The sequence below is a fragment of the Ascaphus truei genome, chromosome 1 (genome assembly GCF_040206685.1).
Source record: "Ascaphus truei isolate aAscTru1 chromosome 1, aAscTru1.hap1, whole genome shotgun sequence".
NCBI classification, from domain to species: Eukaryota; Metazoa; Chordata; class Amphibia; order Anura; family Ascaphidae; genus Ascaphus; species Ascaphus truei.
In genome coordinates this window covers 136,883,330-136,955,418 of record NC_134483.1, presented here as the reverse complement: position 1 = coordinate 136,955,418, position 72,089 = coordinate 136,883,330, and positions in this window count along the sequence as shown.

The window sequence follows — 72,089 nt, the reverse complement described above, 5'->3', positions numbered from 1 at the left end:
AATGGGGATTCCTCGACGTCGACCTCCAGGAACGGGTTGGCAGCCATCCAAACCGCAGACCGCAAGAGCGGATACAATGTCTTTAAAAAGAGCTTTTATCACTGAGTTGAAGTTCACCTACAAGTGGCGTGGGATCCTTAGGTTCTAGAGCACCCAGAAATAAAATTATTTTTGCCCCTAGCCCCTAGGAACCCACACATGACCACCACCGAGTCCGAGAATGAGGGACCCCCGTAAAGGGTCAAGCTCAGCAGGAGGGTCGCACCATTGACTCTAATGGCGGAGCAGAGGTCCCATTGAATCCAATGGCGGCGCTCGTCCATGCATTGCCTATGGCTGCACCGGCCATTGATTCCAATGGGGAAAAGCCGCGTGGCGTTAAAACGGCTAAGTCCAAAACGGTAAAATGTGTAAGTCCATATCTCTGGTTCTGTGAGGACCAGGGGGCTGGGATTTGGGTCGCAGGTAGTCACTGTTCCGATATGACTGCATGGCCATTTCCCGTCCTCTCCGAACAACCAGACGGAGTATGGGCAAATGTAAAGAACAGTGATTTTCCCCATAGACTTCAATGGCGGCGTTACTCCATTGATAGACTATGGCGGAGGAGCCCTATAGACTTTAATGGCGGAGTTGCCCCATTGAAAGCCTATAGCGGCGAAGCCAATTGACTTCAATGGGAAAGAGTGAAAAGCAGAGATTAATTTTTAAAGCGGAGAATCCTGCATTAAAGTAATAAGAATTTTAACTGCATTTGTGTATCTCCAGTTCTGGGGGTCGCAGAGAGCTTAAACTTGGCCACCATGGAGAGTCATCTCCGGAATGAATGACTGGCAAGTGTCAGCCCACTGGGCCCAGCAGAACGGATTATTTTAATATGTGAAGGTATTAAAGTATGAATTGTATTTTGGGTCTGGTATAAAAACTCAGAGCCCATATGTTATGTTAATGCTCAGGATGGGAGACAAATGGTCGATCATAAACTCCTGATCAAAGACTCCCCCACCCTGCTTGTGTATGCGAACACAAAGGAATGCAGGACATGGGTACTTGATATTAAGTGTTGTACTTCACATCTTGGACAAAGGGTATCCTGGCAAAGCCAGACTTGAAGACGCCAGTCTTCTGGGAGGGGGGCTGAGGAAATAAGCCCCCTGTTTAGAATATTACCCACCCAGTGGGCAGGTATTACGGTGCCCCTCAGGTGAGGTGGCAAGGAGAGATTGGGTGCAGGTAATTGTTCTCCAATGGCCTGCACTCAATAATAAAGTATAGGATTGGAATTACATATAAACCAGTGTCCATCCTATACTCTGAGTTTTTCGTGTCTTTTGTGTATTTTCGTGATTGCTGCATGAATTGCTAATCGTGTGACCTGATTACTTCATCATTCCAACCCTAAGTAAGTGTATATTTTGCCTGTTATTTGTATATCTTGTGTGTTCACCTTCTTTAAGTAATAAACTCTAATTTAGCATACTGTATCTAAGTCGTGTTCAATTCAACCCAGAGATATTTTGATGTGTATTATTATAACCTATCACTAGTTACCGTAACAGGATGACATCGTTAGTTCACGGTCAAGACCTGGAGGGGCCTCATTGGGGTGTCTAAGGACCAGACGCTTTTGAGAGTATCGTATTGTTGTATTGTTGTTATTCATAGTGGTTTTAAATAAGGAAAAGGTGTTAAAAGAAAAGGATAGATTAAAAAATATATATATATAAGTTAAGTTATTGTTAAAATATTTGGTTATAAGCTGTTGAATTTCTTGTTGTGCATTAATGCTGTAGTCCTCTGCCATGGCCGGTTGTTTCGACCCTCCCAGATATCCGTCCGTGCTCCCCCGAGAAGTTGATACACCTACTGTAAGTGCAAGCTCCTCTATTCATTCCTTGGTATTCCATTCATCCGTTTTATCCAAGAGCAATCGAGCTACAGGACAAAATTGTCCCTTAAAGCTATACATTTCCCCCCCCCCCTTTTTTTTTCTCTCCTCCACACCCCCCCTTTTTACCATATAGTAGAGTACTACCCTATCACATTCAGAACATTCAAAACAGAGTGAATTCCTCTACACTAATCATCCAATTTACTAATAACCACAATGAGAAATAAGATAAATTTGCTATTTCCATATACATGGCAATAGTAACTATATCACATAATGTCAAGGGTCTTAACGAACCCTGTAAGAGGAAAATAGCCATGACAGAATATAAGAGATATAAGAGCGATGTAATCCTCCTATAAGAGATGCACTTTAAGAAGAACAATATCCCTTCATTCATTGATAAACAATACAAACAGGTTTTTCATTCGACTGCACCAGCAAAAAAAAGAGGAGTTACGATTCTATTTAATAACAAAATTCCTTTTAAAGTTACCCAATCTAAATCAGATAGAGATGGAAGATATCTAATCCTAAAAGGATCACTATACGGTCAAGACCTGACCTTCGCCAATGTTTATGAATGAAACCAGTGCTAAATTCTTCACTAAATTCTTCTGTACCCTAAAAAAAGTAGCTACAGGTAGGATTGTAATTGGAGGTGATTTTAACTTAGCCACGGACCCAAACACTGATAGGACTGGGCCTGTAACCATTCGAAGAAAGGTAGATCGTAGGGCCCTGATCAAAGGTCTGGAGGAACTCCATTTGGCAGATGGATGGAGAGAACTTAACCCAACAAACAGGGAATTTACTTTCTACTCTCCTCCTCATGGTTCACATTCCGTATAGACTATATATTTTTTTTCCTCTAGAGCAATACATACTGTGCATATTCAAAAATACGTGCTGTGGCCTGGTCGGATCATGCCCAGGTGGAGATGAGATACTCACATCTTAACATGCCCCCACATTCAGCCCAATGGAAAATAAATTAGTCTTTACTCAAAATACCTGAGATTAAAAAAATACTGGATGAAGAACTAGAGTTCTTTTTCAAACCAATACAGGCTCTGTATCATCCCCCTTTGTTCTCTGGGAGGCCCATAAGGTCACCCTTAGAGGAAAGCTAATCAGTATTGCAGGAAATAGAAAGAAAGAAAGGGAAACCAATATAAAGAGGGCTCAAACAAAAGTGGAAGAAATAACAAAATTACACCAAAGAGGGAATCAACATGTAGATCTAAAAAAAGTAAAGGAGGCCAAAACTGAACTGAATCTCCTTCTCATGGCTATGGCAGAACAATCCCTCACCTTTACTAAAGCTAAATTTTTTGAGAAATTAAATAAACTTGATAAAATGCTGGCCGCTAGACTTAGATCAGTTCAAACAAACCGTAATATCCACAGAATCAGACAAAAATCAGGTATTCTCTCAACAAATCCAACACTTATAATTAAGGAATTCCAGGCCTTCTATTCTAAATTATTTGACGGTAATAAGACTAAACAAAGCAAACAATTAACAACCAAAATGGAAAACTTCCTAGATTCAGCTAATCTCCCCATAATTACTCCAGATGATAAAGACAAATTAGCCCCAAATTTCACACTCGAAGAAGTTCTCAGAGTTATTAAAGATCTCAAACCGGCTAAGGCTCCAGGGCCCGATGGCTTCTCGAACTTATACTATAAAAAATTCTCTAATATCCTCGCCCCAGTACTATTAAATATGTTCAACTCTATATTAATAGACTCCCAATTTCCCAACAGTACAGCATCGACACACTTTATTCGAGCAAATGCCCAGTTTGTACCTGGCAGATACCTGAAATACGCCGCTCCTCACCTCTGACAAGCCCCGTTGCATTTGCCTTCCCAGCCACGGTTCATGCCTGGCTGACGGGGGCCTGATCTGTTAAATGATAATGATCAGGATTTAATAGGCTGCAATGCTTCGCGTGTCCACCAGATGGCATAAATTCATGAATTGTAATGCAGTATATATATATAAAGTACTGTATATACACAGTATATATATATATATATATATATATATATATATATATATATATATATATATATATATATATATACTGTATAACAACAACCCCTATAAGCCCTAACATACAGTACTGTACACATACAGTACTGTATATGCACATACATAAATGATACTACTGTATGGGCGGCGGGGGCGAGATGTGTTTGCAGCAGAGAGAGATCCACTGCACTCTCTCTGCGCAAACATCGGCACATTAAAGATTCTTTTAAATACATTTTTATTGATAGTGTAGATGTGCAGGGGGTCTCCGGAGCTGAACCGCGTTGGTTTCAGGTCTGGGGACCCCCTGCTCCCCGAGATACAGCCCCCTTTATGAGGTGCCGGTATCCCTCTGCTTGGTTTAAAGGTCCCGATCACGTGATCGCGGCCTGTAAACAAAGCAGAGCAGAGGGATACCGGCACCCCTTAAAGAGGCCTGTATCTCGGGGAGCAGGGGGTCCCCAGAACTGAAAACAGTGCGGTTCTGCTCTGGAGACCCTCTGCACATGTACAGTATCAATAAAACACATACAGTATACAGTATAAATAAACACTCGTTCTTTACCTTAGCGGCTATGCGCTATGGTAAAGAAGCAGCATTTTTGTATTTTAATAATATTGTACAATGAGCAGGGGGTTCCCTGAGCCAGAAATTAATGCTCAGGGACCCCCCCTGCTCCTGCTCAATATTATTAAAAATACAGAAATGCTGCTTCAATACCATAGCGGATAGCCGCTAAGGCAATGAAGGGGTTAACCCACCGTGCCCGCTTTATTGTGCGTAGTGGGGATGGGTGAGGGGAGTATTTGGCCCTTGGTGTGAGTTTAGGACTTGCGGGGGGGTTGCGGGTGCACTTAACCCCTTCACGACCGTAGCAGTTAATACCGCTACGGTCATGAAGGGGTTAAGCCCTCCCGCTACCCCCCCCGCAAGCCCTAAACAAGCACCGTTGGGGCTAATATCCCATTCACCCACCCCCGCTACCCACAATAAAAAAAATACACACACACAGCAGCCGCCAAAAAATAAATAAATACATCTAAATAAATAAATAAATAAATGACAATAAATACATTTGAAATACATTTTTATTGATAGTGTACATGTGCAGGGGGTCTCCGGAGCTGAACCGCGTTGGTTTCAGTTTTGGGGACCCCCTGCTCCCCGAGATACAGCCCCCTTTAGAGGGTGCCGGTATCCCTCTGATTGGTTTAAAGGGCCCGACCACGTGATCGCGGCCTGTAAACCAAGCAGAGCAGAGGGATACCGGCACCCCCTAAAGGGGCCTGTATCTCGGGGAGCAGGGGGTCCCCAGACCTGAAATCAGTGCGGTTCTGCTCTGGAGACCCTCTGCACATCTACACTATCAATAAAAATGTATTTTAAATGTATTTATTTATATTCATTTATTTATTTATTTATTTAGATTTATTTATTAATTGTGCTGCTGCTGCAAGTCCTAAACTCACACCAAGGGCCAAACACCCCCCTCACCCCCAATAAAAAAAATTCACGCACAGCAGCCCCACAATTAATAAATAAATCTAAATAAATAAATAAATACATGAAGAGAAATAAATATATACTGTATATATATACTGGATATATATACAGTATATATATAATAACAATCCCTATACATATACAGTATATACTGTGTATATATATACTGTATACACACATATATATATATATATATATATATATATATATATATATATATATATATAGATATATACAGTATACAGTATATATACACACAGATGATGAACCAATATACAAATACATGTAGAATGGTTATCAAAATCATACTGTCCTACAAATAACGCTTCTCTATACAGACAATAATAATAATCCATTTAATAATCCTAACTGATTTTACAATATAAAACATAACATTCCAATCCACACAGTACATTGCATTTACATTGTATAAATGATGCATAAAATCTATGCACCATATACATTCTGCAAATGAATGTTAACAATATAATTGCAAGCTACTCTACCAGTAAATACAAACACTTCCAAACAAGTCAACTATTTTAACCAATCAAGTAAACAAAAATCAATATATACTGTAAGTACAACCCAGAAAACACAATTTAAAACCAAAGCTAACCCTTACAATACCAATGATTACATCTATCTAATTGTAAAAAACCTTATACATTATACACAGCATTGCAATGTACATGATGAAAAATACAGTACATTCCCTGTATCTCCCTGCCTTCAGTGTAATCTGTTTAAAGCCCCCTCCCCCCTAATATTTCTGTTAAACAGATTACACTGAAGGCAGAGAGATGTAAAGGCCTAAAGCCCCCTCCCCCCTAATGTTTCTGTTAAACAGATTACACTGAAGGCAGAGAGATGTAAAGGCCTAAAGCCCCCTCCCCCCTAATGTTTCTGTTAAACAGATTACACTGAAGGCAGAGAGATGTAAAGGCCTAAAGCCCCCTCCCCCTAATGTTTCTGTTAAACAGATTACACTGAAGGGAGAGAGATTTTACAGAAACACACATTAGGGGGGAGGGGGCTTTAAACAGATTACACTGAAGGCAGAGAGATGTTTCTGTTACCAGTAAATCTCCCTCCCTGCATTGCTGTCAGTGCAGTGTATGTAAATGTGGGGAGGGGGGGGACCCAATGTGCATACTGTGAGGTCTAACCACCCTCACCCCCTACCCACATACCGTTACCCCCCCCTCATCCTGGCCATGGCCCCTCCGCTTCTGCAAAACAGATACAAAAATTAAAACATACAAAGTAATATCCCCTAACCCCTTAATCACCATAGCGGTTATTAACCGCTACAGTCATGAAGGGGTTAACCCACCCTCACCCACCACTCGGGATGCCTACATACCCTCCCACACTAACCCCCCCCCGTGAGGCCTAACCACCCAGTCAGTACCCACAAGGGAGGCCTACCCACATACCGTTGGGGAAACACCCCACCCCCAGTACCCACAATAAAAATAGTACAATGACCCACAATAAACAGCATTATATTTATTAAATACATTACCCACCCCCTGTGCCCCCCCATAAATACAAGATTTATTCTTTTACATACAGGGTTCATAACTCAGCCCCACGCTAGTCCCCGGTGGGCTGGCAGGGCACCTGGACAGACCTACAGTTTACCAGCAGCCCTTTTTACACAGGTTCTGGAGGCCTGCTGGTGATCCTGCCAGCACCATGGCCCCCAGGTGGTCTCCTTGGGTCACCGTGAGCCACAATTGTGTCCCCACGGTAGGCCCAAGGATGTCTGGGAGCCCCAGGTCAAACCCACAGGTGTCTGCGGGGCCTCGGGTGGTTCCCTCGGGGGTCTGGGGAACTCATGGGTGCTCACTACGGGTCCGCAGTGCCCCCACAGAAGTGGGACCACACATCATCATCCCCGCACCTACGGGTCAGCGGTGCCCCCACAGAAGTGAGACCACACATCGTCATCCCCGCAGACTACGGGTCCGCGGTGCCCCCACAGAAGTGGTACCACACATCATCATCCCCGCATGTGTCACCTGTGGACCCACCAGCCTGATACCCTTGGGATACCCGAGAATACCCGAGGTGGTCTCCAGAGGTCCCACGCAGAACCACGGAAGTAACCCTGAATGTAAAAAAAATAAACCTGGCCTATACATTCCATACATACACCCTCCCCCCCCCAACACCTACAGTACAATAATGTGCAAAATAACTATTATCCAGATATGGATAATAGATTAATTGCCCGTTATTAAAAACATTAACTAGCATATACAAATAAATAAAGTACTACTGACCTCATCAATACGAAGTGTCCGTCGCCAGCGCCTTCCTTCCTTCTCTTTCCCACACAAGACATAGCCAATACCAAGCCAATACATTGCAAGTACATTCAGATATAAATTAACCCCTTAAACACCTTATCGGATAATAACCGCAAAGGTAATTAAGGGGTTAAGCCACACAGGCACAATACCCACCCTTCACCCATGAATTTGTACTGTGGCTTCATCATGCAACTATATATATATACTGTATATATATATACATACAGAGAGACAGAGAGAAAGAGAGAGAGAGAGAGATATATACAGTATATATATATATATATATATACACACGTTATATACACACCCATGATAAACCAATATACAGTACAAATAAATGTAGAAGGGTTATCAAAAGCATACTGCCCTACAACCAAACACTTCTCCATACAGAAACTACATTAAAATCAATTTCCTTTAAAAATCCTAACTGATCTCACAATCTACTGTATATGATCACAAACCAATGAAAAACCTCACATTCCAATATATATGATGCATAAAATCTACGCACCATATATATTCTGCAAATGAATCAACCAAGTAAACAAAAATCAAAAGCCAATTCATTGCAATTACATTCAGATATCAATTAACCCCTTAAACACCTGATCAGATAATAACCGCAAAGGTGATTAAGGGGTTAAGCCACACAGGCCCGATACCCACCCTCACTCATGAATTTGTCCCTGAAGAAGCTCCTTTGCTGGAGGGAAACGCGCGTTGGACGCGCAATGTTGTCAGTCTCCTACTTGGAGCTGTTTTAATGTAGTGTCTGCAGTCTCCTGGTTCTAACTGTGTAGACCCTAGTAGTTAGTCATTCATTTATTTATCTTCATAGTTAGTGTGCCTGCTTTCCTTGCACTCTATGTGAGGCGTTTTCACAGTTCATCACTGTGAAATTCACCCTAGCACTGCTGTGTCTGGCAGTCTTATGTTGCAGTGATTGTACCACCATTATCACTGTATGTGCCAGCTTTATTATTCAGGCACTTTTACTTCAACACACTAAAGCCTCTATTGCAGTGCGCAGTGCTGGTTAATCTAGCAAGGAAGCTGGATATTTAATCCGTTGGCCACCCACTTGTGAACAACTATATACTCCTACTACTCGGTCTCACCGTTGCTCCAGAGGGGTTAATACCCTGACTCTTAGCATCCCCTGTCCTCTGTATCCCACCAACATTAAGTGGTCATCTGGGATAGCATGACTTTATAATTAACGACACGGATGCCAGATAACTTTGATTAAATATATTTTTAATTCACATTACACATTACTTTGGTAATATATGTTTTAAGGAAATTTATTAAAAGTTAATTTTTACACTAGTTTGGTGTGCATATAAGTGAATTCTTTTAGGGTGCACATCCATTTTGTGTTTCCCTTCACTTTTTCTGGTGTCATTAGCTACCAAAAATAAATGATCATCGATGGTCCTGAGCCTTGACGCCGAAAAGGCGTTTGGCCGAATCGATTGGAAATATTTGTCAAAAACATTGCAGGCATTTGGAGTGGAAAAACAAGAATAAACTGTGCGCTACTATCTAACTCCTACTTATAAATAAATAAAGTGCAGTGACTAAACCATAAATATACTAAATAAACCACAATACCAAGTGAATAATTGATTGTATAATAAATTATATCATAACCGTGTGGTTGATAAGGGCGTCTGCTGCTATAAACATTGGGGGTGGCTCAGCACCCCACACACTCTAAGAAATGAAAACAAAAAGAAAACAGCGCACAACGCCAAATAGTGAAGCAAGTAATAAAAATGTATTACAATATTAAAGGGGTATAAAATCTGCGTACATCAGATAGAAAATTCATAAGCATTTAGTGTATATCACACTTGTTTACCACTCCATGGTTGTAGACAGGGGAATCTGGTACTCAGCTTTCACTACAGGAGCCTCTGTGGTGGTTGTGGGGCACAGGATCCCTCATACACTTTTTATCCAGCAGGATGCTGCTTTCAAGGGAGTTCCTTAACAGCAGTCTGGCTCCACTGCAGGTTCAGGCACTCAGTGGAACCGAGTCTCAAGCGGCAATATGCCTCTTCCAGGGTTTTTTTTCCTTACAGTCCTTCGTTTCTCCTTTGGAGATTTCACCGTTTTATCAGCTGCTGCAATGGCAGGGCAGTTCAGTTCCTTGTGCCCAGCAACCCGCACCACAGGAATGTCGTTGTGTGGAGACGCTACATAGACGACATCCTGTGTGTGTGGGATGGTGATTGTGTTTCGGCCAGTGCATTTGTGGCTGATTTGAATAAAAATGATTTTAATCTCGAGTTTACACACAGAATGGATGCCACACAGATAGACTTTTTAGATCTAAGACTTACTTCTCGAGTGGATGGCACTGTGGAAACCGAGACCTTCTTTAAGGAGTGGATACCAGCAATTTGCTGATGGCAAATAGCAGTCACAAGAGCACATGGATCAAAAACATACCAGGAGGGCAATTTGTCAGACTCAGACGTAACTGCAGTAATGTAGAGGTTTTTAACCAACAGGCAAACAAATTATTTTTAAGGTTTAGAGAGAGGGGGTATCCTAAAGAACTTTTAGAAAGAGAGATAAAATGAGTCCGTGATTTGGACCGTAAAGAACTGTTGATACAAAATAAAAAAAGAAATAATGAAATCCAATCAAACAAGGGTGGATTGGTAGATGTGGCTTTCATCACTAACTATAATTCTGTATATAGGGATATTGAGAAGGTTTTCAGTAAACACTGGGGCATACTGTGTAAAGATCCCATATTGGGATCTCATCTAGACACTAAACCACGGTTCATATATAGGAAAGCTAAAAATATTAAGAACATACTAGCACCTAGTGATGTGTTTGAATGTAGTAATACTACTACGTCTAACACATGGCTTGGAACCAAACCAAAAGGTAATTATACCTGTGGTAAATGCAGTATTTGCAAGTATTTACACCCTGTAAAACAAACGTTTAAATCTAATAACACACTAGAGGTTTTTAGTATTGATGACTTCATTTTATGTACTTCCACACACATTGTATACTTGTTGGAATGTGCATGTGGATACCAATATGTCGGCAGAACCAAACGGTGCCTTAAAATCCGTATCCAGGAACATGTCAGGAACATCAAAATTGGGTTTGAGAAACATAGTGTTTCGAGACACTTTTTATTACACCATGGTAAAGACCCTTCCAGTCTTACTTTTAAGGGGATTCAGTTTATTCCAGTAAATAGAAGAGGGGGGGATAGAGTTAAAACATTATCCTCTAAGGAGACTTATTGGATACATAAATTAGATACCATGTCCCCTAAGGGGCTTAATGAGGATGTGGATATTTGGGCATTGTATTAAATTATAATCATTAGCCCATATCCGAATTAGACCCTTGGGACATGCTATTACTCTCCTTACTCTGCTTCTCCTTCTCCCTGTTGTACTATATCCTTTATTACTCTTAGTTAATCATTATATATATATATATATATTTAAAGGATTAATAGATGTCTATTTTAATATTTTAAATTTCTGATAAACTAACATTGTGTTTCTTTTATTCCAGCATGTTTTTTTTTATATATTTATGTTATATTTATGGTAGGCTAGATTATAGGTTAGTTAACTGTTTATTTGTGTTTTTAAATTCTGCTAATAAAGTTGTTGTTTTAAAAGTAATAGTATATCTTCCCTATCACTTTGACCATGGCTCAGATGATTGGTCTAACTTTAATAGTCTGACCAATGAGACATCTCTGAGAGGTATTTAAGACCTCTGGGTAATGGCCAAAATTATTCCCTGAAGAAGTACTTAGATGTACGAAACGCGTTGGATGTATTTAACCTATGCCATTACATTGTTTTTTATTATCCCCTGGATCTGCATTTAATCCATTATCTTTTGGTGTTATTGTGCTGACTGAGCGGTTTATGCGCCGCTATAGAGACTCTAAGGGACTTTCTCCTGCTCCTTCACCACTGCCACGGGAACTGTGACGTCACTCCGCTACACCACGTGACGGAGCGGCATTGTGGCACGCTGTGCAGGCGCATGCAATTGCGGAAGTGTTTGCTGAGCCTTTCCATCGGCTCTGAACTGCCCTGCCATTGCAGCAGCTGATAAAACGGTGAAATCTCCAAAGGAGAAACGAAGGACTGTAAGGAAAAAAAACCCTGGAAGAGGCATATTGCCGCTTGAGACTCGGTTCCACTGAGTGCCTGAACCTGCAGTGGAGCCAGACTGCTGTTAAGGAACTCCCTTGAAAGCAGCATCCTGCTGGATGAAAAGTGTATGAGGGATCCTGTGCCCCACAACCACCACAGAGGCTCCTGTAGAGAAAGCTGAGTACCAGATTCCCCTGTCTACAACCATGGAGTGGTAAACAAGTGTGATATACACTAAATGCTTATGAATTTTCTATTTGATGTACGCAGATTTTATACCCCTTTAATATTGTAATACATTTTTATTACTTGCTTCACTATTTGGCGTTGTGTGCTGTTTTCTTTTTGTTTTCATTTGGAGTGGAAGGCCCTTTCCTTAGAGCCATCGAGTCTTTATACACTACACCATCGGCAAAAATATACTCCCAAGTTTTCTCCTCTGAGACTTTTCCTATAAAAAATGGAACCAGACAGGGATGTCCCTTATCTCCACTGCTATTCGCCCTCTGTATGGAGCCACTAGCTGCAAACATAAGAAACAACCCAAATGTAACAGGAGTTCAGGTGAAGAGTCAGATATACAAAATCGCACTTTATGCAGATGATGTGATCCTTACAATAACCAAACCTCAAACTTCACTTCCAAATTTATACTCCACTCTGTCTTCTTTAAAGGATATCTCAGGTTTCAAAATCAATAGTAACAAATCTGAGGCACTAAATATATATCTGCCTAAAGATCAAATTAAATTGATTGCTTTAAACTTTGATTTTAAATGGCAACCGAATACTATCAAATACCTAGGGATATTTATCACAAAAAACTATAGTTCTCTGTATAGGGATAATTATCCAAAGGTCCTAAGAGCTCTTAAGTCTGATATTGGGAAGTGGTCCGGCCACGCTATATCATGGATAGGCAGAATACACAGTATAAAAATGAACATATTGCCCGTCTCCTGTATCTTTTCCAAACTCTACCCATTCCATTGGTATTGGAGGAAATTAAAACTCTACAGTCTATTATAAACAAATTTATCTGGAAAAATAAAACACCAAGAATTGGTAAGAAAATCTTAAATATACCAAACAAGGCTGACTACCATGCCTTATGTCCTATTACAAAGCAGCCCAAACAAGCCAACTAATACTATGGCACTCTAATCCAGTCCACAGTTGCTGGGTATCATTGGAAACAGATTTAGTTGCCCCAGTCTAATTAAGTAATCTTCTATGGTCCCCAGTGAGAACGAGTTCTGAAATACTCAAATCCAGCCAAATTATAGCCCACGCACTCAAATTATGGAACTCAGTTGCAAATTGACACTTCCTTACAACACGGAATACACTTATGACACCACTATATGATAACCCAGAATTTGGTCCAGCAATAGGCCGTAATAGGTTTATAGACTGGAAAATAGCAGGTATCACAAGATTAAAGATGTAGGTTTAGAAGAATTTCCCAGACCATTTGAATATTTCCACAAAGAAAAGGCTATTCCAAACAATCAGTTCCTCCAATACCTTCAATTGAAAGCCTTTTATAACAAAATCCGACCCACCGAATTGCTAACTAGATTTCAGTCACTTTGTCTAGCAGATAGTAACACATCTGGACTGATATCTAAATTGTATGGATACTTTGTTAGCCCTCCTCCACAAATAAATCAAAAACTGACATATATGCTACAATGGGAGGATGATCTGGGGGAGGTATTAGACATGGAGGACTGGAATGATATTTTTCAAAAGGTTGCCACATCATCAATGTGTATCACAATCAGAGAAAATGTCTATAAAGTTATGATGAGGTGGTACTTAACCCCCATGAGACTAGCTAAATTCATCCCAGAGTACCCAACTATATGTCCGAAAGGATGTGGAGTACAAGCCACATTTATACATATGTGGTGGGGATGCCCATTCATAGCAGCTTATTGGCTGGAAATCAAAATGTGGTCACAAAGGTTTTTCGGTTTGGACCTACCAAATGGATCCCTGGTTATTTATTTTAAACAAACCATATTACCTCCTCACAAGACATGAAAATAAATTACTGTGCCACATATCTTCAGCCACAAGACGCGAATTAGCGGCAGTATGGAAACAAACAATTATACCCTCAATTCCCAAAGTTAAAAATAAAGTCTGGCAGATTTGCTACATGGAAAAACTGGTTAGTCTTAATAACGACACATACACAGATTTTCTGAAGGTGTGGTTACCTTGGATTCTGAGTGATAATCAACCAGAAATTGATACCCACTTAATTTTGTTGTAATAAAAAAAAAATGGATATTTATATTAACTGTGTGATAGAATATTTTAAGAAGCCTTGTTAGATAAAATTGTAAATGAATGTGTACTTTCTCCCATCTCTATTTTTTGTACCCTTCCCTCCCCCCCATTTTTTATTTTCTTCATTCCCCCCCTCTCCCTAAATTTTTTTAAGAAAAATTAATTAAAAAAAAAAAAATTAAAAAAAAAATTAAAAGATGAAAAAAGGTCCCTTGGACTTGAACTCACAAGAAATCCAATAATAACGGCATAGATGAGATAAAATCCTAATGGTGGAGTAGTCAGTACCAGGGTGTGCAGCAATCCATTGAATAATAAGCAAAGGAGTCCCAATGTGCTATATATTGGAGGTGAACAGTCATGAAGAGTAACGTCTCCCAATGCAGGAACTTGGAGGCAAGCAGGGAGGAGGGGGGTTGGGGGAATCACACTGAACTCAGCTGTGGTGGTGTGACGCGCAGCTCAAGATCCCCCACTGACCACACTTCAACAGATAGACTCACGGATGAGAGTCACTGCCTACTCCGGTAGTTGTCAGCTAACTTGCACCTCCGTATAGCTCTTGCAAGGATCGATGCCGCCACAGAGTTCCTCAGGGACAAGACAGCACACAGACTGGGATGACGTCACCACACGCAGCACGACGTCCTAATGCATTTCGTCAACGAAAGTGACTTCATCAGAGGTTGGTCACGTAGTTTAGAACATCCCCTAAATAGCTGTGGTTGCCTAGTAACCATTGCTCAGGTGTCTGTAAACTCTAACATAGACCGGTAATGAGTAGGATCCAGGGCACACACAAACTGATCCTGATCGCTTGCTTGATAAAACAAAAATAAAAAATCGTGGTCCCAATGAAAAATCTTTATTGCAGCATACAAAAGTGAACTGTATGAAACCTCCACGCATTTCAACCAATGACTGGTCTTTCTCAAGGAGTAACAAAATGTGGTCAGCAAGCACTCTATATAGGTGCTGAACAATTAAAATAAACACAATCAGGTAAAATTGATTGTACAATCAAACAATACAATAAGTACTGATTATAGTAAAAGAACCATAATAAAACATGATGCTAGAAACATATCAAGAAAGAGAAAATGATTGTGCAGAACCATATTGCTCAGATTAGATCTATAAGACTTATCAATATATAAATGCTTATAATTGATATTTCAACAGTAATAAGGTATAGATAATGAAATCTGATACCATGGTGATTTAGCTAATACCCCTAGCCTGGAACATTGACATGAATCATAATATAAAGAGCCACAAAGTATTCTGCAGTACTATAATAACATTCCCAATAACAAAATAATCTATAAGAGTCATGGACCCAATAGTAATTGAGAAATATGTTAAGCTAAAGGGATGGCTTATAATGAAAGTGAATATCTTAAGCAAAGGCCAGTGATTGCCTATAAGGAAAAACACTCAACACACTTACAGTATATAATAGTAATAAGTGTATAGACAATAGTAATTAATAGTATATAGACAATAATATACAGATGCATATAAATTCATAGAAAATAACTGGATTGCATTAATAGTATATAGACAATAATATACAGATACATATAAATTCATAGAAAATAACTGAATTGCATTCAAATCAAACACCCAATAATCTATGCTATTTAAAGTATCAAATAGTGATAAAGAATGACAGAAAATAGTGAGTAAAGAGACAAATTGATGATGGAATGAAAAACATAACCAAGCTGAACTAACACAATGGTAGCAACCGAATATAGAGTATATAGAAAAAGGGGAGGAGCCTTGGAAAAATAAAATGAAAATGGTTCTGCATCATAGGAAGCAATTGAGATCCCACCCAAAGTTCAGTCCAGCTGGTTGAAGTGTCCCTAGATTGAAGATCCAAAAGATCTCCCTCTGATGGAGAATCCTAGTCCTGTCACCACCTCGTTTCAACATGGGAATGTGTTCTATGAGGTGTGGCAGTGACGTCACCCGGCAGGCTCGCCCTCATTGGCTGAACCGCCGGGGGGCATGGCCTAGTGCTCCATTGTGACTCCTGATCTCAATTTTCTTGAGAGCAGGAGTTTGTTGGCGCAGCGCGGCGCCCCCCCTCTCGCAACGGGCCTGACCCCACTGGGGACCTTGCCTCAGCCGGGTGATGGGTTTAAAGTAACCACACCAGGGATTCGCAGAACTACCGGCAAGGCCTCATATCCTCTGGATATATCACGGCTCAAATGCACATGCCCCAGGCGAGAGGGCGAGTGCATTGTCGAGCCCTAATTATTATTATATATTCATATACAGCTATTTCTTTTATATAATAGACACAGGGACAGAACAGGGGAAAATCCCAGGCTAATGAAGCCAGGCACCAGCCCAAGGAGTGGACTGGACACACACCCAGCAGTTAGTCCAGTCAGTTACAGATTTAATGTTTAAGCTACAATCTTTATTAAGAAAATCATGTATATATGTTGGATCGATAGTACTACAGCAGTTAAAGCAGTAGCAGCCCAGCTACACCCAAGTCCTGTCCTTCAACACGATGGCTTAAACTAGAGGCTGCCCCCGTATTCATATACTCCACTTCCCATAATCTGTTTGTGGATTCGGATTCCATTTGTGAAAATCTGAACCCGCCTGTGGATTTTCAGTGATGTAAAAAACACTGAATCTACCTTTTTATGACAAATCCATAGAAATTTGTGGCTTAAAAGAACTTGGAAACTCCCAGTGGATTCTGATTTCTGTGAAAATGTAGCCTATATTATTATAATACTGTACACACACTGCAGTTGTTTGGAAACAGAGTCATTGTAGATATGCAGTTTATTCCCTTTTTTTCATGTTTTAGAATATATCTTACTTTCAAGTAGAACTTATAGGCAGTAAAACTTTTAATTCCTACACTTTCAAGAAATCAACAACATATAAGATATGTTTTGGATTATATTAGGGGGAAAATGCATATTAAATATGCGGAATAAGAAAATTGTAATGCAAATTCATAGTACTTATTTTGTATTACAGCATTATATATAGTACATTAATCTTAGTTGCTCTTTTCTATATGCCCTTTTATCCCTACAAATTGCATACAGTAATGGGCAATAAGTACAACACTGTTACTCCATTAGACAAATTCCAGTACTGGAAAAAAAAACACAGCATAAAGAGATACTTTGTTTAAGATTATGTATTCAATAGCATACTTTTAATGTTTCTGAAAATATATTTTGAAATTAGATAGTGTCTATATTTTAAAATTTAATGTTATCAATCAACCTTCTGCAGTATACCTACATGATATTCAACTCACCAACATCCAGAATAATAACTCAAGCCACCTTAAAAAAAAAGGCCTGAAGGTTGAAGGGCTCTGCCATCTGGTGATCAAAGTCATTGCAATGGCTGATATTGTACTCAGTGGTATTCATAAATTCAGAAAACGTCTATATCATATCCACGTTGTGAATTATCCACTTCAGGGCTCTGGTCATGTGTGATTTGTCTTAAGTGGTTAGGAGGGAGGATAGCAACAGTGGCAGATGTTTAGCTGGTTTGCCAAATAACAGTTGGGCAAGCCAGAATTACAACACATTGTTCAGATAGATAATACATTCGCAATTAGAAATTGGCCATTATCTATGATTATTCAGTTATTTCAGTTATTGAAAAAGTTTGGAGGATGACAGCAGACATTGAGAAATATATATTTGAGACATGATATAGGAATGAACAGTAAGCCAGAATCAATTTGTTTTTGTAATGCATTTTGCCTATTACTAGGAAACAAGATCATTACAAAACAGCAAGGAGTGCATACAATAACCCACAATCGCACTTAAAAAAATATTTGGAATCTGATAATATAATCATATATTGCCTCCATTGCAATATTTTTGCCTTGTGTGTCTGCTTTCTGTAATACTTTAGCTTTGGCATTGTTCCTTTCATTTTTCCATCAGTCATACTAAACTGATATTTAAGAAAACTTCCACTGCTGCCCAAGTAACTTACAGAAAATGACAATAGTACAGTAGATTATGCATAATACATATTCATATGAATAGTTTACTTTTTTATTGTTGCTATTTCTACAGCAGCTTATTATATAATGTGCTATTCTTATCAGTAATAACATCGTAAAAAGAAATTGAAAATGCTTTTACAGCAATTTCCAAATCACTTATCTCTTTATTCCAAAATCAATATACTTTGAATTAGTTATGTGCCGGGGTGCAGAAACTGGGGGGTGCAAAATTTTTCGGGGCACGGGCAGTTGCAGAGGCCCTCTGCTGTTTCCCAAGGCATTTAAATTAAATGCCAGGGGATTGTGTGAGGCATCTGGAACTTCCCTTACCCTGATTCAGACAGCTGGTGGGACGCGTCGCCATAGCAATGCGGCATCAAATTACAACACAGAGTCATGTAATGTGGTCACATTACTCTGCAGCATCATATGACAATGGATACAAGTTGAGGGGGGCGCAATCAGTAGGGGAGAGCAGGCAGGGGTCGCAGGTCAAAAGGTTTGCTCACCCCTGCCTTAGAGTATCAAAAGGCACCATTGTGTATCTTTGAGTACAGATGTAGCCCAAATTACTGTTTCTGTGACCGCGACAAGGTGCAAGATTACAGCCGCGTTAACACTTTGTTCACTGCAGCTTGTTTGCAGTTCAGCTGTAGTCAGCCGGCAGAATTATGTTGGGGGTTATTTATGTAATTGCAATTCAGTATGTGTGTAGACGGACGTTCACAGAGGTACACAATTTGGAGACGTTTATAATGTGAAATTATAATAGGCTTTATTGTGCCTTTTCCTTTTGTATCAGGAAAACATCCAAACAAGGGGGCGGGGGGGAACAAAGCTTCCATTCACTTGGGAGTATTTCTAGTGAAAACACTATTCAATTAATTCACATCTCCCTTAGTCAAGCATTTCTCCAAGTCCCCAAACATATAGCATGAATTAAGCAGATATAGAAAGTCTTGTAAATAAAAGTCTTATCTGTTCCTTGTGGTTTGGAGGGAAAATCTTCTCACTTCCTGGTTCAGCGTCAGGTGTAGTAGTTTTCCCTGTGTCTTGAAATCAGCTCTGCTGTGCAGAGCTCAAGACTGGTAAGCTCCAGAGATCGGGGTTTCTTTTGGTCAGTCTCCCCTGGGACTCAAGAACCTCTGCTCTGTCTCTCCAAAGGTCAGCTCTCAGTCAGAGCTAAAGAGAGTCACTTCCTGCCTCAAAGGCAGGCTTTTTGTAAACAATCTAATCAGGCAGGTGGTGTTTAGTAATTAACTACCACACTGCTAGATTAAAGGCACATTACTGAACATTCTAGATATCTCTGTGACTTGAATGAGAGTGGATGGAGGAAGAGAACCCTCTGTCCCGCTGGGATTGGAGCCCTTTCTCCAGTTTATTTTTGTCTCCTCCCTAAGATGCTTGAGATCAGCACTCCTCAGTCGCTCGAGGAGGACTTTTTCCACGTAAAGTCTTTTTATCGCATGCGCGGTCTTGAGATTTTTGTTGCATCGGGCACTCCTCTTTTTGTAGACAAAGTGTATGGCAACAGTTGTAGAGCAGTTAGGACTAGCCCTTAGAGTTTTCTGCTCTTGAAGTGGTCTTTCTGCAGCTTCTCCACACCACGGAGTCGCCAGTTCAGCTTCTTCAGCTAAGGATTCTTCTGGCTTTGATTCTGCACTCCTACCTCTGTTTGTTGCCTGTTGGGCAGCTGTAGGTTTGGCTAGTGCTTTCTTTGGTGGCTCAAACTTCGTAATTTTGTTTTGAAGTTGCGTGGAGTCCCCAACTTTCACTGTACCCTTGTCCTTACGGGCATTAGTTACTGTGGGATACTGGTGCCATGAGCATTGAGCCAGATGAGGCACCTGAGAGACCCAATTCCCAGGGACAGGGGCGGAGCAGATCTCTGGAGAGAGGTCCCGAGATCTACCTGAGAGAGGAGAACAAAGATGACACAGTATGTAACCCCCGCTGTGTCCGCAGGATCCAATACTACTCCCCAGGGAGAAGCAGCTGCAGCACAGAGTGGGTCTCCAAAACACCGACCCCTGAGACCAGCAGAGCAGAAATGGAGCCTGAGCAAGGAGAGATGCAAGCAACAGCAGCTCACAAAGCTGAGCATGGAGTTCCAGGTACAGACAGTGTGTGTGTGTGTGTGTAATTAGTGAGTCCTCACTATCTGAGAGCAGTCTGTGTGATGCGAGCATTGATGAGATGGCACTATCAGAGGGCAGCCAGAGTGCTGCAAACACAGCAGAAGTGGCACTATCGGAGAGCAGCCTGAGTGATGAATACTTTGAACCTGCACAAGAGCAGGTCCAGGGCCCAGCAGTTACCCCCAGTTTCCAAGCCCCACAGCCAAACGGATAAATGTGGTGAGACTGCAATATAAAGGTTCTGGGGAAATCCCTGATAAATGCTTTATTGGTATAGTCCTTCTGAAAGAATCTATGGGGTTACAGGCCTCAGACATGTTTGCCTTCATACACACCCCAGGTAACAGGAAGTATGATGTAAGCTTTAAAAAGGGTGATCTGATCTGGAACATAGCTATTTTGTCCCTCCGACAAGGGACACCTTGCAAACCTTCCGGTTGGTGGGTAACTACAGATGCCAAAATTGTAAGCCCTGCCAATTCTCAAGCCCAACCAAAACATTACAAAATTTGGATGATATCCAGAACAACAAGATCAAAGATTTTATTAACTGCAAGACTATAGGTGTTATATATCTAGAGATCTGCGTCTGCCGCAAAAAAATATGTGGGCAAAACCACCAGGCAGTTACGCCACAGGATCTTAGAACACCCAAGGGATATTCAAAATCATTGAGATACACCCATGGCTAACAATGTACAGTACATCAGGAACACCAGGGTGATATCTGTGACCTTAAATTTTTAGGTATTGAATCTGTACCAAGAAGTATCAGAGGGGGAGATGGGGTTCAGGAGATTTTATAAAAAGATTCAAGTTGGATATGTAGATTTTCCAAAGGCTTTTGATACTGTTGATCATGCTATCCTGCTTAACAAACTCCAGAGCTCTGGAATAGGGAAGCATGCTTTAAACTGGATTCAGTCCTACCTATCAGGTAGATCCCAATATGTGTCCATCTCAGGCTCTAATTCCAAACCCCTGGATATCACCTGTGGTGTCCCGCAAGGCTCTGTTCTGGGCCCCTACTCTTCTCAGTGTTCATCAATGATCTTCCCACAGCTTGTCAGGAAGCCTAAATACACATGTATGCAGATGACACAATCCTATATGCACACAGCCATAGCCTCTCTGACCTTCAACACATACTTCAGTCTGACTTTTTGAGACTTGAAAACGGGATTTCCCAAAACAAACTGTTTTTAAACACTGACAAGACTGTAACAATGGTATTTGGGACTGAGACTAAATTTGTAAAGCTTCCAGCAACTGAGCTCCAAATTAGAACCAACGCTAACACCACCCTAATCCCTGTCACCCTGTACCTGGGCATATGGTTTGACTCCCACTTAACATTCGGGAAGCACATTGATACCCTGCAACCAAGACCTATGCCAAATTAGGGGTACTTTACAGCAACAAATTCTCCCTAAGTCTCCTGGTCAGAAAGCGTATCACACAGCAGATGCTAATGCCAATTATTGACTATGGAGACATAGTATATGGCTCGGCACTTCAAACCCACCTTAGCAAACTTGACACCCTCTACAATTTGTCATTTTGTTCTCCAATGCAACTATAACACACATCTCTGCGAAATGCTCAAAGAACTAGATTGGTCATCACTCGAGTCTAGGCGCAAAGTTCACCTTTCCTGTCTTTCCTTCAAATTCTTTATGGCAAGCTACCCAGCTACCTGAACAAGCTCCTCACCCCTACCACATGCAGCACTTATCACCTGAGATCAGACTCCAAATGACTGTTCATGGTCCCAAGGCTCAACAAAGTATCCGGACGTTCCTCCTACTCTTACCATGCACCCCAAAACTGGAACAACCTACCAGAGACTCTTACATCCACCACCAGTTTAAGTTCTTTCAAATCTAAGGCTGTCAAACATTTTAATCTGGTCTGTAACTGTTTCATACGCCCATAATATATATTATCTTAGCTGTGCATGCAATGTCTTGTATATAATGTATACCCTATTCATTTATGTAACTGTATTTGTAACCATGTATTATTTGTCTTAACTCTGTGCCCAGGACATACTTGAAAACGAGAGGTAACTCTCAATGAATTACTTCCTGGTAAAATATTTTATAAATAAATAAATGTAATCTTGGGACCCTTTCCCAAGAAACAGGGTCTAAATGAAGGCTTTGTATTCTCCCCATTTGCGTAATGTAGACACTAGATATTTATATGTATTTTCCATCTACAATACAATTTGTCCCCACCCTAATATCATCCTATTCCACCCTTTATGGTACTATACATCTACAATTGTAATTCGTGGTCCTGATTTGCCAAATAGAAGTGTTTAACATGTATGTACTGCATTATATATCTTGACAGGATATCTATATAACCTAGCTGGATATTATATTATCCAAATTAATTTAGCAATATATAAAGCAATATACATGTTACTACACATATTTATCTATCAACTACTGTATGACACAGTACATGGATCATCATTAATGTTTTGGTCTTTTCACTTGAGCCCCTTCTATATCAACTGGTCCTGGAAATATTAATACATTTATTACAAGATATACTTCACCAATGATATACTGTAGTGCTGACGGTTATTCTAACACAAACCAGTGGCAATCGCCAAAGAGACCCACGTACATAATGGGTATATGCTGGGTCTAGTTTAAGGCATTTCTGCATTGACTAATGGCCCATCAGATTAACAGCGGTTCAAACAGAATGGGACTGCCAGGGACCCCTGCTGTGTTAATCCGATGGGTCATTAGTCAATGCAGAAATGCCTTAAACTTGCCTTAAACTAGCCAGGTTACACCCAGCATGTAACCAGGCTAGTTTAAGGCAAGCTTTAGAATACTCGTCTGTATAAGTAAAGTGCACTGCTGATAAAATATAAAGGAGTCTTGCAATGCAGCCATAACAATGAATTAACATGCCTGCTATCTTATAGCGACTACCTTTGTGTCTCCACTTTTATCTTCCATTCATTTATTTTATTGTAGCATCATTCACACTGCAGCTAAAAGTTCCAGTTTTTTGGGGGGAGCGCAGTTACAGTATGTTTGGAAAGAAAACATACAAACAATAGTACAATATGTTTTAAATGATTTTGATGAGTTGTTTCTCCAAAATCCAGCGGATTTTGTACTCACAGATTTCTCAATCTTTTAGTGCATATCACAATCAGTGTCACTTCTGTGTCTTTTGCTGTGCTGTACCCAATATATTCACAGATGTAGGGACCTTCGAGGAATAAGGTAAAGGGACCACAAATAGTGGTCCCGACGAAGTAGTTCTTATGAAACGTGAGTAGGATTTTTTGCGGTATACAGGACACTCTCCTGCAACTATCACAGTGCTTTTGACCTTGTACATGCTGCTTACGGAACCCTGTTTTGCTGATTATTAAATTGGCTGCTGTGGACTTGCGATGCACTGAGGTGACGTCATTACCATGATCCACGATCGCAACATGGTGGAGGTCTGAGGCTGACTGACGGGTCCAAGCTGAAGTTGGTCTTGCGGTGTAGGAGATGTTTGCTCCATTGTTGCCTTCATTGTAACCCTGGGGTACTATATAACAGACTTTGCTACACTAACATGACTGGATAATCTTGCTGCAACTGGGGTTAAGTGTCCTGCCCGGACCAGAAGGAGTGTATGCTGAGGAATCCTCAGGAAGCAAGTCATCAATCTCCAGAGTGGTAACATGTACTATAAACATGTCCTGCTTTCATGATTAATTTATCTTGTACGTGCAATCATGTACACTTTAATATTGTTACAATATAATTACTTTACTACACTATGAGAGTCATGCGCTGTGTTTTCTCTTTTTTGCATGTTCCCTGTGTGATGTTGAGCCATCCACTCTGACAGGCTGCAGACTCTCCACAGATGTTAAAGGTTTTTTGTATCTTATTTTCATCTTAATTTATTTATTTCACATTTAGGAACACAAGATTGTGTTCCCTTAAACCTTTAAAGTTCACTTTTAATTCACAACTTTTTTTGGGTTGTAAATTGTCCACCAAAAAAATCCCATAATTATAAATCAAAACACCAAAAAAAAAATGCGGGGAGCCACCCAGAAGCCCTTAGACACCTGCGGGGACCCATGGACACCGGTGGTCCCCGCTGGCTTCTGGTATAAATCCTGTACAGAAAAAAAATGAAAATGCTTTGTGGCATCTTGCAATTTCTTTAATGCCAGCCTTTAGCTGGCAACAAAATATTGCAAGATTTTAGAGTTCGATAAGTGATTCGTTTAGTGAATACCTATTACTGGCAAAAAAAGCAATTTTGGCTTTTTTTGGCTTGTCGGGCGACTTTTTTGGCTCTGGCTGTTAAAAAGTCATTATAGCACAATACTGCACTATGATACTGCACTGTTATCATTGTTTAGTGAATAGCAAAGCAGGCAGTATCGCGCAATAAGGGCATTTTATTGAGCATTAAACCACTTATCAGTACTTTGTGAATAGGCCCCAATGAGTCACACAGGTAACTTAACAATAGTTGTAAACCAAACAATAACATAAGGGTTGGGGCACACTCCAACCCCAGGATAGCAAGTTAACCTAATACCTAATAACCTTTTACTCTGCTCCTGCTGATTTCATTACTTAAAAAGAGACTGACGCTTATGATAAATGCATGACAAATAGTATGAACTTCTATAGCTTTTTTGTATAATTGTACTTTTTGCCTGTGTACAGTATTAATAAAATAAAACTACATCCAAATAAATATTTTATGCATCGTATAAAACAGCAACAGTGCTTTAGAATTAAAAAAATAAGAAACATTTGTACTGAGCTTCAATCATTTTCGTAACCTGATACTATTTTTATTGCTATTATTATTATTACTATAATTAATGTTATTTTCACGAATAACTGTGAACAAGTAACCTAAATTGCAGTGGATTCTTAATGTTAGGCTAAAATACAACAAAAATGATGAATTAAGATATTTATAATGAAGACAAGACAGCTGCCTATGGACAGTGAGTGATAATCTTTCAGCATACTTAGGTAATAATATTGTGATTCCACGTTCTTCCAACAACTTACAATAATATCAATCACTCTAAAGAATAGCATATACTATTTGATTGCTATGCAGATCAGGGAATAACACTGATAAGGGCAGGTGAAACTCCCTTGCTGACACATTTCTCACATCTGGTAAACTGTAAACTCACTGATAAATCAGTTGACTAACATCTTGCTTCTGAAGGACTTTGTCAGATGCAGCACAAAAAACAAACAGATTAGGACATAAATTACTAGATTGATAACTCTGAATGCTCTGTGAAGGTAGCACTGTGACCTTGTGCAGTAGAACATTGTTGATCATTCTGAGTACTTGTAGATTAATGTATTCCTGGGTCTTGAGAAGGAAAATAAAACATGTAAAATCCCACTATGGTATTTTTTTCATATTATTGCATTTTTTATTTATTTATATGACAAATGTTTAGCCATGTTTTATATATCAAATTTCAGGTCAAATTCACAAACCTATGAAAAGCCCATTAAACATGTATAAGTATTCCTGTATTCAAATGTAATACTACATGTACTATTGGTACATACATAGGTTGTAAAATATCCTCCAAGTATTTACATGGTTCAACTTTAATGGTTCATCAATGGTAAACACATTTGGAAGGAAGGTGAAGACCCTTCTCGTCTCTTCCTATAACTGGAGGCTGGTTGCATCCCAAACATATCTGAAAAATGATCTCAATATGGACACTACCACTGTTGGATGGGCTGTTTATCATTGTATTGTCAACCGTCAATGATAAAAGGGTTGGTTAGTTTACAGTATATTCTCTGAGGATAATGATAATCATGTACAGTATTTACAATGAAAACAGAGAAAAGACAGCGCAAAAAAACCATAGTGTAGTATATTTAAAAAACTATTTTTAGGGTGGGGGTGAGTGTTGCACGTACATCAATAAAAAAGGTTAACAGCATGACATGTTAGGGACATGTTACCACTCGGCGGGGACAGCAGGACACGGACAAATGTATCTTGGACGTCCTCCCTCTAGCTGCTGGTATCCAGGAGCGGTGTATGCAGCTCCACTTTAGGGAGTCTTCCCGTGTGCTGAAGGTACTCCAGCCGGTGGTTCAGAAGGGGTGATCTCCTAGTCGCTTCCGGGTTAGTCCACGCTTACGTCTGACGTCATCTGGCGGCGTCTCTCAGCCGGTCGCGTCTTTAGTGCGTCTCTCCTCAACGATAGCTTATCGAGTGGTTAGGAAAGTCCCGAACAAGTCCCACATAGAACAAGTGCAATAATATATAACCGCAATGGGAGTAGATATAGAAAATGAAGGAACGCGCCCTCTCCTACGCGTTTCGTACTTTCGTACTTCTTCAGGGTCAAATGGAGGAAGTTCCAGGGGCGGTTCATATACTCTCAGCTTTACTGTGATTGGCCAAACTGATTGAGTTCAACTCCCCCCACCTGGAGAGACAAATGCTCATCCCGTGGAGGGTCTCAGTCAGCACAGGCAATCTGACATATAGAAATATAAAGGGTTAATAACACTTACAAAAACACATTTATAATCAATTTTAATAGCATGCCATGGTGCATCAAAAAGCTCTAAAAAATAAAGAAACAAGAATTAATCACAGTTCAATTACATATTAAAAAACATGAAGTGCTACTTCCCAATGGTAAAATTACCATATATATATTACTTTAAACGAGTATATATCTTTTTTAAATGACTATGTAAACAGTACCAGTGATTTCATTTTAATAATAATTTATTCTATATATTTAATTTTTAACAAACTCTTCTCTCTGAAAAAATTAAACTAATGTCTAAATCCAATATTTATTCCTAGACCATTTCATTATTTTTATAAAAAATATATATACTCGTTTAATGTTTAATACTGAGAGACGCCGCCAGATGACGTCAGACATAAGCGTGGACTAACCCGGAAGCGACTAGGAGATCACCCCTTCTGAACCACCGGCTGGAGTACCTTCAGCACACGGGAAGGCTCCCTAAAGTGGAGCTGCATACACCGCTCCTGGATAACAGCAGCTAGAGGGAGGACGTCCAAGATACATCTGTCCGTGTCCTGCTGTCCCCGCCGAGTGGTAACATGTCCCTAACATGTCATGCTGTTAACCTTTTTTATTGATGTACGTGCAACACTCACCCCCACCCTATAAATAGTTTTTTAAATATACTACACTATGGTTTTTTTGCGCTGTCTTTTCTCTGTTTCCATGTAGCCTGGTGTTTGAGCCATCCTAATTGGCCAGCAGCACAAAACCTCACCCTCATCAGGTTGTAATTTATACCTTATTTCTAAAATCACTATCACCCATCACTGATCACTTATGAGCGCAGGTTTTTTTTTGTTTCACAGTATTTACAATGCTATATTTATCAAAGTCTCTCAGATGAGCTTCTATTCTGTTGTCAACAGAACCCAATTTATTATAGTATCCAATTATTTAAATTTACCTCTTTACTTTAGTAATTCTGGCGTTGTCATGTGGTTTAGCAGGAAGAATTTTATTGAGAATTTTTTTAATTTAATGTAGAGTAAATGAGAACTTCAGTATTAGGTGATACATTTTTTTATTTAGACTAAATAAAGAATTTTAGTCCTCAAAGGTATGTTTAAAAGCACTCAACCATGAAAAACATAAGTTTAATAGGTTAAACTTGCTATCCTCGGGTTGATGTGTGCCCCAACCCTTATGTTTTTCTTTGGTTTAAAACTATTGTTAAATTACCTGTGTGACTCATTGGGGCCTATTCACAAAGTGATTTAATGCTCGATTAATGCCCTTATTGCACAATACTGCCTGCTTTGCTATTCAATAAACAGTGATAACAGTGCAGTATCATAGTGCAGTATTGTGCTATAATGGCTTTTTAACAACCATTAACAGCCAGAGCCAAAAAGTCGCCAGACAAGCCAAAAAAAGCCAACATTGCTTTTTTTTAATGCCAGTAATACAGTAGGTATTCACTAAACAGTGATAAGCTGGTTTGTAAGTACAGCACCTTACGTTAGAGTTTTTTTAGAGCTTTTTCTTTCATGTTGCATATGCAACAAGAAAGAAACTGCTCTAAAAAACTCTATTGTAAGGTGCTGTACATACAGTACAAACCAGTTTAATAGGACATCATACATCCACTGATCATGCTATTGGAGAAAAAAAATAATTGCCATGTTGCACACCCAAAAATTAAATAATCTGATATTTAGACCAGAGTTCCAAGTCTGTGGAAAGACCTGTTGCATTCTGTAGTAAATTAAAAGATAAGAAGGAATCTTAAGCCCATAAGTGTTATTGGAAAAACATAAATCACTACATAAAATCTAGATTCCAAAAGATAAGCACTTATAACAACTGCCCTTAGAAATAAGCCCCCCTCCATCAAAGCACAATAATACAGATCAACTACAGTATCACACAACATTGTAGGGGGCAAAGCCCTGCCCTGTATGAGTTGTGGGAGGGTGGAACATTTGCCCAAAATATTGTGTAATACTTTTATGAACAAATGTGAAAAAAAAGGACATCCTTTCTATAGACACAACCCATGTACATCTGTTTATATTTTTCTCACTGTGTCATGGAACAGGAATACTCCTGTCTGCACTTCTGTTTCCCCCCCTTTCCTCGCAGCCCTGCTTGCCAGCTTATTAGTGCCAGCTGTATGTGTTTGGTTCTGCACACAAACACAGTGCTTGTGTGATAATACAGTGCCATTTCCTCTCTCCCAGCAGCTTGCTGTATTAAAGATGCAACATTATTGCTACATGTTGTAGCTCCCCCAGACACTCCTGTGAGTTGCCATAGCAGCCCCAGCCTTTCTCTCAAATGGGCTAGTCTGCTTTCTCCCCCTCTGCTCTGCCCACAGATGGTCTGTCCCCAGACTATCTTACTACCCAGCATACATTGCCATTTCCTTTTCCACCATTCCTCTGGACTCGTGAGTACCTTGCTGTAACCCCTGTAATGGTGCTGCAGGATTATCTTTTCACCTCCCTTTACTACTAAGCACACACAGAGATATTTAGACCTACACCTCTACACAAGAGACTGTTTTTCCCTGCTTTCTTCAAAATAAAGTAAGAAAAGAAACAGACCTTGTCGTGCTTGGAAAAGAGGGCCGAGTTGACACTATCTGAGCTAAGTCATCCTACACGTGACCCTCTGGCTTCCAGAATGATGAAAAGATATCGTGTGCCTTACAGACACTTACAGGAGCTGCTACTCCAGACTCCATGATAAACAGGGCAGTCCCTGCAGACAAAGGAAGCACCAAGTAGCTCAAAGTGCACAAAGCCTGCAGCCCTAACAGACAAGCAGCAGCCTACACTGCACAGCAGCCTTGCAACATACAGTGCTTCTTACACAAAACCTAACTGATTTTTTCTCTGTCTGAGTTCACCCTCTGCACAGCCCCAAAGTGAGGAGCCACCATCTTACCTACCCCTGCGCACGTCCCCACGGCCAGCGCCATCAAGAGCCACGCCACCGGACACCCACCAGGACACGGGTCAGAGCCACCGACAACTGTGAGTACAGCTACCCCTACGCTGCACGCTGCAGGACACCGCTCGGCATCATCTGAGACAGACGCCCATCGCTGACAAGGTAAAAGACCGCACGCCACATGCACTGGCAAAAGACCTACACACACCTACAGCATGGCAGAACTCAGAGCCTCACCAGACATCACGCAGGAAAGCGATCACTCAGACACAGAGAACGCCGCGCAACCGCAACAGGCGCAGGCAGGCGCAAGGCCCAAACGGACAGTCACACTGACACAAAAGGCCCGCGAAAAATATGAGACTGACATTGAAGCGCACCGCGCCAAATTAGAGTTGGCCTGGGAAACAACCGCACTTGGGGTATGCAATGTCGCCGGCGCTGGCAATTCTGTACAACAGCTCGAGCAGGCAATAACTCAATTAAAGATAGATCATGCACGCTACCAAAGACTTTCAGAGGCATACGTCACTTACCTGGCCAGGGCTAACACCGGTGAAAGCCTGCAAGAAAGGGACTTACAGCACAATATTGACTTGACACGAGACAGCCGCGTGCGAACCGCCATCGTAGACGCCCAAAGCGAGAGAAAAGAGCTCCTCCTGGAGACCGCATCGCAGCGCTCGAGCACATCCAGGCACTCATCAAGGTCAGCAAGATCAGCACAATCTCACGTGTCTAGCGCAAGCACAAACGCCACCAAGGTGCGAGCCACCGCAGAGGCCGCACGTGCCAGGGCCGCATACGCTCAGAAAGAGGAAGCCATGAAACTAGAAAGGGCCCGCTTGGAAGAGGAGGAGCAGACAGCCACCGCTGCAGCCACTGCCACCGCCACTGCCACCGCCGCTGCAGCCGCTGCCACCGCTGCACGAAAAAAGGCAGAGGTGGACGTCAACCTAGAGGCCCTAAATCAAGAAAGAGAAGCTGCTGCCCCTATAGCCCAAGCCGAAGTCCTAGAAGCAGCCGCGCAACAGGACAGTGTGGAGCAACCGTACAGACGGATTGCCTCAGAGGATCCAGTCCAACGCACTGAAGACTACGTAAGGAGCCTCTTCAGCGTAAACACCAGAACACCATCCCAACACGGAGGGAGTGACACCACAGACACCGAAGACTCGCTAGGACCACGAGGAGAAGATGCTGCTCCTTCAATGGCACATGCTGCCTGGGATAGCCACAGCCGCAACAGTGATCCACACGCCAGCGCGCACACGGATGCACCACAACAGGCTCGCAATCCAGGTACACCCAACCGGGAGAAAACAGCCCCTCACACTAGCCAGCAGCCATCACCCGTCCACGCCAAGGAAGAGGCAATCGCACAGACCGTCCCAGCAACTTCCTCAGAACGGGACAAACACGCCGATGCCACAGGTCTGACAGACATAGCCAAGTACATGATCCGGCGTGACCTGGTGCACGCTGGACTCATCAGCTTCGACGACCGCCCTGAGAACTACCGGACGTGGAAGTTCACGTTCAAAGACGCAATCAACAGCTTGGACTTCTCAGCAAGGGAAGAGCTCAACCTGTTAGTCAAGTTCCTGGGGAACGAATCCAGAGAGTAAGAAAAAAGACTGCGGGCAGCAAACGCGCATCAAACCCAAGTAGGTCTCGACCTAGTGTGGGAAAGGCTAGAAGAGTCCTACGGCAGCCCCGAAGCAGTCGAGGATTCGCTCTTCAAAAGAGTCGACAGCTTCCCCAAGATCACAACTAAAGACTACTCGAAGTTACGAGATCTTGGAGACCTGCTTCAAGAACTGGAGTTCGCAAGGAAAGACCATTCCTTAATAGGTCTCAACGTCCTAGACTCAGCTCGTGGAGTGAGACACATCCTGGAGAAGCTACCTTTCAACCTCCAAGAAAGGTGGATTTCACAAGGTTCCAAATACAAAAGGGAGAAGCAAGTCGTCTACCCCCCATTCTCTGTTTTCTTGAGCTTCATTCGAGAAGCAGCAAGGACGAGGAACGACCCCAGCTTCTTCTTAGGTGCGCAAACCACATACAGTCCAAGCAGCCTGAGGAACGAGAGACCAGCGATGAGATATGGTAACCCCCAAACACCCATCTCGACCCGCAGGACGGACGTGCCTCCCACGACCCAAACTACTCCCGATCAGTCGGTCGCCGGAGACAAGGAACCAAGGGACACAAACAGGGAATGTCCCATACACAAGAAACCACACCCACTCAAAAAGTGCTTTGGGTTCAGGATGAAGTCCCTAGAGGAACGCAAGAGGTTACTTGGAGAATTCAGAGTTTGCTTCAGGTGCTGCGGTTCCACGACTCACCTAGCCAGGGACTGTAAAGAAGAGATCAAATGCACAGAGTGCGAAAGTGACAAGCACGTGACGGCGTTACACCCAGAGGCACTGACACTCCACCAACTCAAGAACCCATCCTCCGTACCGGAGCACGGCGGGGAGAAAGAAGAAGGAGGGCCAACATCCGTCACATCTCAGCGCACTGAGCTATGCGGAAAAGAAGGTGACAAGATGTTCTGCTCTAAAATATGCCTTGTCGCAGTGCACCCCCAGGGACAACCTGAGAAGGCTATTCGGATGTACGCAATCCTCGACGACCAGAGCAACCGATCGCTGATCAGGTCAGAGTTCTTCGACATGTTTAACATACAAGACGGTGCTTCTCCTTACACTCTCAGAACGTGCGCAGGGCGAATGGAGACCACAGGGAAAAGAGTGAATGGCTACACCATATGCTCAATTGACGGCAAAGTGAACATGCCCCTTCCCATACTCATCGAGTGCAACCACATGGCCACAAACAGGGACGAGATTCCCACACCAGACGTGGCACTCCATTACCCCCACCTCAAAGGAATAGCCAACCACACCCGGCCGGTAGAACAAGGGGCCAAGATCCTGCTGCTGCTCGGTAGGGATATCATGAGGGTACATACAGTCCGTAAACAGTATAACGGACCCCACAACTCGCCATACGCCCAAAGACTTGACCTAGGATGGGTAATAGTGGGCAACTCGTGCACCAACAAAGAGCACGGGCAAGACTACGTTGATGCCCGCAGAACGGTGGTGACAGAATGTGGACACACATCTCTCTCTCTGAACCATGTCTTGGCCATCTCCAAGTGACCGAAGGGCCAAGTGAAGAGAAAAGACAAGGCCATACCCCTGAGATCCACAAAGACATCCTCACATCGAGGGGATGCAACAATGGCCTAGGATGCTCAGCAGTCCAGACAGCTAAGGCTGACGAGTCGACTCCATCGAAGGAAGAAAGTAACCTCCCAAAGGTGACCGACAAAGGGATCGTCCAAAAGGAAATGAACGATCAAACAGTCCTCTCGCGAGCAGTGGCACGACTAAGATGTACAGTTGTTCCTCTCCACAGAGTATCAAGCGACAAAGCAACCAACTGCCACGGCTGGCATAGCCGCAAAAGTCTGCGCTCCACAGGTGAAGCCATAGTGTCAAAAGGACTGTCCTCTCACACATCTAAAAAGAGACAGCCACAGAGACATTTCATAAAGGGTTTTACTAGGGCAAAAGAGACTGTTCTTCGTCACGTCCAGGGAGACAATAACCTCCCGATGGCAGTCAACAAAGAGACACAAAAGCGTTTAACCAAACTACGGGGAGATGTTCTCGTGCAAGAAAAATGCACCGATAACCTACGGTGCACAGCGTTCCAAACAACAAGGGACAGCAAACGAACACCATCAAGGGAAGATAGAGGATTCCCGAGATTAACTGTCGAGGAGCTCTCTAAAGACGGACTAGGCAGTTGGGTGACTCCGCTACCATTCCATTCACCAAAAGGACGCTTCCCAAACAATGGAGAACATGCCATCTCTAGGTTCACTTCGCACCTCCGCGACCTAAAAAGGGAACCAGAGACCAAAAACAACTTTGTGGCCTTCATCCAGAAGATATTCTTTACCGGCCACGCAAAGCCAGCACCTCGAATGGAGGAAGGTGAAGAATGTCGGTACCTCCAATTACCTGGGGCCTACCACCCTCAGGAACCCGATCAAATCCGGGTAATTTTCAACCCCAGCACTCAGCTTCAGGGAGTCTCTCTGAGAGACGCCCTCTTTACTGGACTAGATTCGACAACCAGTCTTCCAGAAGTGTTGTTCCACTTCCGCAAGGAACCAAAAGCCATCTCCTTCTGCCGAACGCCAGGTGATAGGGCGACAAGCTACCACGACTGGCACACTTACAAGGGGATGTACTCTGTGGATAAAACTACAGAGACAAAAGGACTGTTTTCTCACAAGGCTAAAAGGAAACAGTGCCAGAGACTCTTACAAAAGACATTGTGGTGCATCAAGCTAACCAAGAGCTGTGCATCCACCTGGCTTCCCTTACTGGAAGGTTGGCCAAAGGACTTTAACGCCAGTGGTACTGGCCGGTATCACCTTGCTATGGGAATATGGACCTTTGCAATGTTATGTTATTTTTGCATTGCACATATGTTCCACATAGCCTGTTATATAGTGGTATCTACAGATACCAGACGGGGAGTGTCATGGAACAGGAATACTCCTGTCTGCACTTCTGTTTCACCCCCCCCCTTTCCTCGCAGCCCTGCTTGCCAGCTTATTAGTGCCAGCTGTATGTGTTTGGTTCTGCACACAAACACAGTGCTTGTGTGATAATACAGTGCCATTTCCTCTCTCCCAGCAGCTTGCTGTATTAAAGATGCAACATTATTGCTACATGTTGTAGCTCCCCCAGACACTCCTATGAGTTGCCATAGCAGCCCCAGCCTTTCTCTCAAATGGGCTAGTCTGCTTTCTCCCCCTCTGCTCTGCCCACAGATGGTCTGTCCCCAAACTATCTTACTACCCAGCATACATTGCCATTTCCTTTTCCACCATTCCTCTGGACTCGTGAGTACCTTGCTGTAACCCCTGTAATGGTGCTGCAGGATTATCTTTTCACCTCCCTTTACTACTAAGCACACACAGAGATATTTAGACCTACACCTCTACACAAAAGACTGTTTTTCCCTGCTTTCTTCAAAATAAAGTAAGAAAAGAAACAGACATTGTCGTGCTTGGAAAAGAGGGCCGAGTTGACACTATCTGAGCTAAGTCATCCTACACGTGACCCTCTGGCTTCCAGAATACACTGGAAATACCATACAAGTACTGGCTTGTTTTGGCCTTTACATCATTTGAAAATATTTTAAAAAAGAACTATCATGGGGTATAGTTTGCTCAAGACCTCATACTTACCTAAAATAATGTTATATAACTAATATTGATACCAACTTAGATCCCCAGTGCTTGGTAGGTGCAATTCAATAGGTGAAAATAATATGAGGACACAGTACTTAGAGAAATAAAAGCACCTTTTTCTAGAGATGCACTCAGATGGGCTTAGTATGCATAATTAATAAAGGAAAAAGAAAAAGAGTCCATAAAATGATTTTTAATACACAACTTAAAATAGTGAAATGTGAGTGATAAAAAATACAATAGAACAGTAAAAGGCTGCCTCACAGCAACCTTATGATCGTATGGCGTAACTGAGCAGCATTGGTTTGATAAAAGGGGAAGGCATGAATTATGTACGGTTACATATGACTCTTAGTTTGTGAGTGAGCAGTATGCGTCCAAGCCATTCAGAATTGCAAACTATCAGCAGTGAGGTCTGAGGGGACTGAGAGGTCTGAGAGGTATAAAGCAGTGAAATATTTAGAGAATTTAGATCTCTCTTACTCTAAGGGTTCCGGTCCTGGGTTTGGCATGAGCTCACCCTTACAGGGCTGTACAGTTTTCAAGCAAATCTCTCCCTGAACTGAAAAATTGGGAACAGCTGTTTCTGGACTTACACTGCAGTCTGCTTGATGCTGCTTTCTGTGCAGTTCTACCCCTATTTGATGTCCGTGCAATTTAGGGTCAGCCCTTTCACCAGGAAAGGGCGAGGCATAATTCTTATATCCCTTTAGGGCTTTCATTCCTGTAACCTGTGCTTGTTACAAGCACCTCTCCTTGGCCTGTCTCTGGCCTTCCTGTGCTGAAGCGCTGGATCCCCAGCACTATAGCTTCACTGTTCCCGTGACCTGTCTGTAATATACCCTGCTTCCAGAGGCCTTCATTGCTTCCAGTTCCTATCCTGCTTTGGAAATCTGTTCCTGTGCTGAAGCACTAAATCCCCAGCACTATAGCTTCTTTGCTTCAATGGTCTGTCTGCAATATACCCTGCTTCCAGAGGCCTTCATTGCTTCTTTAACCTATCCTCCTCCAGAGTCTATTCCTAGGCTCCTATGCTGAAGCCTTCCCTGGTACCGACCCCAGCCTGTGATCTCATCAATCGCTCCTGTGCTGCCTACCTTGACCCAAACCTGTGACCTTGACCATCGCTCCTGTGCTTCCTGCCTTAACCCCAGCCTGGATACCGTTTACACTGCTATCTCCAACCCTGACCCAGCTATCCACGAAACGGAATCAGCAATCCATACCCTGCTTCGCTTCTCAGGTCGGTGTTTCTCTATCCCCACCTCAGCCCTGCAGTCCAGTCCTGGTTTGTGGCGAGCACATCTGTTACACTTACTAAAGTGCACTTTGATACCTCCAGAGCTGGTTATCTACTGTGTTTTATTTTACATATGAGCACTTTAAGTACCAGGTGTCATAGGTTGGCAAAAGGCTTATTCTCCCAGCCCTGCATATACAGTAGGGACTGGGAAAGGGAGTTAGCTCTTACAAAGAATAGGATGTTTATTTATTTGTGTGCTTCCTTAAAATGTATTGCTTAAAGCTACTGTAAAGGCTGAATAAATGAAGAATATGTGCAAGTGCACATGCACCTGTACAATTGGGGTGTGCTAGGTGTGGCCACAAGCTACTGCATACATGTATAAATAGTGACTTGGGGGTGTGGATATTAGACCAATAGTGTCATCCAGGCTGCAGAGTCACAAATTCAGCAACAGTAAATAAAACCAAGGAATAGAATACTATAACACCATTATTCATAAAACCTAAACAACAATAAATTGTATAAAAAAGATAACCACTGATAGCTCTTATCCCCTATGTAGATGCAGACCAGAAGCTAAGCACAGATAGATAAATAATTGAATCACCCCCTGTCAGTCCTTTGGGTGACCAATTAAGTTAGAGTGCACTCTGACAGGTGGGAAAGGTTGACACTCTCAGTCTTTCTGTAGTATTGGATGATCTTCTTTTAGTTGAAAGAAACGCTGCCTCACAAGGAGAGGATACCGCTCATCTAGTTTAGAGATAACAGCAAATAGAAAGAAAAAGAATGTGAAGGGCGCAGCATACCATTTTTAAATTTTATATATCACCTGTGGTGACAAAGGACAACAAATAGAATGTTATGCACTTACACAAAAAATTCTTAAATATAAAAACAAGTATATATAAAAAAAAAAGTTGATAAAGAAGGATAATTGCCTGTAAATAGTGAGGAGTCTCACACCCTCAGTGTCTTTGCTGCTGGCTGGAGTTTGCAAGGCCAATGTTCACTTCTGAGGTGTCTGCCGGACTGCTCAGCTGCTCAGCTGTTTTTTTGCAATGATCCGCTTGGAGACCTGTTGCCTCCGTTGCTTGGTGGGGGCTGTAGATTTCCTCCGCGGATGCCATCTAATAGCTGTTGGCGCGCTGTTTTCCCCAGGCTCTTCTCGCTGTGACGTCAGCGGGCCTTGCGTCCAGTCTCCTTGTCCGTCCTCCCAGCTAATGCTGCAGGTCACGGAGTGGTTTGTGAGAGCTCCCACTGTAGTCTGTGCAGTCTGTGTACTGTGCTTAGCTTCTTCTCCTACAAGTTTCACCACGTAATGTGGCTTTGTCAGGGATGGGTCTGCATCTCTCTATGCCCCATTAAATACTTAATTGATTGCAAAATTCAAGACACTGGTGTCAATTAGTTGACTGATTGTTTAATTGATATTAGTTTGCTTCAATAAATTGCAATTGGTACTAAAATGGGGTGGCTATCAGTGATATACATATAAAACTTGGAACTGATTATGGACTCAGTGGGGAGGGGCGGGCTTAAAACCTGGGAAGGAGCAGCCACTAACCTCCACCAGCTGGAACAGTTGAGAATGGGTTAACAAAACACAGAACCCCAGCAAGCTCTTTTTGGAAACCCCTGAGCCCCCACAAAATATATATATATGTATTTTTGTCAAAATGGAGTGCTATTGAGCGTGGCATATGTATACAACAGATGACAGAGAAGCCCAATGCTACATCCAACATGACAGAAATACACAGTAAAATACTTATATATTCTCTTGAAATATGGTCATTTAGTTTAACCCTTTGGCCAAAACGTTGTAAGCTTGCGAGCCACGTCAAGGCAGACACCTGTTCGCAAGTTCAATGGATTTATTCATTTTCAATCTGCATGGATTAATCCAAAACTGCCATTGGATTCAATCTGCTGGTGGATTTAATAATCCATCCACAGATTCCACAATTCGCTGACAGAATTTAAGAATCCTATCTGTGTTTTCAGCAATTTGCATGTGGGTGGCATTCTTAAAATTTGTCAACATATTGCGGAATCCGTGAATGAAAAGTAGCTGTAAAAAAAAATTCACAGAAGGCGAATTGCAATTTTTGAGCCTGATTCGCAGAAATCCGAGGACTAAAGGAACCGGCATATCCAAATCCGCCCCAAATGTTTGCTCATGTCTAGTTGTGAAAGGCAGTTGTGGCAGCTTGTTCAGTCAGCAGCAGCATAAGCACAAGCTATTGTGTAAGCCTCAGGCTCTCCCCTACTACTCTGCTCTACTTGTATTAAACTGGTCAATAAGATAGAGTAAGCGAATCCTATCTGTATTGCCCCATTGTAATTAGTGTTGCCCCTCTGGCAGCGAAATAATTAACATTGTAATTATACCAGACAAATGGTCTTGTGTTGGTTATGATGAAATTCTTATAGTGTAGGTAAAACAGACCAACATTTTTGCTGCCATAATACAATACTTAACTGATGTATATGGTGTATATAGGGTAGATTATGATGCTTTAATGGTTATTTACTTGCAATTTGTCATTTGAGTCTAAGAAAGATTATTTCCTTTCAAGACTGATTAATGCATTTAAGGCATTAAACAAGAATATCTCTATAAATTCCATGATTTGTGTGGATTTTATACCTACATTTTCTATTAATGCAAATCACTGGCAAGTCTGAATGACAATGTTAACTGATTTATCATATTTTGTGAATTTCAAAGGGTTATCTTTATAGATTTATATTTCACATTAGCAAACTTTTCAACTTGCATAGTAGGATAGTTTCATTAATCATTCCCATGGATTAATAAAACGTTGTATCCTTGGCAATAGTGGATGTATATTTTTTTCACGTTGATATCTACAGCTACAGTATGTACCCAGAAAATACAAACATTATAATACAGGGAATTTTTATCCAAGGAATAAAAGTAATGTTTTCCCTGCTCTACAGAACTTCCAAAATAGGGATTTTTTTTTTGAGGTGACTTGGACCGACTCTAGGATTGTCCCTCATGATGGAGTTAATGCTTCCATGAATTAGCTGACCTCATTAAAAACAAAACAAGACACAAAGCTGTATCTACCAGTGCTGCACTTGCTTCTAATAATAATCATATTTATACAAATTCAATTATTTAGAATAAATATAAGAGTAGATAGATCTCAAATAAAAAATTAATAGAAACATAACTTTTCAAATCTGATATACAACCCAACGTAAATAAATCGTTATAAAAATATATTACTTGCACAGTTCCCAGTCCCTATATAAAAATGGATTCCCAGAAGCAAATTCATTAGTCTCCAACTCTCAATGCCGGAATATAATGCAATGTTAACATACATTATAGGCTAAAGCAATACAATTCCGGGCATTACTGAAATCCCTGCTCTTTGATTGGTTGAAATTCCGGGCATTATTCATTCAGTAATGCCCAGCATTTTTGCAGCTTGCAATGTGTTTATTTCCAATGTGTTTATTTCCAGCCAATCAGCTTTTCCTTTTTTCAGAAAAGCTCTGAGACAGGGCAGGAGATTGGTCAGGAGGAAGGAACGGCTCTAAGACAGGGCAGGGGATTGGCCAGGAAGTAACAGCAGGTTGTGACTCCTCCACCTCCCTCCGTGAATAGATCTGACAGACTTAGTTGAGTTAAGGAGGGAGAGAGAGAGAGTGTAGCTGCAAAGTAAATAAGTGGCTGTCTGCAGCATGTGTGTAGCTGCAGTTTGTCTGTCTAGTGTGTGTGTGTGTGTCAGTGTGTCAGCAGCAGCAGTGTGTGTCAGTGTGTCAGCAGCAGTGTGTGTCAGTGTGTCAGCAGCAGTGTGTCAGTGTCAACAGCAGCAGCAGTGTGTATCAGTGTGACAGCAGCAGCAGTGTGTATCAGTGTGACAGCAGCAGCAGTGTGTGTCAGTGTCAGCAGCAGCAGCAGTGTTTATGGACGTGTGTGTGTGCGTGTGGTGTGCTATTGTGTGTGTGTGTTGCCGCAGTTTGTGTGTGTGTGTGTGTACATAGAGGGGGCGGCAGTGTGTGGATATAGATAGCTGCAGTGTAAGTGTATATAGAGGTGGTTTTATATATTTACCATTTTATTTTAATTTAAAAAATCTATATAACTACACTAAGTGTCTATTATTTAAAAAAAGTCTACATTTAGCCTATAATAGTAATAAGCCCCTCAGAACTGGGCATTTTTGGCCAATAATACCCTGGCTGGGTTAAAGTCCCTCGGCTTCGCCTCGGGCCTTCAACTCTTCCAGTCAGGACATTATTGACCAGTAATGCCCTGTTCTTCGAGGAATATTACTTAAATATGAAGGTAAAGTACAGGACAGTATCTGATGTTATACATTATTCCGTTAATTATTAAATACTATAGCGTCATGATCATGACTAACAGTTAAAAAATAAGACTATTGGTCCTATTTTAATCGCTTTTAAAACTGTGCTGCTATCTCGAACTATGTGACATGTTTCCGCTGAACGGTTTGTCATTTGTGTTATCACGGTTTAATGAATCTGAAACCATTTCAAACCGTGAGGCAGGAAAGTGCGCAAAACCACTTGGGACAGCAGCAATGAGATATCAACCTCTCTCAAAGTTCTCCCTGTACGATTTGGTCGCAGCTGTATAGACAGCTGCACATAGAGAGCCGCCTCACCCTGCACAGCTCTCACAGGCGATTGTAGTGTTTTTATTTTAATACTAGTGTATTGGAGCGGGGTGTCTCCAAAGATGAACTGCATTAATTTCAGGTCCGAAGACACCCTACTTCTTGAGTTACAGGCCCCTGTGTGGGGTGCCGGTATCTCCTATGTCTCCTCATCAAGTGACTGAGACATTTAAATGCACAAAGAAAAATATGTACCAAAGTACAAGCACCAAGGTGCTTGTGGGGTGGGCTTGGCTAAGTACACAACTATCCCCCTGAACAGTTTTTAAACCTCTATGGGAGAATTGTATGACTCCAATCCGACCACCAGACGGATGTGCCTAGAAATTAATAGGAACACAGTGTGTGAATATTAAAAAGCAAAAAACATATATACAGTATTTATATATACTCAATGATGCATGAAAACCAAACAACATACTGTAATTACTGTAAATAAATTAATAAATAACCACTGATAGCTGTAACCCTATATAATGCAGACCAATAGCTGGTACAGATGAAAAATCCCACTTGTAAGTCCTAAAGGTATAAATTACCATTTAGAGTCCTCATATACGTGGAAAATTACTCCGTAGTTGTGCTGATCATTTGAAAGTAGCTGCTGCCCCACGAGAGAGGAACCCACTCCTCTAAGAATAGAGATAACCTCAAAGGAAGGAGAAAAGAAAGTGAAGGGCGCAAAATTAAAATGAAAATACTTTATATGTCACTTTGGATGTTAATATACACACAATACAATATTGAATACTCTCACCCCCCAAAGAGTCATGAGAGTGTGACAGCTACTGTATGACATAAAGAATTGACAAGTTGAGATTGCACAAACAATTGATATGTCTGAATATATATGTCAAAAATGAAACAAAAAAATGAAAGAGTATAATTGCCTGACCAAAAAGTCTTATACTGTAGACTCTCTCCTCCTGTGACCGCTGGTGGCAGGAACAGATGAGGGCCGTGATTACCCCAAAAGAGTCCACCGGGCTGCTGAATTAATCCAATAGTATTGGGCAAATGTCCGTTTGAGGTCTGCAAAACCTCTGCTGCTTGACAGTTTCTGCTGAACCTCCCCATGGATGCCGATTCAGTCGGTGCCTTTCCTTTCAGTGTCCTGGTAAGCCGCTTTGCCTTTGGGTTACTTCCTGGTCTTACGGGATTGGCCAGGAGATAATTCACCATCGTCTAGATTTTCCGCCTATGCGCCAGACTTCTGAGCCTCTCCGCTCAGTGCACATGCAGGTGCAGGTCAGGAATTGGTTACAATGATCTGTACTAACTTTTTTTCTGCTCCTACGCATTTGTTCTCTTAGTGTGAGTTCGTCATGGATCAAGGATACCGGATCAAGGATACCGGAAACCCATAACAGGGCCTATATCTCAGAAAGCAGGGGGTCTCCGAGGCTGAAATCAATGCAGTTCAACTCATGAGACCCTCTGCTCCCATATACTAGTATTAAAATGTGCACACTAGTATTCAAATTTTAAATAAAAACAACTTTATTACTTTAGCGGCTAGCCACTTAGGTAATGAAGGGGTTAACATGAGTACCCTGTTGCCCATTAGAAATAAAACATTATTTAGCCAGTATAAAGTAAGTAAAAGTTCAAGTTACCCCTGCCAGGATGAAGGCCGTCTTCATCACCGTCCTCCATTTGCAGCAACAGTACTAATAGCCACAAACCATTTAATCACCTTACCAGTTAGTAACTGCTATAGAAATTAAATAATCCCCTGCTACCCAACCGGGAGGCCTAACCACCCTCCCCGGGGCATTTACCCCCACCCTCTACCCATTGATTGGCACAGTGGTACATCATGCTCACTATGGCAGTCAATGGGCAATCTTAAAAAAATACAGCACACAAGAATTTAAAAAAAGCACCTAAGCAACACAAAAATTAAATAAACAAAGCAACTAAACAACACAAAAATTAAATAAAAACTTGCCCTACAAATACATAACAATTAACTAAAAACAAGAAGCAAAAATACATACCAATTAAAAACAAGCATTTGCCAAAAAATGCATTGCCTGTCACTGTATTTATCTATAGCCCTAAATGGGCAACCTAAAAAAAAACAAGCATCAATAAAGTAGAATTATAAAAAAACAAGCATAAAAAACAGAATTAGAAATATTAAGCAGCAAAAAAAATAATTAAATAAACCAAGAATAAAAAAAAGTAATTAAAAACAAGAATCAAAATACGTACTTAAAATAAATACAATCAATGTTTTTCTTACTTTTAAGTCTTCCCCGTCTGATTCCTAGTACCTCAGCAAAGCAGGAACCTCTTGACTCAATGATCCTCAACAGCCGGTAAGAATTTCTTCTTCTTCCCATTGTAATCCATAGTAATCCTATTTTTATACGTACTGTACACTCTCTCTATTTTTATACGTACACTCTCTCCGTGTAATAATCATATCTGGGTGAGGATCACACTGCATCACGACAGGGGAATATTGACCCTCCACCATCGTATGCGAGGGCTGTCCTTCTACTGACCATCTCCATGGTATCAAGGGAGGACTGATGCAGACTGAGATTCATCCACTAAGAAACCTTTTAGTGCCATCTGTCCTTACTGGGCCATGTGAGTTGTGGCATTGCCCACTTATAAAGATAACTATCCACACATAATATTGGTACATATACAATCCTGCACTACATGTGGGGTTTCTTATATATATATATATATATATATATATATATATATATATATATATATAGTGACAAACGCCCCTCTTTTGTAGCGCTGACGTCTGTCTGGGTTCTTCCCGACACAGTCTTCTAGGGTTATTTATACAAAAAACAGGATCATGCAAAGTATTATGCTGCTTAACTCAGGCTTCTGCCTGCTTTATTTTCATCCAAGTAAGGTACTGCAGCTTTAACATGTGTAGGTTAGAGGTACTCAGATACTTTCATTCAGCAGTTCACACATTTCAGTGTTACAGTATTTCCCACACTGTTATTTTTAAGAAATAAAACCAAAATCATATAAACAAAATCCTATCCCTTTCAGGGATCTAACTACACATCAGAATCACTCTCTCTAACAGCTGCTGGCAAACTAACCTGGTTCCCCAGCTTAAAACAATGCTCTCTCATTTAGGGTCACTAGATACAGCACAGTCTTTTAGCAACAGCAATAACCATTTGTTTTGTCTTATCTGTTCGTGGTGGGAACTCGGTCCCAAGTGTCCAGGCAAATCCTCTGGTACTGTGATACTTGGAGGGGCCGTCCACCCCGAAACTGGATACCGGGGAGCAGCGATACCCCCAGCCTCCAGGCTTTAAGGAGAGAGAGTGAAATGCAAAACCTCTCTGCTCTAAATACCTGTGCATGTGATTAGAAGAGCAGGTGAGGGAGAACTAGAGCCATTGTAATCTGTGGTCTGGATTTTCCATCCAGCTGCCTGAGTTAATGGGAAGCTGTGGAACGGATCATTTTTAACTATTCCTGCACTTTCTGACCTAAAATGGGGCAGAAAGCTGCCTAACATCTTTGGACTATGTCACAAAATATATATATATATATATATAAAAAGTGGTAGTGCCTAAGACATGCAGATGAGCACACAGTTATATTTGCATATTTGCTTTCCTGTGGAGGGTTTTTGTCACTTTTTTTACTCACCATAACTTAACTCAGTATTATGGTTTAGCCTATCCCATAGCCTCTCTTGCATTCCCAGTAAAATCAACCCCACACTGATGAGACCCATCAAGGTCTAAACAGCTGTCTGTGGGTGGTTTTCTGGGTATGCACCTTAACCCGCACCTTAACCCTGGCTGTGCTCAAAGCTGTGACCATGCAGCAAGCTTAAGCCTATAGGGAACCATGTTAAAAATGGTTATTGAGGCAAAAAGTGACACTGTGTGCTCATTTGCATGTCATTTCCCAGAATCCCTTGCTGCAGTGGAAGTGCTGTATGCTGGGTGATAATGGGGAAAGGCGGGGTTGCAGACCTGCCTAAGACATGCAGATGAGCACACAGTTATATTTGCATATATATATATATAGTTTTTTTATTCTGTGCTCCCCAAATGCAACACAATTCACAATATACCTATGGTCTCAAATTTATTTTATACAAGATGTCATGCTATCAAGCTGAAGGTGGCAGGCTAAGGATACATGTGAGAAAGTAGTTCCTCACGAAAAAGTTGGTAGATTTGTGAGATACAGTAACCTTCCAATAGAGTTATCTGGAGCTAATAGAGTATGGGAATTCAAATATGCTTTGGATGGATATAAGGCTATCCTAAATATGAAATAAAGCCATGAATCAATTGGGTCTGAGGTTTAACAGCAGATAGGAAAATGGGCAGACTTGGTGGGTCAAGTGATTCTTATCTGTTGTCAAATTCTACTGAATGTTTCTATTTTTAGACTTGTTTAAGGGGTTCTACAGTATGTATCAACACATATAAATATGTGTTTTGAAGAACTGCACCATTTTTTGGAGATCTACACTTACAGTAAGAACAGATTCTTACATGTGTTGCAGAATTTAAAACTTGTCACTTCAGATGTGGCAGAGTTGTGACAAATCGAAAGGGAAAAATGTTGTAGAGAGACACAGAATGTGATTAATCAAATTTAGATTTGTTCACCATGTAACTCATGCTTCACTCAATCGATTGACTGTGGCAATACTTTCTGGGCAAGCTACCCATCTATCTGAAAAAGCTCCTCACCCCTACCACATGCAGCACTTATCATCTGAGATCAGACTCCAAAAGACTGTTCATGGTCCCAATTCTCAACAAAGTATCATGCCGCTCCTCCTCTTACCGTGCACCCCAAAACTGGAACAACCTACCGGAGACTCTCACATCCACCACCAGTTTAAGTTCTTTCCAAACTAAGGCTGTCTCACATTTTAATCTGGTCTGTAACTGTTACAAAAGCCGATAATATATTTTTTCTTTAACAATGAAATGCAATGTCTTGTATATAATGTATACCCTGTTCATTTATGTAACTGTATTTGTAACCATGTATTATTTGTCTTAACTCTATGCCCAGGATATACTTGAAAATGAGAGGTAACTCTCAATGTATTACTTCCTGGTAAAACATTTTCACCTTCCATATGGGGCCAGCGGCTGCAATTGCATCAGCCCACGGATAGAGTTCACGTAACTCACAATGGTCCATCCCCTCTGCTGCTCCTGGCTGTGTGTTCCCTTGGAGGGGTGAATGACACACTTCCTGCGTGACCACAATTGAAATTGTAAGGCCTAGTATCCGTTTTATGTAGTCTTAATAAATTATTTTTATCCTACCTGGTGAGTCTGTATCTATCGGAGCAGCACTGATATCGATCATCCTACCTTTTGCATGCAATAGACAAGGCTGTCTTTGATAACGGCACATTCCCACATCACCCCTTCCTAAGATTTAATTAGATACCTCAGTGCTTTGTGCTATCCCCTCACAACCGGTCCCGGTTGGAGGCTGTGAATTCTATCCACGATGATATCACCTGAGCAGCAGAGGTGGAGCAGAGGAGCTCGCAGAGGAGCAGAGGAGCTCGAGCTGCACGCCGCTAGTGAGTGGAGGAAGGTGGGAATTCCAGCCACGTCTTTCGCTGACATCACGCGTCCCACAGAGACTCAGGATACCTCAATGCATTTCGTATTTGGCAACACTTCATCAGGGGCGTATCGTAGCACTCAAAGGAAACCCCTTATATAGGGGATGCCTCTTAATTCAATTAATTTCTTACTGGTATAGTATAGCGCAGAGGGGCACAAACTTTTTCCCCTTTGCCCCCCTGCCGGCAGTCACCTCACCCCCACGCCCCCCTCAACCCCACTTACCTCGGCTCCAGTGTCGGCTCTGGCGTCATGACGTCACGTTGCCATAGCAACGACATTATTGTTAGTATGATCTAATGATATTTCTTTCTTGTTGTCTTGATTTTCAACATTTTGAGCGTCATGTCCTTTGTAGTTTTTTGTGTCACATGGAGTAGACAGGGACGGGGGATGTACTATATATTTTCTTTGTCGGAATAACGTCCTACATCAACCTGTTGATTTATAGAAGTAACTTTGGCTTTGTTTGATAACCTATAGGAATTTTTTATGTTTTTATCTTTATGTTTTTTTTGTTTATGGGACAATCATTTTCTTTATATTGATTGTACTTATATGTATTTCAGGGGTGCCTAGACATCATTAGCTTATCGCCCATTGGCTGATTCCTATATCCCCCTTGCCCGGCTTCTAGAGCCGGCTTGGCACACCCCCTCCTCTGACGACACCGGCTGGTCGAGCGCCTATTTCGATTGGCTGCTGGGGAAAATTGGCACGCTCTGATTGGTTGCTACCCTTACTCACATGTTAAAGTGCACAGCGGAAGGTATGTAAGGAGACGGCCGAGGCAGAGAACCAGACCATCTAGTGACTTGAGTCGGTGATGCAAAGGCAGGCTTTTCAAAGTTGCTTTGATGCGAATAGCAAAGCAGCCGGCTTCATTTTGGAGCTAGGAAAGTCTGCCTACCTGAGGCCAAGTCCAATTTCTCAAAATATAATGTCGCGGTCAGGTCTTCTACCCAGAAAAGAGTACCAGGAAGCTCGGGACTATGTCCCAATCAGGGTAAGCCTTCGTAAGCAGGTGCCCTGCACCTATTTGAGGCTAGATTTCACCCCAGACACCCAGTAAGTGTGCATTTTACCTGTATCTTTGTATTTCATTGCGTGTATACGTGTTTACCCGAATAAATTACATTCTATTCCACTACTTTGTTTTGCCTATTGAATGATCCCTGTTAAATGGTGTTAAAAGCCTTGGTCTCCCATGACACATATGTGCAATATTGCAAATAAAATCAGGTGATTCACGGGACTCAAAATCTTTTGATGTCAAAACTCACATGGTCGCAGATAAAACAAGCACTAGTGTATAATCACAGATTCTTGTCCTTGGATGTTGAATATCACTGGATAGTTGGAAAAGCCTCACCTCTCCCAGAATGTAAAGTAGTACAAACATGTAGATAATTAAAATATGTTTTATAATACCAAAAACGTGAGAACATAAACATTCACATCTAAAAAGATAAAAACCAGCATGAGGGAGGAAGGGTTCCTTCCCCAAACGCTGCCACGTCCCTGGAAGATCAGATGTCAGCTGTGCGGTACCAGATTTGAAGCCATCTCTCATTAAGACTCATCCCATGCCGGTGTACACCAGGTGAAGCGTCCAGCGTCTGATTCCTCTCAACCTTGTCAAAGAACTAAGTGAATCATGGCTCTGCGTTACGCTTCAGATTCGTGATTCACTCATGGCAAGGTGGTGAGGAATCAGATGCTGGACTTTTCACCTGGTTGACCCGGGCATGGGAGCGAGTCTGAGTGAGAGACAGCTTCGTATCTGGTACTGCACTGCGGACATCTGATCCTCTGGGGATATGGTGGCATTCAGGGCAGGAGTCCTTTCCTCACTAATGCTGTTTTTTTCTTTAAGACGTGAGTGTTAATGTTCTAAATGTTGTGGTATTATAAAACATTTTGACTATATAAATCTGTGTACTATCTTATCTTCTGGGAGAGGCAAGGCTTATCCATACAGCTTGAGATATTCAAAATCCAAGCACAATAATCTGTGATTATACCCCATTGCCTGTTTTATCTGTGGCCATGTGAATCTTGACATCAAAAGATTTTGAGTCTGGTGAATCATCTGACTTTATTTGCAATATTGCACTATGTATTTCACTTCTCTTTAATATATTCAATGATTCTGCGCTCCCCACAGTAAAGAAGATTCACCACGCAAGAACTATAAGGAATTTCTATTTTTGGTTTCAGAGCAACATATCTTTATTTGTATGTACTTCTTTGTTAACTATTTTTTATAGTATCACTGGTATTCATCACTTATTAATTGCCACCTACGAAAGAGTGCCCTGTTGTTTTCACCTTTTCGTATGATGAATTGCCAAGCAGGTTCAGTGTATTTTATACTTCAAGCTCCAACCCCAAAACCCAAAACCCAAAACATCATGTATATATTTGTGTCAACAGGAGTGCTACTGGGCATGGCCAAATGTGTACACTAAAATACATAAATACACAATGCTACATACAATGTGACAGAAAACACATACCTGTAGTAAAATACTTAAATTATTGTATTCTCATAAGAAAGGGGCATTTAGTTATACCCTTTAGCCAAAGAATTATAAGCCTGCAGTTGTGTCACAGCTTGACTACTATGCAGGTCCTAACACTATGTACCTGTGAGTATTCTCATTTACCTCTGCAGTGTAGGTAGAAGTGTTTCAATAGACCAGTCCTTCAAGGGTACATGGAAAAACCTGCTAGAGATTGAGGATAGATGAGAGCTGTGTAGTCAAAGGTAGGTAATTCAAGGCAGGGCAGGGCGAGGTAGTAGTTCTTGTGACCAGCGCACAATACAAAGTTTTATGCTCAGTCAACTTCCAGGTAGAAGGGCTGAGCCTAAATAGCAAGGTAAGCCAATTCAGGCACAGGGCTGCACAGAAGGCAGGAATCAGGCAGGAGCCAATCAGTTGACTGGAGCCCGATGGGGGCGGAGTGTGCATCTGATCCTCACAGAACCCTCCCCTGAGGAGCATCCTCCGGGTGCTTAAAGGATGGTTTTGCAGGGTATTTGCAATGCAGGGCCTGGACCAGGCTAGGAGCAAGAAGTTTATCCCAGGGATTCCAAGACCGTTCCACAGGGCCGAAACATTTCCAATTCACAAGGTACTGGATTCTTCCTCTTGAACTTCTAGAGTAAAGGATTGACTGAACCTCTAACTCATCATCTACATCCACTAGGAGAGGCTGAGGTGGGGCCACAGGAGAGGGTCCAGACAGGTCCCATCTGAAAGGCTTAAGTAAAGACACGTGAAATACCACCGGAAATTTCATGGTGGGTGGTAGGTACAGGCGGAAAGCCATCGGAATGAGCCTTTTGATAATTGGGAAGGGACCAATAAATCTAGGCGACATATTAATGGAGGGCAACCTCAACTTGATGATCCTCGTCGAGAGCCACACCATGTCTCCAAGTTTATATTTCGGGAAAGAACACCTAGGCTGGTCAGCATGGTTCTTCTGGGAAGCAATGGTTTTCACCAGGCTCACCCAGATCTTGGCCCACAGTTCCTGCAACTGTCTGATCCAGTAATCTATGGCTGGGACTCCAGAGGCCGGGAGTGCCAATGGATGAAAGCCAAAATTGGCGAATAATGGTGACTCCTGGGATGGCTCATTCCATAAATTTTTGTGAGCAAATTTTGCTCATGGTAGCAGATCAGTCTAGTCATCCTTGGTGGTGGAGATGAATCAGCAGATGAACAGTTCCAAGGATTAATTAGTTCATTCCTTCTGTCCATTGGACTGTGGATTGTATGTGGAGGAGTAGTGCAGATCTATCCTGAGTCGTAGACAGAAGGCCCGTCAAAACTTGGAGACAAATTGTGATTCCCGATTCGAGATGATCTGGGCTGCCCCGTGGAGGCAAAAGATCTCCCAGAAAAGACCATGGGCAAGGTGCTATCATTGGCGATGGCTTTTAAGGAAATTAAATGGGCCTGCTTCATGAAGTGAACCACCACCACCAGAATTATGACCATGTCCCTGGATGGGGGTTGCTTTACGATGAAGTCCATGGAAATGTGGTTCCATGGATGGTCTGGAACAGTAAGAGTTCGGAGGAGACCTGCCAGATGATGCCTAGGAGCCTTGGTCCTGGCACACATGGGGCATGCTGTCACGAAGTTCCCCATGTCCCCACAGATTTAAGGCCACCCAATTGTCTATTCCACAAGTTCCATAGTCCTCCTCACACCCTAGGGCCTGGCGCTCTGGGAGCTGTGACCCCATTTGAGAACTCTACATTGGAAGTGTGGCAACACGTAGAGCCAACCGACAAGGATGACTATGCCCCTGGGATTCAAGACTGCTCACGAAAAATGTCATCCAAGGCATCAAAGGCGGGGGCCACAATAATCCAGGAAGCAGGCAGTATAGGTTCCTGTGATCCTCCGCTATGTCGTCCATATGAAATTGGTGGCAGAGAGCATCTGCTTTTACATTCTTGGAGCTAGGAATATAGAAGATTACGAAATTGAAGCGCAAAAATAAGAGACAATCTGGCTTGCTGAGATCCCAGGCGACCAGCAACCTTATTGTACATCAAGTTATTGTGATCTGTAAAAATCGTGATAGGATTCTCAGACCCTTCCAACAGATGTCTCCATTCAAGTAGCGCCATCTTAATAGCCAAAAGCTCTCAATTGCACACATCATAGTTTATGCTCGGCTGGTGATTTTTTAATTTATTTTTTTAAGAAAAAAAAATGTGCAAGGATGCATCTTCGCTTTCTCGTCCCTGCCCCGACTTCGAACACATCCAACTCCAGGGTGAAAAAAAAGGCAGGATTTGGGGGTACCAGGATCGGAGAAGAGGCAAATGCCATTTTAACTCTTGAAAGTTTCTATGGTCTTACCTTGCCACTGCATAGGGTCCACCCCCTTGTTGATCAGAGCACTGTTGGGAATCAGAACCGATGAAAATGTATGGATTAAGCAACATTAATAATTGGTGAATGCCAAAAAGCACTGGAAAGCCTTCATGACAATGGGATGTGACCATTCCAGAATGGCCTCTACCTTTTCTGGGTCCTTATGCAAGCCCTTAGGCCAGATTATATATCCCATGAAGTAGTTACTAGTCTGGAGAAATTGGCATTTCTATAACTGTGTGTAATAGCAATTCTCTCTCTCTCTCTCTCTCTCTCTCTCTCTCTCTCTCTCTCTCTCTCTCTCTCTCTCTCTCTCTCTCTCTCTCTCTCATGAATGGCATGAACAAAGTCTCAAACTGTCAATCTCGAGTGTTAAATGCTATCTTCCAGTCATCGCCCTGGCGAATCCGGACCAAATTATACACTCAGAAGTCGAATTTAGTGAATATGAATGCTCCTGGCAACCATTGAAGAGCTCGGAGATGAGTGGGAACAGATAATGATTCTTCACCGTAATCTTGTTCAGTCCCTGAGGAAGTTTAAAAAGGAAGTTCAAAAAGAAGTGGAAAAGTGGACAACATCTACTGCTTCTGATTCCTGCATTCCTGCATTTAATCTACGTTGGAAAGGAGGATATCATCTATCCCAGACTGCACATCTTAACACTTAACTATTGCTGTGATGCCGCCTTTACTTTTTATATTTGCTGTAATCTCGTTTATTTTCAAATTATGCACTTCCTTCCACCAATCTCCTTATGTCTCTAACTCTATTCATATATCTCCATCTCTCCTTTCTTCCCCACTTCTCAATTCACATTAACTCCTTTCTTACCTGCGCCCTCTGTCACCACACAGCTATACACCCTGCACTAAAACACACCCCTACAAATCATCCTCACACATCCTCTTTCTATCCATGCTTCTCCTCCTTGCTTCTGGGGATATCTCTCCCAATCCTGGTCCCTGCCTTATTTCTACATGCTCTCGTCCTCGCCTCCCACATGCAACTTCTACTCCTTCTGGTGTTAACCCCTCCAACCTCATACCCATCCCTTGCCACCCTCCCTCCTCTCTCCCTTTCTCCTGTGCCCTTTGGAATGCTCGCTCCCTCTCTAACAAGTTCCTCTCTGTGCATGACTTCTTCCTCTCTCACTCCCTGCTTCCCTTTGCTATAACTGAGACCTGTCTCACTCAGTCTGACTCTGCTCTGGAAGCTGCCCTCTCTTATTGTGGCCTTTCCTTCTCCCACACTCCACGCAATGATGGCAGGGGTGGAGGCGTGGGGCTCCTGCTCTCCTCTCTCTGCCATTACCGAACCCTTCCAATTCCTCCCTCTCTTGCTTTTCCCTCCTTTGAGGCTCACACTGTCCAGATCTTCTCTCCTCTCCCTGTCCATGTGGCGGTCATCTATCGCCCACCTACCTCTACTCATCCCCCTTCTGCCTTTCTCTTTCACTTTGAATCCTGGCTCTCTTTCTTTCTCTCCTCAGACTCCCCTGTTCTTCTCCTTGGGGACTTCAATTGCCACACTGATGACCCCTCTCTCCCTTGGGCTTCCCGCTTTCTTTCTCTAACCTCTTCTTTTGGCCTTCAACAGTGGACTGCAGCCAGCACCCACAAGGATGGCCACTACTTAGACCTGGTTTTCACTAAAATCTTCTCTCTCTCTGATTTCTCCATTTCCCCTTTTCCTCTCTCTGACCATCACCTCATCTCATTCTCTCTATCTCGCTTCTCCCCTTCTCCACCTCCTTCTACCCCCGGTTCTGCAGAAACCTGCGCTCTATTCACTCACCTGACTTTGAGTCCACTTTACGCTCCTCCCTCTCCTCTCTCAGCTCTGCTACAGACCTTGACAACCTGGTCAGGAACTACAACTCTGCCTTCTCCTCCTCTCTTGATCTACATGCCCCGCTTTCTCTCTGCCGCCCTCGGCCTTCTAACCCTAGACACTGGCTAAATTCATACACGCGCATGCTGCATTCCTCCACTCGTTCCTCTGAACGCCTCTAGAGGAAATCTCATACTCTCGCAGACTTCCTTCACTACAAATTTATGCTATCCTGTTTCAACTCTGCCCTCTCGCCAGCTTAACAAGCCTACTTTTCTTCACTAATCAACATGCACAAGTCTAACCCACGCCGACTGTTCTCTGTCTTTGATACTCTACTCAAACCACCCTCAGCTGCCTCTCCTTCCTCCATCTCCGCTCAGGACTTTGCTGACAATTTTAAGGAAAAGGTGGAATACATACGGCAGAACATCCCCTCTGTTTCTTCCTCCCATCCTACACCTTTTCCTAACTATCCTCCGGCCTTCCTTGACTCTTTTTCCACTGTCTCAGAGGAGGAAGTGTTGCTGTTGATCACCTCTTCTCCCTCTACCACTTGCCCTCTTGACTCCATTCCTTCCCATCTCCTAAAACCTCTTGCTCCTACTATAATCCCTGCACTCACACACATTTTTAACTCATCCCTCTGCTCTGGAACCTTTCCATCCTCCTTCAAACATGCAACAGTCATACCATTACTCAAGAACAGCAAGCTTGATCCTACCTGTCTTTCTAACTATCGACCTGTCTCCCTCCTGCCTTTTGCCTCTAAACTCCTTAAACATCTTGTATTCTCTCGCTTGCTCCATTTTCTCAACATCTATTCTCTCCTAGACCCTCTACAATCTGACTTCCGCACTGCTCACTCCTCGGAAACAGCCCTCACTAAAATAACTGACGACCTCCATGCTGCCAAAGATAGAGGTCATTACACTCTGCTCATATTACTCGACCTCTCTGCAGCATTTGACACCGTTGACCACCCTCTTCTCCTTCACATTCTCCATACTCTTGGTATTCGGAACAAAGCTCTATCCTGGATCTCATCCTACTTCTCACATCGTACTTTCAGTGTCTCTTCTGCTAACACCTCCTCCTCTATTGATCTCTCTGTGGGGGTACCCCAGGGCTCTGTCCTGGGACCTCTTCTCTTTTCTCTGTACACACTCTCTCGAGGTGACCTAATAACATCTTTTGGGTTTAATTATCACCTCTATGCTGACGACACACAAATATACTTTTCAACACCCGACCTTACACCTGCTGTACAAACCAAAGTTTCAGAATGTCTCTCTGCTATATCATCCTGGATGGCCCTCCGCCGCCTTAAACTCAACATGGCTAAAACAGAGCTCCTCATACTTCCTCCCAAACCTGGCCCTACTACCTCCTTCCAGATAACTGTTGGAACTATGATCATTCACCCAGTAGCCCAACACGGTGTCTAGGGGTCATACTCGACTCCTCTCTCACATTCGCCCATCACATTCAAAACATTTCTAAAACCTGTCACTTTTTCCTCCGCAATATAACTAAGATACGCCCTTTCCTCTGTTGCTCGACTGCTAAAACTCTGACTCAGGCCCTCATTCTCTCCCGTCTTGATTACTGTAACCTCCTGCTGTCTGGCCTTCCTGCCTCTCACCTGTCTCCCCTACAATCTATCCTAAATGCTGCTGCCTAGATATTTCCTAGATCTGTCTCAGCATCTCCCCTCATGAAATCCCTCTCCTGGCTTCCGATCAAATCCTGCATCTCTCACTCCTTTCTTTTCCTCACTTTTAAAGCTTTACACTCTTCTGCCCCTCCTTACATCTCAGCCCTAATTTCTCGTTATGCACCATCCAGACTCTTGCGTTCTTCTCAAGAATGTCTTCTTTCTAACCCTTTGTATCTAAAGCCCTCTCCCGCCTTAAACCTTTTTCACTGACTGCCCCACACCTCTGTAATGCCCTTCCCCTCAGTACCCAACAAACACCCTCTCTATCCACCTTTAAGACCCACCTTAAGACACACTTGCTTAAAGAAGCATATGAATAGCACTGTGGATATTCTGAACACATGATACATAAAGCTTGGCCCCCTGCAGACACACTTACCAGAACTCCCTCCTACTGTCTCTGTACGTTCTCCCTACCTACCAATTAGACTGTAAGCTCCTCGGGCAGGGACTCCTCTTCCTTAATGTTACTTTTATGTCTAAAGCACTTATTCCCATGATCTCTTATTTATATTATCTGTCATTTATTTGATTACCACGTGTATTACTACTGTGAAGCGCTATGCACATTTATGGCGCTATATAAATAAAGACATACATACATACATACATACATACATACATACATACATGATGCAGCGGTAGAGTAATTGGGGTCACACCTTTTGGCTCAGAATATTGTTATGCAACAGGATTATATTTTCACACTAAAAAAAGGCATCCTAACACACAGTTGTATCTGTAGAAAAAGGCCTTACATCCTTATTATAGGATATCATAAGTACAATCATATTATTATTATTATTATTATTATTATTATTATTATTATTATGTTTGAGAGTAATATAAAGAAATATCAATGATATATTGTATACAACAATCAGTAATAAAAGAATAATAGTAAAAAATCCATAATAAATCGGAGTACAATTCTTAGTTATATGCTTGCTTATACATACAGTACCACCAAATAGGGTAAAATGTCAGTCTCGCTAATGTCTCTTTCTGGTCTCTTACCCGTTCTGCTCCTCATTTCTCTGTACCAACTTATATGTCATCTGCATATGTCATATCTGTTGCTAAGCAGAATATCTATTTTTCCTACAGTACAGTTTGTTCTGTAGATAAAGACATATTGGCCTACAAGTTACCCTACCTCCTGGTACTTTTCCTCATGTAGTTATGCTGAGTTCATCCTGTATACCAAAAAACATATGTTCTTAGCAGTTTGTGGTTTCCTACCTTTCTACATACTGAGCAGAAAAAAACAACCTAATAATCAGGTCATAGGGAAACAGTAAAATAAGCACAATATATATTTGTATTAGCTGAGTATACTCTTTGCTGTACTAAATGAATATATGCAACCAAACAAAGTGTGTGTGTGTGTATATATATATATAATTTTTGCTGTATATACCCATAACAGCGGCTCATCAGACTTTGTCAAAGACGTTCCCGTAGGTGGTGTATACATTCGGTAGGATGAACTGAGTATCCTCGGATAGTAGGACGATACCAGACAGTGTCTGGGACATCTCTGAGCAGCTCCTTGTACAGTGAGGGGCTCCAGCATTTACGTGGAGATGTCATCCAATCCACCATGGGGTTATGCTGTTGAAGCCAGGGCAAGCCCAGAATGATGCTGTTGGATGGTGAGTGGATAACGTCCAGGCGTATCTCCTCTGTATGATCTTTGCCCATCCTCTAATATAACTAGACCATCTCAGGGAGATAAATGCCGGCAGTAATTGCCAACCATTGATTGCCTCTAATCCAACCGGGACACGCGTCTTAATAATAGGGATTCGGTGCCTCTCGATGAAAGCCTGATCAATTACATTGTCGCCCGATCCAGAGTCCTGGAAGGCCTACATCTTGACCGCAATAGATCTCTCGAGCAACTCCACGTAAAGAAGGAGCCTAGTCGGTAGACCCAAAGGAGAAGAGAAAAGTGTTCCAGTGTGATTCTCCTGGGAAAGGGTGTTTCCTGGCTTGTTGGGGCATTGGAGGACCTGATTTCTGGCAAGGCCGCAGTACATGAAGAGTCCTGTAGCTCTCCTGTGGTGCTTCTTGCTGCACGAGAGCCTACTAACTCCCAGTTGCATTGGTTCCTTTGGTTCCGGGAAATCGTTGGGGATAGAAGTTACTGAGCAAGTTGGAAAGGAGCGGATGCCTCCTTGGCACTGAGATCTCTCAACCCTCCATTCCGGAAGGCGTTTGTCCATACGGTTGCAAATGGCACTGAGATCCTCCAGCTCTACTGACTTTTCAAGTGCGGAAAGCTCCTTGAGATTCCCGGAAAGATCCTGTCAGAAGACCGTGGTGGATAGGAAAAATGCGGTTGCAAAGGCGGTCACTGCCCTCTGCATAATGAAGAAACCAAGCACAATTTAGTTAGAATAAATAATAATTTATTCATCAAAAATAGTCATCCACAGAGCTCTGTGGATTTTTCTATTTTTGATGAATAAATAATTTTTGATTGTAGCTAAATTGCGCTTGGTTTCTTCAATATACGGAGGGCAGTGACCACCTTTGCAACCGCATTTTTTCTATCCACACAAACAGTTTGGAACACGCTGTCTCAGCATTGTATCTAGGCATTTGTTTCATTATATCAGCATCACTTGGCAGACATCAGGAACTGTGAGTACTGTACTTGCCAGCTGATTTTCACTGTGTGGGATACAAGGTGTTAGTGAGGGTAGTAGTGGCAGGGCTCACCGATTTACCATGTGACACACTTAACGGTGTGTGCATCGTAATCTCGGTCTCGCTTACTGCTTGTCAGCCCCCCACCCTTAGTGAGTCCGTTCACACACCAAGAACGTTAGAAGCCTAATCGGGTTATTTAGCTCATATACCCACTGGCTGAATCCTATTGAAGCAAGAACCAAAGTATTATTCTACTTCCTCACTGTTTATTGTTGGATCATCAGTATTTGAGGTCTGTTCCTCGTTTTTTTTTCTAGAAGACCGCAATGAGTGCCTCATTTTTCCAGCCAGCCTTGGCGGCGACAGTCTGGAACTCGATCGTGTAGTTTGCCACAGATCTGGAGCTATGTGAGAAATGCAGATACGAAGAGGAGGCTATCACTTTATGTCCCAGAGTATCAAAGACCCTCCTGAGTTCCTGTGTGAATAGAGCCAGATCATTAGATATGTCTGGTCTGTTTTCCAAGATAGGTGATACCCAGGCCATGGCCTTGCCCATAAGAAGGGACATAATGTATGCCACACAGGAAAGTTGTGATAGGAACCGGGAGAGTGACAACTCTAATCGAATTGAGCACTGGTTGAGGAATTCCCGACAGTTGAGTGGATCCTGCCGTAGCGGTTGGGAGTAGGAAGCCGTGGTTCTTAAGAAGTGTTTGCGGTTACTGGTACAAGTTCTGACACAGTGGTGGCAGAGGGTGTCAATGTGTGTGATACCGAAGCTGGTACGGCCTGTATGTTCTTGTCCCAGTATAGATCTAGTTTATGAAATAAGCTGGCATGCAGGGCCAGAACTTGACCCACCTAAGCGGGTTCCGTGTTTGCGGGGAGGAACATACTGTAATGAATATACAAAAAGTATGTTTGTTAGGTAGCACTCCACAAAGAACTAAATGTGTAGATATAAAATCTAGATAAATTGGTGCATGGAGTCAGGGGGACCTCTGACCCTCCAATAGAATCAGATATATATACAGAAGGGCCCCAGCACGCAAATAGCACGCAAATAGATTCAATAGACAATTGTCAATTTGAATAAGTCAATAAAGATATATATTTGTCAAAATTTGTAGCAGCTGTACAATAGACCCAAATTCAGGGTTTGGAGATCACATCTCGTGAAAGAACAACTACAATAATGTGGAGGGAAAGGAGTGGTTGGGGTGAAAAAAAGAGGATGAAGGATAACAACAAAAAGGGGGAAAAAAGAAACTTACAATACACTTTAAAATGTAGGGTGGAAAAAGTAGGGGGACAACAAACGTTTCGGGGCCTCTGACGCCCCTTCTTCAAGCCCGTTCCCACAGATAAAAATGATCTGTGGTACTTACCTAATTAACACCCTCCAACACCAAAATCTCTAGATAGACAAACAATCAGAGAGCATATGATGTACCAGATGAATAAACCTAGTCTAAATAAATCAAGGTAATCTAACCTGTATAGTGCAGATAATCAAAAAATATGATCAAGGGTATGTAAATGAGCAATATTGCTAAACCCTATAACCCGTATAATGAGTATATGCAGATAATCAGAAAATATGATAAAGGATATGCAAATAAGCAATATTGCTAAACCCTTCCTAGGAGGCTATTGGATAGCTAACATACAGTGCAAGTCGCACCATCTATAGTCAAAGCCTGAGACTTACAGCTGGAGGTAAACAAGTAAGTATAAGTAAAGCAAATAAAGCAAAATATGAATCCTCTGCTGTTGAAAAAGTCTGTGACATTCCTTGGGCAGGAGATTCGTAGTCGTGGGGTTGCTGGGTCAGGGTTGGAGAATACAGGATAGTCGAAGGTAAGCTGAGGTCAAGGATGGGAGAGAGGTGGGTAGTCAAAGGTAGGTTAGGCAAGGCAGTAGTGCTTGTGACCATCACATGTCACAAAGTTTTATGCTCAGCCAACATCCAGGTAGAAGGGCTGACCCTAAATAGCAGGGTAAGCCAATCAGGTGACTTGAGCTTGAAGGGGCGGAGCCAATGTCTGATTCTCACAAATGTGTGTGTGTATATATATGTGGTTGTGTCTCAAAAGGAGTGCTACTTGGTGTGGCCAACGGCATGATCACTATGCTGGTCCTAACACTACCTGTGAGTGGTAATGCCATGATGCGGTTGCAGGCTTATAACACTTTTGCCAAAGTGTTTAACTGAATGACCCTTACTTATGAAAATACAATCATTTAAGTATGTCTTATTTCTGTCACATTGGATGTAGCATTGGGTATTTTTGTCTTGTGTATGTATGTATGTATGTATGTATGTATGTATGTATGTATGTATGTATGTATGTATATGTATGCACCCTAGAAATAGTGAAAATCAAAGTATATTGAGGTCCAAATATGACACCACTGTTAATTGACACCACTGGGGAATTAACACTCCAGGAAGTCCCATTAGCAAGCATGGATCGACCGTGGCTTACACTGTCTCCAGCAGAGTAGATTTTTGGCTCTTTGAATGTGGTCCCGAGAGAGGGAGTCTTGCAACATCTGTATATAAAGATATTATTAATTTTAGGTTTTAACCCACTGAACCTGATTCTCAATAATTTTGGTATAAAGATTTTTTTTTTTACTATACAGTATGTATATTACTGTATATTTTGTAACTGCAACTAATTGATCAGTATTGATGAACATTAACTTTAGCGGTTTATTTTATTCTATGTCAACTAGATACATTGATATCTGGAATGCTCAACAAAAAAACATCTCTGAAAACCTTTCAGGGTGGTGCACAAAAAAGATTCACAACAGCAAGAGTGCTCTCCTGCAGAAAAGGTCTTCAAGCATGTTACTGTATGGCTTGTTGAAATTTTAAAGCTTTTAAAACAAAACAAGGCTTTATTTCAACACCTATTTTATCTTTTTAAGTGTATTTTAGCATATGGTTTCATAAAATGTCTGCTACTTCAAACCAATTTATAACTGTGGAATATTTTATTATTTTTAACTGTAGCCACAAAGGTTTAAGCATGAAGGATTTTAATATTTTATGTTCCTTTTTTGGACCATTTCCCCTTTTTAATATTTAATTCTGTTAATCATGCCTAGATTACTTGTTATCCTGGTCAATTTATTTTATACAGTACCTGTGGGTGTAGGAGAGTTTAAGCAAATCTCCTTTATTATTTAATAGACCAAAGATCTTTAAGTGCCTTGTTACTGCTGTCATGCTAAGACGGAGTATTTTTGGAATTAAAAATAATAAATTATGTGTTTCTGATAAAAGGTAACAAGAGGATACTTCATAATAGTGTTTTTTGAATCGCCTATTTACAACCTCTTTTCCAAAAGACAAGTAAAATAGCTGCAAACATTAGCCGGTAACAGCCATTTATTTCAGTTACTGAAACTCTTAGGGGCCTATTCTAGTTGCTTCCATTTTATCATTGCAAAATCGAACATGTTGGCATGTTACTAGCTGACATTATGAAATCTGTGAAAAAAACGGTATTCAGTACGGCAAATGGCATTTTATATACCGTTTGTTAAAATTACATACCGAATTAATTAGAAGTTGCTTTCCAAGCGAAATGTCCATATCATGCAATTTCCCTCCATTAGTCTGACAGAGTTGCACAAAGAGAGCAGAGAAACTGTACAGCTCTTACAGCTGATCATGTTGTATTTATTTTAATTTTAATAACATAGAACTGAAGCAGGGGGATCTCCTGACCCGACCGCATTACCTTCAGGTCCAGGGACCCCCTGCTTTCCAAGACACATGGCTCTGTATGGGGTGCAGGTACCTCCTGCAAGTTTAAATGTCCCGCGTCATGGCCCACTTGACTAGGACATTTAAACTTGCAGGAGATACTGGCACCCTATACTGGGGCCTGTACCTACCTCAAAAAGCAGGGAGTCCCCAGACCTGAAACTAATGCGGAGACTCCCTGTTCTATGCTATGTTATTAAAATTAAAATAAAAGCAAAGCTGCTTTACCTTAGTGGCTAAATGCAAAGGTAATTAAGGGCTTAACAACCAGTAAACAGGAGAGGGAGAGATAAAATATCCTTTATTAGTGGTGCACTCTTATGGGGTCCACTACTAACAAAGTACTGTATACCAATAAGAGGTTAGTAAAATCTAATAGTATCAAAGAACAAAACAAAATATAATGGAGTGAACTCCTTGGTAAAAAAGGATATATCAGATTGATTTCTTTTTGAATGGGCAAACGCTCTATTAGCCATGATACTTTATATATAAAATGTATATAAAATGTATCTTTGTGCAACCTGATATAATTTTCAACCAGGAGTTCATTCCATTATATTTAATTTGGTTCTTTGATACAATGAGATTTTATTAAACCTCTTATTGGTATACCATGTTAGTAGTGGACCCATAGGAGTGCATACATAGTAACAGATTTTTTCTCTCTCTCTCGTCTGCTTGCTTCCTATGAAGCTCTAATCCTTGGGTAGCACCCTGTCAGTTCTGAGTGAGTTTCAGCATTATTCTAGTGTTAATAACCAGTACCCACTTTGATGGTAGTAGAGTGTGTAGGTGAAGGTTGTAGTGGCTCCAGGGTAGGTATTAAGACCTCCCGGGAGTGTTGCGGGAAGGGTTAATTTCTTCATTACCATAGCGTTTACATCCGCTAAACTACTTAGGAGGTTAACCTCTCCCACTACCCCCCGGGAGACCTATCCACCCACCCCAGAGCAACTAACTCCTTAACCCACCCCGTCGACAACCAAAAAACTCCCATCCCCACCACCATCACACAGGAATGTTCAAAAGTCATATTAGCTAAATATGACTAATAGAGCTTTTGCCCATTCAAATATACAATACTGCTCATTATAATAAAATACATTTCCAAGAAACTAAGAAACAAATACTACACATATATGTGACGGTAGGGGATAGCCGGCCTTCATAATAAAGGCGAAGCCCAGCTGGTTGGCTCTATATACCATGTGTCAAGAGCTGACTGTCAGCTCTTGGGTCTAATATTGTACGTTACTGTGTTGCCCTGTAATTCTGTCCCCATTATATTGTCCCCTGCAGGATTATAAGCTAGGGATGCCGGGTGTGGGTAGGGTCCCTGTTAGGAAATAGCTGCAGGACAGGGACTTTGGGAACAGAAGGTTAAGGATGGATGTTGGGGGGAAAATAGGGTTAAAATCTGTGTAAAGTGTTGCTGACCGGAGATACCAGTACTACTCTTATTTGACCCGCAAATAGTGTATGTTTTGCGGGTACACATCTGTAGATAAAGATGCGGGGTGTTTGAAAGTCTAATGTAACTCTATGTAATATCTTTGCCCCGCCAGCAAGTGCTACAATCAGGTTGTGGAGTCCAAGTTCCATACTCCAAGTTCCCAATGTTAAAGAATAGCAAATACCTGACCTGTTTGGATCTTTTCCTGTTCCCCTTTTCCCAGAAACATGAAAATTCGAGAGATTAAGTTTTAGGTGTGATATTTGGGTCAAAATATATTTGTCTTGTTTGCAGGAGTTCAGGGGACAAAGTTACCGGTAGTCCCATAATTCTCCCCAATGTGCAGGCATGTTTTGCGACACGAGATGAATTACACTGGGGCTATACAGTGTCCCCATAATCCTGGTTTTTGTGCCCAAGTATTACAGACCCCTTTCATACACATGTATAAGGTTCTCCAGGTAATATAGTTTATTAAAACAATGTTTTAATGTTTTATATGAAATGTATGTAAACTCTATGCAGTCAGCCCGGGACCCTACATAGGTGCCGGTATGTCTACATAGAGTCTGTAGATCAAAGGAGAGAAAGGATGTTCAGAGGTGAGAAGATAGTTTGGTGAGCGGGGAAGGGCGAAGCATTAGGTCCGGAGATCAAAGGGCACCCTGCTAGGGCACCTTTGTGTCTGCCAGACCTAGTGGAGCCTGCCTGGAGGGTGGCAATGGGTTGGCTGGAGGAAGAGGCTGCTGGTAGGTGCATTTCCCATTGGCCGATTCATATTTCCTGCTCGCTCGGCTCCATGCTGAAGATAGCCTACGGAAGATATGTAAGGAGACGGCCGAGGCAGAGAACCAGACCATCCAGAGACTTGAGTCAGTGATGCAAAGGCAGGCTTTTCAGAGTTGCTCTGTTGCAAATAGCAGAATAGCTGTCTTCATTCTGAAGCTTGGAAAGTCTGCCTAGCTGAGGCCAAGTCAGACGCTAGGTTAAAGTTCTCAAAAGAGAATGTAGCGGTCGCTGCTAGGTTTTTGTAGCCAAAAAGAGGACCAGGAAGCCAGGGGTGATTTCCTGGTCAGGGAATGCCTTCCGAAGCAAGCGTCCTGCACCTATTGAGACTAGATTTCACCCCCAGGTAAGTGTGTATTTTACCTGTATCTTTGTATTTCACAGTGTGTATGCAGGTTTACCAGAATAAACTACATTTTATTCCTCTACCTTGTTTTGCCTAGTGAATGATCCCGGTTAAAAGGTGTTAAAAGTCCTTGCCTCCTGTGACAATATAAACCATTGATTGTCACTGTGGTTTTTTATTCACTTAATGGGAGCACAGATAGGCACATTGGCAATCAATCAATTGGCATGCTCCACTACGCAAAATAAGGGTACAGGGGGACCACCTTCCGTGGGTTACAACTGACCTTTTTGCACTCTACCAGCTCAGGGATACCTTGTGGAAAAGCTACAAAGTAACTGGCACTACCAAGGATCTCAATCACTACAGATGCCTGCGGAACATGGCACGCAAAAGCACAATATTACTCTGACAATCTCTACCAAAATACATCAAACCCAGCTAACTTCTGGATGGTTATCAACAATATATTCCAGCCTCATAACCATCAACAACCAAGTAATATCACAAAGGGGGATATTACTCTGACAAACCCCACTGACATTGCAAATGCATTCAATGATTACTTTGTGGGGTGTGCCACTAACGTATTAGCGAAACGCAGCCCAAACCACAAACCTGAATCTCATCCTGGGAGTACTCACATAGCCCCACCCCCTCCCAACACTGCCCACAATTTTCAATTTGGCCCAGTATCTGAAGAGGAGATTACACAAGCGCTCCTCAAACTAAAACTAAGCAGCCAATGCGGACCTGACTTACTACAATCTAGGTTCCTACGACTTGGTGCCCCAGCCATTGTCAAACCAATTGCTTCCATAGTCAACACTATCCTGTCTGCAGGCCATATCCATAAGACCTGGAAAACTGCCAGAGTTGTCCCAATCTTCAAAAGTGGGGACAAAAACACTGTCTCAAACTACAGGCCAATGTCACTTCTCCCAATTCTATCCAAAGTCATGGAAAAATGTGTCCACACCCAATTAAGCGATTACTATAACAAGACAAATTTCCTAGCCAATTCCAATCTGGCTTTCGTCCCAAACACTCCACCGTAACTACCCTGCTAAAAGTTTGCAATGAAATCCAGTGTGGAATGGAACGGGGACAACTCACTTGTGCAGTATTCCTAGATTTTGCAAAGGCTTTTAATACAGTTGATCATGCTATCCTGCTTATCAAACTCCAGAGCTCTGGAATATGGAAGCATGCTTTAAATTGGTTTCAGTCCTACCTATCAGGAAGATCCCAACATGTGTCCATCTCAGGCTCTAACTCCAACCCCCTGAGTATTACCAGTGGTGTCCCGCAAGGCTCTGTTCTGGGCCCCCTACTCTTCTTAGTGTTCATTAATGATCTTCCCACAGCTTGTAAGGAAGCCTCAATACACATGTATGTAGATGACACAATCCTATATGCACACAGCCATAGCCTCTCTGACCTTCAACACATACTTAAGTCTGACTTTTTGAGACTCGAAAGCTGGATTTCCCAAAACAATCTGTTTTTAAACACTGACAAGACTGTAACAATGGTATTTTGGGCCAAGACTAAATTTTTAAAGCTTCCAGCGACTGAGCTCCTGATTAGAACCAACGCTAACACCACCCTAACCCCTGTCACTAGTTTTAAATACCTGGGCTTATGGTTTGACTCCCACTTAACATTCGGAATGCACATTGATACCCTGACAACCAAGACCTATGCCAAACTAAGGGTACTTTACAGGAACAAATCCTCCCTAAGTCTCCTGGTCAGAAAGCGTATCGCACAGCAGATGCTAATGCCAATTACTGTATAGACTATAGAGACATAGTATATGGCTTGGCACTTCAAATCCACCTTAGAAAACTTGACACCCTCTACAATTCAATTTGTCATTTTGTTCTCCAATGCAACTACAACACACATCACTGCGAAATGCTCAAAGAACTAGATTGGTCATCACTCGAGTCTAGGCACAAAGTTCACCTTTCCTGTCTTGCCTTCAAATTCTTTATGAGCAAGCTACCCAGCTACCTGAACAAGCTCCTCACCCCTACCACATGCAGCACCTATCACCTGAGATCAGACTCCAAAAGACTGTTCATGGTCCCATGGCTCAACAAAGTATCCGGCCGTTCCTCCTTCTCTTACCGTACACCCCAAAACTGGAACAACCTACCAGAGACTCTCACATCCACCACCAGTTTAAGTTCTTTCAAATCAAAGGCTGTCTCACATTTGAATCTGGTCTGTAACTGTTTCATACGCCCATAATATATATTTTCTTTAACTGTGCATGCAATGTCTTGTATATAATGTATACCCTGTTCATTTATGTAACTGTATTTGTAACCATGTATTATTTGTCTTAACTCTGTGCCCAGGACATACTTGAAAACGAGAGGTAACTCTCAATGTATTACTTCCTGGTAAAATATTTTATAAATAAATAAATAAAATAAAAAATCAATGGGCACCCTACTACCCACCCCCTCTACTTCCAACAACCTCCTCACCACACAAAGTAATGGGCAAAAGCCATATTAGCCAGATGTGGCTACAAGAGCTTTTTCCCATAAAAAAAACAATTAATATCTAGCCACCCTATGGTAAATAAAAGTTGTATTTACCCTTGTCAATATTAAGGCCACCCTGACATTTATATTGAAACACTACAGCATCTACGGACCAGTATCCCCTTAATTACCTTAGCGGATAGTAACCACTAGCGTTATTAAGGAATTAATGCCCCCACCCCGCTATCTACCTGGGAGGCCAAACACGTTCATATTCCATTCCCCATAACCATAAGACTTAGAAAAGTTATAAAGTATATGTTTTATTAAACAGTGTGTTAAAAGTCTATATATGCTTGTGCACGGTATAATGAGCTGGGTCTTTCCGGACCCATGTTCTGAGTGAGTCACTGGGCTACCAGCTTGATGCCACTGTGTCTACCCAGACATCGGACATGAAAGCATAAGAGGGTGCCAGGGGTGTGAAGAGGATTTGGGCAGGAGGTTTAGGTTGAGCACCCATGTCTTGGGATGAATGGCAAGTCATCGGACTACCATTTGCCTTTCCAGACTGTGAGGAGCCTAAAGTGGGTGGCTTCTGAATACCAAGTGGCTGAGGTGCCAGGTTGGCGCATGCCCTTGATTGATTCCAAAGTCTCGCTTGCCTTGCTTCAGTAGACTGGCATCGCTCTAACTGGTAGGAAATTTCCCACACTCGGATTGGCTGTAGTATTTCATGAATGAACTCTGAAAACCTATAAGAAACCCTCAGCCAATCCGGAGAGTAGATTCTAAGTGCCAGAACAGCAGTGGAAAATTTGAATGTACAAAAATATGCTCTTGGAGAAATAACAGCGAGCCGGCTTCAGAATTTTCAGATCGAAATATTTGATAATTGAATGTAGTGATCGCGGCCAGGATTGTAAGCTGAAAATAGTTCCAGTACATTTGGAACTAACTCCCGGTCAAGGGATTTCAGCATCTCCGGAAGATACAGCGGTGGCATCAGGAACTTCATGCCGATTTGAGTTCCAGGACATTTCGGGCCAAGTGCCAGTCAACCAAAAACTTTGTCTTATGTTCTATTGAAGCTAGGAAAGTCTAGTTTTGTAGCCCAGACCCCCAGAAAGTGTGTCTTTCTTATGTATTTTGTGTCCCATTGTGTGTACACCTATTTTAAGTGAATACATGACAATTTGTTTTACTAACTTTGCTCAGTGAATGATCCCGGTAAAAATGTGTAAATTACCTGGTCTCCTGTGACACAGTATCTGTATGGATATTTGTACAAACCAGTTACAATATATAAATATATGCGAGAACACACTCCTGACAAAGTTTAATTTATTTGTCCACCTGTGCTGGAGACTTTCTTAAGACTATCTGTGCTTCCTGGGGTTGTAAATAACTGTAAAAATGTATAAATAGATTAACTCTGTTACAGTAAGGATACCTGATTTGTCCTCTTGTCCTGAATGACATTTGCAAACAGATGTTGTATTTATATAATTAAAGAAAAACACTGGCCTCCTTTTCTAACAGTTCCCCACATAGAGGTGAACGATGTACATTATAACAGTGAAAAAATGAATTTACATTAATCTGTAAGCATTACTGTATGTTTTAGATTGTTGTATGTATGTTTAGATATGTTGAAACACGTTACATGTAACAACCCTTCAGCCACGTTGCAGACATATTTTCACGTCTACCACCTGATGTTTGCTTTCTTAAAGCACAGTATAATGTGTTCAGAGGTAGCCACACACCAGAGGACACCTCCTGCTTTGCTCTGCTAATATTAATGCTTGTAGCAAAAATCCAACTGTGTTTTCAAGGCATACTGTACACTTGGAATTAAATCCTTTATTCAAGGGCTGGGGTGTGAAAGACAAAGAAGAAACGTATTAGTTGCTTCAGGGAATTAGAAGATACACTACACTGAAAGCATGCAGTGTGATCATAGCTCAGTCATAAATGGTAGACATTTTCATTTCAATATTTCAATATAACATCCAAATCTGAAATTAGATCAAATAAAACACAAAAATAAACAATTACTACACATTCTTAGACAGTTATTTCAATATTGTATGTTTTTCCCACATGACGGACTCTCTTATTTCTGCTGAACATCCTAGATCTTAACCTCTAACCATACTAACCCAGTGATCTGACTCCTCATAGATGTGTGAGTAGAAGGCAATTTAGATTTTACATGAGCAAAAGGATTGAGATTCACACATGAAATTAAGAGAAAAGAAGAAACAAAGTCCCAAGATATAGATGAAACCACCTGTTCTGAGCCACTTGACAGGGAACATTTTATGGCTAGCTCTCAGGCTTCCCATGTGGCATATTTCCCCTGTTCACAGTGATTTGACAAGAATTAAAAGATTGACCTGGCACAATCATTTACAGTATTACAAGCATAAGTGCATACAGTACAGTGCTTACTGTGTTGTTGGGGAATCCTCTTATCCCTTTTAGTCCATCCATGTTCATGATAGCGGACACAGTGTTGTGATACCTGGATGCTCAATGTACCTAACCAGCATGTGATTTGCCTGATTCCGTGATCTTTCTTATACATCTGCAGAATTGTCAATCTAAGTTCCTTTGAAATAACTTTTCTGGGCATTGCTGCTTTAGAAAAGGAATGAAGCACAGATGAATGTGTATAATCAATGTGCATTTGATGTACGTACAATGTGTATTGCATCTACAGAAGTACAGTACAGGTACTGCACCGACACACTTTATTCGAGCAAATACCCAGTATGTACCTGGCAGATACCTGGAATGCGCCGCTCCTCACCTCTGACAAGCCCCGTTGCGTTTGCCTTCCCAGCCTGGGTTCATGCCTGGCTGACGGGCGGCTGATCTGTTAAATGATAATGATTAGGATTTAATAGGCTGCAATGCTTCGCGTGTCTACCAGATGGCATAAATTCATGAATTATAATGCAGTATATATATATATACTGTGCAGTATTGCAGCCAGCGGGAATAAAATGCTTTAATCCCTGCCTGGAAAATAACCCAATGCACTCGGGCAGAAAACAGTCACAAACCTCAATACACCCGGGTATACCCGAATTCGTGGGACTAGCCGAGCTCGAATAAAGTATGTCGCCAGTGTAATTATATGCCCACTTTTTACACCTTTACATTGTGGGCCCGCCCGCCAATGAATGATGTCAGTGATACTGTGCATAAAAGTTGACACAAAATGCAGAGCATATTCAAAACCAGAGACAGAACATGAAACACAGACAGAGCTCAGTGCACATCCAATGACACCTATACACTGTACAGTGCCTAAATATATATATATATATATATATATATATATATATAATATATCTTTTGAATAAAATGGTCTTTTAGTTTAACTCTTGGCCAAAGTGTTGTAAGCCCTTGAGCCCCTAAACAGGCAGACCACATCTAAAGGGTTCCTAACACTAATATAAATTCTTAATAACCTGTACATTACCAGGAAGATGATTTATAATAAATCTGTCAAAATTAGTTGCATAGTTCTAAGTCTGATTGAAGCTCTTAGTTAACCTGTACAGTTACAAGTCAAAGGCACTCTGTATTAGAGTTGTTGTTGCAACAACTCTAATACAGAGTGCTTTGACTTGTAATGTACAGGTTAATAAGAGCTTCAATCAGACTTAGAACTATGCAACTAATTTTGACAGATTTATTATAAATCATCCTTCCTGGTAAAGTACAGGTTATTAAGAATTTATATTAGTGTTAGGAACCCTTTAGATGTGGTCTGCTGTTTAGGGGCTCAAGGGCTTACAACACTTTGGCCAAAGAGTTAAACTAAAAGACCATTTTATTCAAAAGATATCTATATATATATACAGTGTTCGACAAATCACTCAAAAATCTACTCGCCCAACCAAAAAATCTACTCGCCACCTAGTCCCGCCCCCAACTCCGCCCCTAGTCCCACCCCTAACCCCACCCCCAGTCCCGCCCCCAAACCCCGCTTTAAAATAAAATATATAAATAAAATACATTTAATAAATTCCTAGTCAGAACATTTGTTTTTGACATAAATGTATTTATTGTATTACATTATACTACAATTAGTCCTTGTTATGTGTGTGTGTAAATGTTGGATCTAGAAATAATAGCCAGGTGTGAATGACTAGTTTCCTGAACCCCTTAACCAGTGTCTGGACGTCCCCGCTTCACAATATCTAAAGCAGCAATTCCGCCTGGGATCTTACCTGTTCCGCAGTCCCTCAATGTCCAGGTACCCTCATTCCCGCAATGTTATACATTGGATGGGATGTGTTCCCTACCTGTCTTCTGGGTTAGGGGGGTTCCGATGTCTTCCGTGTGAAGCTTGAGTCAGATCTGGAAGAAAGCAGTATAGGTTAGTTCGGTGTAGTATAGGGCAGTTAAGATATATAGGGTAAAAAGAGATCCAGATCCAGAGTGTGAGAGAGTGTGGGTGACAGAGAGAGAGAGAGGAGAGAGAGAGTGGGGGAGAGAGAGAGAGTGTGGGGGAGAGAGAGAGAGTGTGTGGGGGAGAGAGAGTGTGGGGGCGAGAGAGAGAGAGAGAGTGTGGGGAAGAGAGAGAGAGAGTGGGGGGGAGAGAGAGTGTGGGGGGAAGAGAGAGTGTGGGGGGGAGAGAGAGTGTGGGTGGGAGAGAGAGTGTGGGGGGGAGAGAGAGTGTGGGGGGGAGAGAGAGAGAATGTTGGGGGGAGAGAGAGTGTGGGGGAGAGAGAGAGAGTGTGGGGGAGAGTATGGGGTTAGAGTGTGGGAGAGAGTGTGGGAGAGAGTGTGGGAGAGAGTGTGGGAGAGAGTGTGGGAGAGAGTGTGGGAGAGAGTGTGGGAGAGAGTGTGGGAGAGAGTGTGGGAGAGAGAGTGTGGGAGAGAGAGTGGGGAGAGAGAGAGTGGGGGAGAGAGAGTTGGGGAGATAGAGAGAGTGGGGGAGAGAGAGAGTGGGGGAGAGAGAGAGTGGGAGAGAGAGAGAGAGAGAGAGTGGGGAGAGAGAGAGAGAGGTGGGGGAGAGAGAGAGAGTGGGGGAGAGAGAGAGAGTGGGGGGAGAGAGAGAGTGGGGGAGTGAGAGAGAGTGGGGGAGAGAGAGAGAGCGTGGGGGAGAGAGAGAGAGAGTGGGGGAGAGAGAGAGTGGGGGAGAGAGAGAGAGTGGGGGAGATAGAGAGAGAGTGGGGGAGAGAGAGAGTGGGGAGACAAAGAGAGAGTGGGGGAGAGAGAGTGGGGAGAGAGAGAGAGTGTGGTGAGGAGAGAGAGAGAGTGGGGGGGGAGAGAGAGTGGGTGGAGAGAGTGATTGTGGGGGAGAGAGAGAGCGAGTATGGGGGGGAGAGAGAGAGAGTGTGGGGGGGAGAGAAAG